Raw genomic sequence first — 72,089 nt, forward strand, 5'->3', positions numbered from 1 at the left:
GCTATTTATTGATTAGCTGGCTTTGTAAGTTTAATTCACAGAATATTAGGAAATATGGAGAGAAAATGTACTATTTTTAAGCTTTATAGGGAGGTAGAAAAAGGAATTAGGAACAGATAGAATTCAGAGCAGTTCTGAAGGAGTCACTGTGTACAGAAACAATAGGAGAATTAGGTGCAGTCAGGACACGTGTGTCCTTCTAGCCACCACCACCACTTATTGGAATGTGTACTTGTCACTGGAACTTTCAGTCTTATATTTTATTTTTCAGTCATTTTCCATATCTCACCTTATTTGCTTTCTTGGGAAGGCTGTGGCCTGGTTCAAATAACATAGCCCTAGGGAAGCACCCACATTGTAGCCGAGAAGAGACGCCAAAACTGAAGTCCAGAGATGTGGTACAGAATAGAAGATACAGACTTAAATGAAGCCACAGCCTAGGAGTTGGTAATGAGGCCCGTGCTACCTGGTGCATACTTAATAAACATTTGCTGAGTTAATTAGCAGACTAAGGTCAGGATGCTGAGTGATGGTCCATGATTGAATATGGAGGCCATGGACAGAGTGAAGGGTCTGAGCCCACATCTGTGTGATCTGTCTGCAGGCTGGCTCCTGGAGGGGCCGAGCAACGGAGTTCACACATCCTGAGTGTGTTCATCTTCCCCTCTCTCCTATTTCCTCTGCCATTCTTTCCAGCATAATTGTGAATGCACTGTTAGAATATTTTATTACTGGCTAGTTAACCCATAAGTAAGAGATCTGCTTTCAGTCATCTCTCTCCATTGAGTGCTCATTGCTGTGCTGGTCAACACAAGAAGTCATGTGGCTTAGTGGAAGAGTAGAAGTCTGGGGAAAACTGCTTGGGTTGAGGGGTATCTTCATCCAGGGGCATAATCTTCATCTAATTCAGTCTCTTCGTCGTCAGAAAGCTATGAATAATCATCGTATCCACCTCATAGTTTTGTCATGAGGATTACATGATTTGATATATATAAAGTACTTAGAATAGTATCTGGCATACCGTAGGTGCCTGATAAATATTAATTATTTTTAGGATGATGAGGGTGAAATGGACCTTGCTGCTGTCCATGTTACTTCATGTGTGTGCACTCAGGTAGGTGTAGCGCACACACATGAAATAACAGGGGCACTGCTAAATGCTACATCTTGTTTAATCATCTGTAAGTGAAACAGGTGTTCAGAGGAGGGAAGGATGACTCAGAGATGGCGCTATCAGAGAAAATTCCCGAAGATGACCAAAGTAGTGGTTCTTAAAAGTCCTTAGAATTTTTTGTTGGTTATGATGGGTGCTTTCTCTTCATTCCTTCCATTGCAGCGAGGCCTGTGGATAAAATACGATGCACACTCTGGTTCAAGACACACTCATGTGGAGGCCAGTGACCACCACCCCTTGGTCCCGAATGGGTTCGGAGTCCCTAACTAGAGGGGGGTGTTACAGTGCCAGCTGTTGGGGAGAGCTCGTGCAAGTAGCAGACAGATCTCCAAGAAAAAAGGTTCTGCCCTTCTAATGGGAAGACAGATGGAATGTCTGTCAAAGGGTCCCTGTGGTTCCAGCAGCTGCCACACATGTGAAGTCTGTGTTTCTCCTACACCAAACAGGCCCGGGGAGGCCACCATCATTGCAAGAGGCTTTTTCTGTTCTCCCCGTGATATGATTTGGATTTGTGTCTCTGCTCCAATCTCGTGTTGAATTTTAATCCCCATTGTTGGAGGAAGGGCCTGGTGGGAGGTGACTGGATCATGGGGGTTGATTTCTCCTTTGCTGTACTTGTGATAGTAAGTGAGTTCTCATAAGACCTGCTTGTTTAAAAATGTGTGGCACCTTCCCTTTCACCCTCTTCCTCCTGCCCTGGCCATGTAAAATGTGGTAGCTTCCCCTTTGCCTTCTGCTAATTGTAAGTTTCCTGAGGCCTCCCCAGAAGCAAAAGCCAGTATAGCCTGCAGAACCGTGAGTCAATTAAACCTCTTTTCTTTATAAATGACCCAGTTTCAGGTATTTCCTTATAGCAGTGTAAGAACAGACTGACTACACCCTGCTTTTACTCTTGACACTATAAAGCAGTTTTAGTATAGCCTAAATTATTATTTATAAACGTAAGTCAAACAACATGTCTTCTTTGTGCAAAACCCTCCGTATAGTCCCATCACCCTGGAGATGTGTGAGAAACTCCTGTCCCTGGTCTCAGCTACCCGCTGCCCCCATCTATCATTCTTTCCTACTCTGAGTGTGGTTCCTTGGGCACCTTAAGGCGCTTTGCTAGTACTGTTTTCACGTCTCCTCTCACTTAGTTTAGGTTTAAATTCAGATATCATCTTCATGACCATCTTACCTAACATGGCTTTCCTTTTCACTCCATGGCCTCTAACACTAATTCATTGTTCTTCCTGGCACTTATTACTACCAGCCGTTGAGCAAAGGAATCTATTTTGTGTCATGCACTGTAAATCAGAAAATGACCAAAGCAAGTAGCACTCACTTTAAGAGACTTACTTGCCAAAGTTAAGGATGGGTGCCTAGAAGACAAGTCTATGCCTTTCCCCAAAGATGATTTTGAGGGCTTCAATATTTAAAGAGCAAAAGGTGGATATTGGGTAAACACACAATTTTCATGTGAGAAGTGATGGGGAAAATGGTCATTCATGCCTTTGTCTGGCTCAGGGAATCTGAATTTTTATATAAGGTAATGTAGACAATAGGGCAGAGGAAGCAATCAGATATGCATTTGTCTCAGGCTAGCAGAAGGATGACTCTGAGTTCTGTCCTATGTCCCTGCACCTGTGAAGATAAGCTATCAATTTACATTGCCTTGGTGAACCTTAGTAGAAATGCTTTAGGGTAAAGATCTTGGGGGCCACCAGGAATTTCCTTGTGGGCAAAATGTTGGGGAGGTGTGTAGCTTTTTATCTTTGTAGCCATGTTATTTTGGAATCAAATGGGAGGCAAGTTTGCCTGACCCAGTTTCCAGCTTGACTTTTCCATTTGGCTTAGTGAGTTTGGGGTCCCGAGATTTATTTTCCTTTCACCGCACCAAAATGAAAAACAAAATGTCTTTCAAGCAAGAAAGAAGAATAATAAGACTTCTCTTTGGACCAGTCATGGATATTAACTAATTAGTGTTTGTCAAGTGAAGGACATGAAATCAGCACAGAAATGTGGAATCAGAGACTGGCAGCGGGGAGCAGCCAGCAGTGTGAATCTACCACTGACCAGGGCAGGGACTTTCCACAGACAGAGTCACACGCTGATTAAGAGTTTGGCTTCTGGGGACGGGCACGGTGGCTCATGCCTGGAATCCCAGCACTTTGGGAGGCCGAGGTGGGCAGATCATTTGAGGTCAGGAGTTTGAAACTAGCCTGGCCAACATGGTGAAACTCCATCTCTACTAAAAATACAAAAATTAGCCAGACACGGTGGTGGGTGCCTGTAATCCCAGCTACTTGGGAGGCTAAGGCAGGAGAATCATTTGAGCCATGGAAGTGGAGATTGCAGTGAGCAGAGATTTCAGTGAGAGAGGTTGCAGTGAGCAGCCTGGGCGACAGTGAGACTCTGTCTCCAAAAAAAAAAAAAAAAAAAAAAAAAGAGTTTGGCTTCTGGAAACCAGATGATGAGCATTCTCATTGTGGGGCTGCCTCTTATTAATTATGAACACTGAAAAAGACACCTCACCTCTCTGTGTCTTCATCTGTAAAACAAGAATAATAATATCATCTACTTCATACCATTGCTGAAAAGACTAAAAAATGTTAATGTAAAAAAATACTTAGTACAATGCTTAACACAAAATAACTTTATAATAAATGTCACTATACTCATTATTTTATTATCCATTTTTATATGAAACAAATCTAAGAAAGTGGCTGTCCCAGACTTTCATAACATAATAACTGAATTGTCAACTGTCTTCTCTCCTTTAGTTTCTAGTCTCACTAAGACAATTTCTGATTTTGCTTCCTGTGTAGCTCAGCCTACAGAAAATAAATTCACATTCACACTGAAATGGACATTCCAGCTCCTGTGGCACAGATTTTCTATGAAAGATGAACACACTTAGATTATGGTTTGGGCATGAAGAATTGAGTCAGCATCATTTTCTCTTCTGAGATAAAACAATTCTAGGCGTGAAGACAAGACTGGATTCCTGAATCAAATTCCCCTGAGAACGATGATTCATTAAGGTAATGGCAATGGATGGGGTTTCTTCTGCTTGGTCAGTGGTGCCACTTCGCATAGCCTCCTGGAACCCATTGATGACTCCCTGGGAGAGTCCCAGGGTAAATGGGAAGGGGTAACATTGCACTTGGTTGCTTGGGATCTGTTAGTGCCAATAAGACCGGATATAGACATCTTTGCTTGCCATTCTTTCTGACAAACCACTGACAGAGGTATTCATCTGACTGATATACACCATATCTGTGTATAATCCTAGTTGTTAAATGGGAACCAGAACCAACTGGGGCATAGGTAGCCTTCTATGGATTAAATTTTTTCCCTTATAAAGATATGTGGATGTCCTAACCACCAATGCCTTAGAATGTGATTGTATTTGAAAATAGGACTGTTGTAAATATAATTAGTTAAGAGGAGGTCATAACAGAGTAGGATTGACCCTTAATCCAATATGACTAGTATCCTTTTAGGAAGAGGAATCACACAGAGGAGCACGCCATGTATAAACCCAGACCCATAGAGAGAAGACAACCACAGACAATGGAGGCAGAGACTAGAGTAATGCAGCAGTAAACCAGGAACACCAAGTATTGCCACCCAACACTGGAGGGAGAAGATGGAAGAAAGGATTCTCATCTTTAGGTTTCAAAGGAATCATAGCCCTGCTGACACCCTGATATCTGCCCTCCAGAACTACGAGGCAATAAATTTCTGTTGTTTCAATTCACCCAGTTTGTGGTATTTTGTTATGACAGTCCCGGGGAACCAACACACAGCCGTGCCACCCAACAGCAACCATTAGCATCCTTTGGTCCACACTGACCCTACAGTTTCTTAAGGGACTACTCTATGTTAAACATGTGTTTGACATGAGGTTGGAAAAAGGCAATGCTCACCTTAGGCATCAAATACAAACAAGTGAGAATATTTTGTGAGACTCCAGATAATGTCTTCTATGTGAAGATGCCTATTTCTATTATTAGTATATGAGCTCAGATTAGCTAACTGCATTTTCCTGCTGAAAGGAAGACCCAAGGTGTGATTTAATTAGTCAATCTCTTGCAAATTGATGGTTTAGGAGAGAATGGCTGTAGCAAGATATCCTTGCAGCATTTTTATCCCTCACTGATTCTGCTCTGGTAAGCACATGCAATTCCACATCAAGAAAGAGAAGAATATGCTGAGGATGCATCATTTTATAATGCTGGAAAGCAGATTTATAGAGATTCCTGTAGACTCCGAATGCCAGCCCAAATTATAAAAGTGCTAGTCTCCTTCCAAGTTTTTTTTTTTTTTTTTAATTTTTTTTAGGAAGAACTCAATCCATACAACAATGAGAAATTTATTGTGTAAGTTATCCTAGTGTTAGTAAAATGAGATATGTTGATTATAGTCTGATCAAATACTACATCTGGTAGTAGTAGTAGAACTCTTTATTCAGACATTTCTGCTTGAATGGATCGGTTATTAGCCGGGAAATAAACTGGCTGATCCCATGAAAGTATTTATAGTGAGGGTGGTGCAGTTGTAAAATCAAGGGTGCCATAAATTTTGTGCCCGGTAGCTCTTCAAATAGGCATGCATGTTCTATATGGATGGCCGTGCATTTCAATTGCATAAGCAACCCGCTATCACCATCTCTCTTTGTGTATGTACTGTGGCAGCAAGCAAAGCCCAAGGCTATTGGCAGAGCTGATAATTTTTTTTGTTTTTAGCATGATTACCACTGCTTTTGGATTAGGTAAACTGTGAGGAACCAGAAGCAGGGCTTTTCAGCTTGAAAGCTGGTGCATTTGCCAAATGAGTGATTTTGAAAATTGGCCTCCCTTTGCTGAAACATGTTTTTTTACATTCTAAGAAACCTCCGGCATTAAAGATAAATGTTGTGTTCAGGACACAGGAATCAAATTGAACACTACGCATCCGAGCTTTTAAAAAATTTTCTTTTGTGGAATGAAGACTATGGAATGAAGACTGGTCAGATATGGGCTTCATTTATACTCCATCATGCTTTTTGGTGGCTTCATAGGGAGGGCCCTGGGGGACCACATAATCTGGCCATGACCAGAATATTGGAACAGAACTCTGTGAACCCTATTTATGGTAGCACCCCTTAGTCTAAGATAACACAGGGAGCAAGAGGTTGACAGGAAAGCCAGGGGAGCAGGGAAGTCTCCTGAAGATATTAAAGAGAAGTGCTCAGTCTCCTTTCTAAGGTACATGATGGATTCAAGGGAAAATAAAGCCCAAGGGATTGTTGCTTCGAACCCAGTTTCTTGGCAGAAGATATTGCAAACTAAGAGTCAGATTAATATATGGGTTCCAAAATAAATCAACAAATAATTGAATAATCCCTGGAGGTTTAAGTTGGGAGAAACTCCTCCACAGCTTGCTACCGAGGCAGAACCGGTTGAAACTGAAATACAACCGCTGCCAGAGGATTCATAAAAGGGAAATTGTTACCGAACTGGCAACTGCCAATCAAAGTACACCAATGGACAAGCCAAAAAGAGCACACATCTCATGGTCCCAAGGATCAACCTTCCCAGAGTTTTCACTTAAGTGGCCACCAAGCCAGTTGTCAATCCAGGGCTTTGGACTAAAATCTAGGACTTCATCCATTACCTCAGAGTGTCTTCTATTTCCTGCAGCCAGTGATAAATACAACAAACATCTGAGATGTTTTAGCTATAAATGCTTTACGATTGTTATTTAGGTATTAACTTTCGGTACACCTGGAAAAGACGGGGAAACAATAAGAACATACTGTCTTGGCTGAGCATCCAAGAAGGTTAAATGAGTTATGGGAATTCATTTGGGAGCCAAGACATTGCACATGTTTATTTATCAGTCATCCAATCATGTATTTTGCGTGTCCATCAGTTGTTCTTGGCCAAAAGAGGAGAATCAATGAGCCGCTGCAGATGCAGACACAGCAGCCCCTTGCAAGGACAAGTCTGGAGGATGAGCATTGAAGAGGATGCACCAGCCCTGTAGCCTAGGAAATGGCAGGCACTTACAAGAGCCCAGGTTGTTGCCATGTTTGTTTTTGCACCTTGTCTATTTAAAGAGATTTGAGAAATAAATACCTAAGCCATTTTTTTATTATATGATAAAGGAGTAGGGTTCTATAACAATTTGTGGGAGGAAAAATTAAATGGGTCAGCTGAAATATCACCTAATTGTATCGGCAGATGAGACACTTGGCTATTGGTTCACATACCTGGCAAACACATGTTGGCGTGGAACTCTCCACTTCTTTCTTGCGGTAGTAAGGTATTAAGCTCAACATGGCATCAGAGCTATGTATAGAGGGATTTGCACTCCCCTCCTCTGTCTGTGTTTGCCAAAGGATCTATTAACCCTAATTTTCCTCCTCTTTCTCTTTCCAGAGTCTTCTCCATCTTCCTAACACTTTTTCATTTGCAGTCCAGCTCACCCATTGTTGTGGTTTTAAAAATATATTTACATATTTTAGGATACTCTTGTTTCAAGAGGTAGAGTTTAATTCCCCTCTTCTTGAGTGTGGGATGGACTTGTTTCTAGCAAAATAAGGAGGAACGATTGTGTCTGACTTTGGAGATAGGTCGTAAAATTTTCATCAGCTTCCTGCTTCATCTCCCTCTGGTATGTGCTTGTCTCTGCATCTCTTCCATCTCTGTCTGTCTCTGTCTCTCTTTTCTCTCTCTTTTTTTCTCTCTCTGTCTCTTCTCTCTCTATCTACCTTTCTCTTTCTGTCTTTCTGTTTCACTTGCTTTCTTTGTCTCACTCTCTGGCTTTCTCTTTCCCTCCCATTTTTATCACTTGATTCATGGAAGCCAGTTGCCCTGTGGAGAGGCTCACATGCCAAACAGCTGAAGCCTCCAGCCTCCAGCCATATGAATTAGCTCCTTGGAATCACAGGTAAAGCCTTCACGGGACTGTAGCCTTAGCTGACTGCTTGACTCAGCCTGTGAAACACTCTGAGCCAGAGCACCTGCTAAGTCATTCCCTGACTCTTGGCTCTCAGGCATAGTGTGTTGTTTTGAGCTGCTAAGATTTGGGGTAATTGGTTATGGGACTGTAGGTAACCAATATGTCTTTTCACATGATTTTACTACCCCTCTGACAGGACAGCTTTTGTCTAGATCACTAGTAGATCTAACCTGGCCCCTGAATCTGTAAATGAAGCTCCAATGATTGAGCTCCTGAAACCAGAATTCAGTGTTCTCACCAATACCAAAAAGATTGGCTCAAAAACCTTAGCTTGTCCTTCTTGCACTGGCTGTACTTCCTAGGAACAAGCTATCTACTACCTTATCTCAAGCAAACGTTCTTTAGAGGAAGTATAGGAATCTGTAAGGGGTTTTCAGAGGAGAATGGGCCTTGCTTGCTGAGAGCTGAGATGCTATTTCTCTTCACGGCTGTGACACCTGCCGTTCATTTTAACTTCCCTTCTTTCTTCCTGGCTACTGCCAAGCCTCTAGTCAACCCACTGCCAAGTCTGATCCATTCTGCCTCCATGTTAGCTCCCACATTGGTCCTCTCCTATCCATTGCTGTATCTTTAGTTTATATCTTCATTCCTCTCACCAATACTTTTTGCAGGGTATCTTTAGTCATAGCATTTCCCTCTTCTCTTCAATTCCTCATGCACAGAGCTGCTACTTACCCCCTGAAAGTAATACCATGGACTATGTGACTTTCAGAGGCATTCATTTTATTCCAAATTGCCCACAGTTAAGGTCTAGTTCTTTACCTGAAGCAGGGGATTTTATCTTCACAAGAACTCTGAGTTTCTTTATCTATACACCTCACCTGTTTCACATAGAATTTTTCTTTACTCCCATCCCAGCATGTCCAATTCTCTCTTCAGACCAAATGTATGTTGTTTTCAGCAGCTAAATGTTGTGGTAACTCACTGTTGTATGGCTATAGAAAAAGAGTACACTTTCAACCTCGTCTTTTAACAGAGCTTCACTGTCCCTTTGGTAATTCTTGAGTTTATGTTAGCATGATTCCCATAAACAATTATAACATACACTATGGCGCTTAGAAAATGATGAGCAACATAATTCTTTGTTACTGTATCTCAGATATATGACATTAGGGAAATCATTAAAATATATTGGTCTCAGATCTGCAAAATCAAATTTTTGGATTATGATTACTGAGGTCCTCAGTCCTTTCTAACTTTCACATATTCCAATCCTATGTGCTTCTAATAGTGCCAAGTGCAAAGGAAAAAAATTAAAAACATCAAGTATTTGAAATCTTATCAGTCAATCAATGAGCATTTATTGAGTAACTACTATGTGTCCAAAATTTTGCCCACAGGCAATGAATCTTAAAACTCCCTCATGTGTCATAGATCATTTTGCTGAAGCTATTCATATTTTAAAATTTCCCTGTATGTCTTGCCTTTTTACAGCTATTTTTATACTGATAATACTTTAAATAACTGCTATTTAGAGAGAGGAAAAAGCATCCATACAACGGCTGTGCACATGTGTTATCGGTTGTTGGTAGTTGTGAAAGAGTAGTTGGATACGGGAGATTGACGAAGTCTATTATGTAGGGCAGGCTTCATGGGCATGCAGTCTGGGCAGTCACACAAGTACCCAGGCCCAGAAGGAAACCACACTTAGCTCAATGCTCTGCTGTTTTGATCTTGAAATTCATAATAAGAATAAGAAACCCACATTTTCAGGCACACTCAGCTCCTGCTATGGTCTGAATGTTTATATCCCCCAAAATGCGTATGTTGAAATTCTAATCCCCATAATGATGGCATTACAAGGTAGGGCCTTTGGGAGGTGGTTAGGTCATCAGGGCAGAGTCCTCATGGATGGGATTAGAGCCCCTAGAAAAGAGGCTCCAGAGAGCTCCCTTGCCCCTTTCATCACACAAGGACACAGCAAGAAGGTGCCTCCTCAGACACTGGATTGACTGGGACCTTGATCTTGGACTTCCCTGCTTCCAGAATGATGAGAAGTAAATTCCTGCTGTTTATAACCCACCCGGTTCATGGGATTTTGTTATAGCAGCTGAAAGGACTAAGACAGCCTCACAAATCATGTACCCAGTCATGTACTCAAGTGATTTCGATGTGCTCCTCACTCCCTCCCCTGCTGGTTAACAATCAGTAGAGAGGAAGATGTTGTCCTGGGTTTGCTGTCAGAAGAAGACCCTGAGATAAGAGTTTGTGTGTCAATGATTTATAAAGAAGTTGCTTCCAAGGGAAACAAATGAGAAACTGGGGGGGAAAAGACAGGAAAGGGAAAGAAACAAGGCCAGTGTGTAATTTTAGGCAACGTGCCCAGAGGGTTGCTTCAGCCCAGCCCAGAAGGGAGTGTGGGTGTAAGTTGGGCTCCCTGTGTTTGAACCTGAGGTGAGGCAGTTGAGCTTCTGTGTTCCCTTATGCTTGGGTGCAGGAATTGGGAATGGGTGTGGGGCCCTCCAAGAATGTCCCCTTCCCCGCACCTGTAGTTAATGAGACTCCATGATATCGTTTAAATGTTTGACCCTTCCAAATCTCATGTTGGAATTTATTCCCTGATGTTAGAGGTGAGACATAATGGAAGGTGTTTGGTCATGGGGATGGATGCCTCGTGAATAGATTAATGTCCTCTGAGAACACTGAATGAGTTCTTGCTTTATTAGTTCCCATGGGAGTTGTTTGTTAGAAGAGCCTGCACCTTCCCCTTCTCTGTCTTGCTTCCTCTCTCACCATGTGGTCTCTGCACATGCAGGCTCCCCTTCCTCTCCCACCATGACTGGAAGCTTGCTGAGGACCTCACCAGAAGCAGATGGTGACCCTGTGCTTTTTGGATAACCTGCAGAATTATGAGCCAAATAAATCTCCTTAATTTGTAAATTACCCAGCCTCAAGTATTCCTTCATAGCAACACAAAGGTACTAAGGCCCTTTAGTAGCTAAGGGCAGTCCTCAGTAAAGAGCTGCAGGTGCAGACCTTGCATTCAGAAGCACCCTGAAACTGGGAAAGGCAAATACTCAAGCAGTGAGAGGGACTTAAGAGAATTTGTGCAGAGCACTGGCAGTGTTGGTCACAGTGGCCAAGCACCCTGAAACCAATAAACAGAAACCAATAAACAATGTCTGCTATTCCTGAGAAAGCTTAGCTGAAACTTCAGGTCTAGGACTCCCCAAAACCTTTAAGCAATGACAAAGAAGAAGCAGATGTGGCATGTTAACTAATTATTTCCTCTTTGCGAGGTATTGTGCTATGCATTATGAAAAATATCCAGAAGGATGAGACACGACTTCTGCTGTACTCAGAAAAGAAAAGGAAGAACTAAGGGATACAGACATCCATTTTTCATGAAACATTTAATATGAGCCAAACACTAGCACTAAACACTAAGGTTACAAGTGTGGTGCCATTTGGTCCTTGCTCTTAGGAATCAATGGTGTTGAGAATGAGCATCTGGCTGACTGACAGACGAACAACCCAGCCATTAAGGTTTTTAGGAGAAACTTACAGGATCCATTCTGATGAAAGAGGAGAATATTGGTGTCTTTGTGTGGTCTTTGATGATGTTGGACTGAATTTCTAAGGGGCATTTCAGGTAGATAAATATTTGCCAAAATATAGAGGCTTCCAGTCATTTTTCTACCAACTTTGTGGAGTAAGGTGCTGGTGAGGAAATTATAAAGAAGGGAGACTAGATATTTGCCCTTGTGGATCTTACAGTCTCATGGTGAGAAGCTGACAAATACACAGAGAAATGTCAAAATATGACACTCAGGGACAGAGATGTTTGCCAGGAACATCTCATGCCAATGAGTGAGAGGGCACCCTACATTCCACTATCTGCAAGTAGCTTGAGGCAGCTACAAAACTGGACAGGTAGAACCACAAAAGAAGACACTGTGAGTCAAGGCAAGGGACTTTATGATATTGTCTTGTGAGTTACGAAGAGCCACTGAAGAATGTTAAATACTAGATGGACATGGTGGCACTTATATTTTAGATGCATTAGTCTTGCACTGTTAGTCTATTTGGGGAACACACTTAGCTGCTATGGGCTTATCTGTAATATGTGGTTGAGCCACTGAATCTCTGTGGCTCCTGTCATCTCTCCTAGTTTAAGAATCTCAGTTATGCAAGTTGAGGAGGCTTAGCCAGAGGAGTCTCTATAGACTAGTTACTCTAAAACTGGAGGGATCTCAGTGGAGATTAGGCAATGCATGGAGATACTTTTGATTGTCATGAGATTGTTACTGGTGTCTAATGGGTAGAAATCAAAGATGCTGCTAAACATTTTACAATGCACATGCAGCCCACAAAACCAAGAATTATCTGATTCATGATGTCAGCAGTGCAATGCTGAGAAATGCTGCCACAGATTGATAAAATAGGAAGTAATTTTCTGAAGACAAGAGGGTTTTTTGTGACTAGCAGAAAGTGGAGGAAGTTAGAAACAATTTCTGTGGGAAATTCTTTAAGCATAGGCTGATGGCAACAGCTCTCAACTACAGCATTGCCAAACCTAACATGCAGAAAATTGAGGTGTGATTTAAGTGCATTGTAACTAAGAACAAAGCATGAGGTTTGTAGATTTAATGGTCTGTCTTTTATAATATCACTCTCACTTTTTTGGATTTTGCTGTTCTTTTTCTTTAACAGGAATAGAGGTGTGGAGCTAGTTGGACTAGGAGATAGTTGGGCAAGGGTAGTTGGACTAGGAGGTGTGGAGTTAGCTGGAGTAGGAGGTAGCAGCCCAGTGAACATCACCTATTCCATGAAAACTATTGCTTTCTGACACTCACTTCATCTCTTTCCTCATCCCAATTGCAAGAGAATAAAAATTAGCCAACAAATATTGAATAAATCTGTACATAAGCTCTAGGATTATAACTATAAATAAAACAGAGAAATTTAAAGCTATAAGAGAAACATATCCCTAAATCCCTGAGCAACTAGGATAAGAGCTATTCTGGATGTATCAAGAACATGTTAAATGGAATGCTTTAGGGGATAGAGATTGCATGGAGACAAGCAGGTTTTATGGAAAAAAGAAAAATGAGTTTGAAATTTAAAGCATATTTAGGATTTTAACATGAGAGCACTGAGGAAGATGTTCTTGATGAAAACACCCTAATTAAAAGCTTGAGAATGAGGGGAAGTAATCTTAAGGTACTTTGAATTATCAGAGTTATTTAGGAGACAAACCTGGAAGAATCCAGGAAAACATGGTAGAATGTGCTCAGCACCTTGCTGTCTCTTAGGTTTTAAAAATTATCCCCATCAAATGTCACAATGACTTTGTTAACGTCTTTCTTGTGGCATTCTGCAGTACTGTGTGTCTTTGTAAGTTGTAAGCCATTTGCATTTCCTTTGCTCTTTGAACCTCCAATAATGAATCAAATTTACCAAATGATGACCATCCTTCCAGGGGCAGCAGAAATGGAGTTACAAAATCAGAAACAGGAGGGACTCACAAAGCTGAATCATACTATTTCTTGGCACTCTTGCTTGTCACATCGGGAGGTATTGGCAAAACCCCACAAGACAATGAATCTGCAACATCCAACTATTTAGCTCATATGGCATGCAATTCTTTAGGTATGTCACCTGACACACAGAGGATCAGGAAGCCTAGAAAGTGCGTCTCCTGTCTTCAGTCCCAAACTTTGAAGTCAAATGGATCTGTTAATGTTTCTGTAAAAATGTTCAAATCTAATATACTAGACTTATGGAAAAAAATTTCAAGAATAGTTTGTCATGTAAATCATCCAGTTCTTTCCCTGACCTGGGTAATTTTCTGGATTTTTTTGTGGGTTTTGCTTTCTGATTTGTTTTCTTTGGATTTGTTTAAAAGTCTAAGGTCAATTCTTCTAAATGAGTAACCTAAATAGGATATAAAGTTTTTCTTGAACAATCATTAAACAATTACTTTTGTGTTTGAATAATTACCAGAAACTAGGTTTAAAAAAATCTGTAAGAAGTTCACTCCAAAGGCAAAGTAACACAAATTCAGGTGAACTATCATGATTATATGTTGTCATTTTACAGTGAAATAGACACAAAACCTGTTACTTCTTGGTCATGGCATTACATAAACAACCAAGGAAAGATAGATCAGGAAGATGGAAGACATTTCATATCTCCAAACTGAGCTTCTCATCAAGTGAGACTGTTGTCTATAAACAATATTTTCAGTGTTTTAGAATTTGAAGTGGACAGTCATACCCTTTCTTCATGTGATTATTTCAAAATCCGCTTAGTTATTACTGTTAGACTTATTTTTCTGATGGAGAAAATGGAGATCAGAGAAGTTAAATAACATTTCATTGGGTCATATTTTCTTTCATATTAACATCTCTGAAATAAGTATTCATTGTGCAATTTTTCGTTAGCAATCATGCCTTAGTGTATTGGCAGTACTGTCTTTGTAACAATTGTACATGGGCATCTCATAATTAATGGTATCTTTGAGTCAATGAGATACACTAAATTTAAATTCAACTTTGGCTCCAAATTGTTTATTCTTTCGTTGACACTCTGTAGCCTCACGTGAGATTGGCTGAAAAAAAAAATGAACTAACCAGCAACAACAACAAAAAAGTTTGAGCATGGTGGATTTTTAGTTATAATTATAATACATACAATTCAAAATATATGAAATTAATTTTAGGCCCTAAGCTTATACTTTTTATAATGTAAAATAATGATGTGTTAAAAACACTTGTATTATCTATATATATTTTAAGTTTAGTTTAATTTCATAAACATTTCTCAAGAGCATATTTTGTGCAGGGCATACTGCTAGTCATTATGGGATCTATATAACTACGTAAAATTTAAAGTCTGGTCTTATGGGGGAAGATGATAGAAAATGTACATTTATAAACTTCCTACTATGTATGAGTTATTATGTTATAAACTTTTACATATTTTGACCCATTTAATCCCCATTTTGTAGATGAGTAGACTGTGGCTCATGAAATTATAAAGATTTTCCCATGGTATCAGGAATAAGTAAAATTAAAACTAGGACTTACGGCTCCTTAAAGCTTTTCTAATGCTATTATTTCATGCATAAAGCTAGTTTTTATATAAGGTATAAAGGAGATACACATTTACATTGATGGTCCATATGAAGAGGAGACACACTGGTTTCCATCAGGAGCTAGGAAATGTACTCTCTCCTTCAATCAAATAGACGTTGTCTTTACTTTGTGAGGAAGCAGCACTGTGTTGGGGCTATTTCCCATGGGGCATTCTCATCTCACAAATGGAGTCTGAAATCAATAAAATGATTAGATTGTTGGCAAAGGAGGGGAGAGAAAGGCTAGTAGTGTTATTTGTTAATAATGATACTCTATTAAACTTGGGATTTTAAAAGTTGCTTGAGTTCTCTTCACTCGCGAAAACAGTTCTATCCAAAGTGAGGAAGAAAATATAATTTATTCGATCCTAACCTGAGGCAGACACTGCATTTTGGGCTTCACATTCTATGAGCATGACAATTCTGAAGGTTATTTAACCCCTTAGTGTAAATATCCATGGATATTTTGAAACGTGAAACCTCTTGCCCAAGGTCACATAACAGTATTTCGTTCCAGAGTGTGGGGTCTTTCTCCTACATCCTGTTAACCCCGTATCTGCACATTGACCAGTAAGTGAACAATCTGAGGATACAGACTGCCATCCACTACTTAGGTTACTTACTCAGTTAAACCTTTGGAGTTTTGTCTGTGTTCTAACAGAGTTGAACGAACTGCATCTGTATACACAGTAATCATAGGTTAGTATTTAATTGGTTATTATTGTTTTAAAAAGCTGTGTATCATTCTCTCATTTTTAAACAATTCATTGATAATGATTATTGTTGTCACTGTTATTATTTTGCAGATGATGAATATCAAATACATAAAACGGACATGAAGTACCCAAGGTCACACAGATATTAAGCGGTAAAGTAAAGACAATTTTATACCCTTAGTTTTTTTCCCAATGTTACTATGACTCTCAAACACTGAAAAAGTATTTTTCTTGAGCCCAGGGCTAGACAAATGGTGCTTAGTTGCTTAGTATATTTAAAAATGTAGAGGATAAAATGATTCCGTTGAGATTTTGGCATTTTGAAAGCCAAAGAGTGGCTTATACATGTCTGTTTTTTATGTAGGATTGGGGGCAGTCTAGGAGAAAGTCAGACCTGTATTAGGGAGGTGGATGTTGGTATAACATCTCAGAGATAAGGAAACCAAACTCTGAAAGATGGAGACATTCTCAGCATCATAAGCCCAGTCATTAACAAAAGGAAAAACTCATGGTCCCTGGCTATCTCTGAGGCTTTGGTGTGTCATTAAAGACAGTACAAAGAAGCAATTAAGACTTGAGTCGTAAAGTCAAACTAACTGTCCTCCTATCCTGGCTTCTTGTAAATGGCTTTGTGACCTTGGGCAATTTACTTGACATCTCTGTGCTTCAGTTTCATCATATGAAATAATGAAGACCATAATTTCACCTTCTCATAGGGTCATCATGAGGACTAAATAAAGCATTATAGGGAGCATGTTCCAGATGGTGCCTGACACAGTGTCAGGTCAAGAAGTGTGAGCTGTTACTGTTCAACCTGCTGTAGCCTCTATTTGCTTGTCTGTAAAATGGGAATTGAGCTAATATTCTCACAAGATCTTAGTAGAAATCGTTTGAGAAAGGGGCATGAGTAATAGCATTTAATAATTTTTGCTGTGGGTCTGGTCACTAAAGGTTTGTGAATATTATTTTAAAAAAGGAAAGAACCAGTGCAAGCATTCCCTCAATGAGCATTTAATAGACGCCCTTGACATATCAGGCAAAGTTTTCTACTAAAGATACAAACATAAATAAGACACAGATTCTGGTCCCCAGGGCTCACACAGACATGAAGAGACACATTTCTCAAATGCAGTGAGCATTTTCCTGGAAATTTTAAGAGAGGAAGAGAAAGGACAGTGCCTGCTAACCTTAGGGCATCAGTTTTCATTATGGACTTGTCTTAACTTAATCAGAGAGAAGATTAGCTTTCCTGTATCTAGTTTCCTCTTATCCAGTTTTGAGCCAGAGTGGGATGATGGAGTGTACACTGGGAACCTGTGGCCTTGTCTTAGCCTTGGCTTGCTGTGCGGCATGGCATGGGGACATCACTTAACTTACTTAAGTCTCCTACTCCTCATCAGCAGCTGACACCATCTCTGATAGACCATTGACTGGCTGGAACCCATCCAGTCCCTGCAAGAATACAAAAGCCAGAAGGAGGCCTTGGACTGAAATACCATTGGCTATTTCATTGGCAAAAGCAGAGCTCAACACAAGAGCCAGCTCATGAATGGTAGAAGTCACTGTATCATCTGATATCGGACTCTGTCCATCAGAGCATCAGTTTCTAGAGGAGTTCAGAGTCGACAGCTAAGTCTAGGGCAGAATTACTCCAGGTTTCTAGGAAGGTGGTGCTAGCTGATTCTCCACAAGAGAAGAACTTGAACCTTGAACTTCTGATATGAGGATTAAAAATAACCTCCTTGCTTTTTCAACAGTTAATACATTTTATCTATTCCATCCGCATGAGGATTCCCACTTTTTAAAATAAGTTAAAATTATTTGTGAGGATTATTAAAATTATCTTTGTCGCTTGCAAATGCTTTAAAGACAGATCATATTTCAATGATCTTTGTGCAAATAGTAAGCTGATACATGCTCATAGCATGTGCTGAGTGAATGGATAAATGAATGACAGTGAATGGATAAATGAATAACACCTAAGTGGAGGGGTAAATGCGTGTGGGACAGCCTCCTGAATGTCCACCCAAAAAAGTTCTATTTATGGGGAAATGGTAGCAATATCTGGTGGCCAAAAACAGGAGTAAATGGCCCAGGACTTTATTCAAGTGTTGAATATCCAAACAAGGTGGACAGTGATGGTCTCCAGGGCCCGCCCCCCTCTCAGCCCACCCTGCCTCAGTCTCCCCATGTTGCTTCTCCTTTCCATCCAGATTTAGCTCCACTGCACATGCCCTGGAAACAGGCCCCTTCTCTGTCATCACTCCAGGTTAGCTGTGTCCCTCTAAATGAGACCAAGAGAGACAAGGAGCCTCATGTGAAAGGGACAGGAGCCATGAGGAAGGAGTCAGGGAGCCCAGTGTGGCTGAAACTCATGGGGAGTAGCGGGGGTCTGGGTGAAAAGGGGAAGAGACCTTGGGGTCCTGTACCCACCACGGGCTGCCTGAGAGGCTGACTCAGGGTGGTGTGAGCAGGACCTCCATGTCCTGTAGACTGCAGGAAGGTTCTGCTGATGGGCTAACTGGGGAGAGGGAGGTCTTGACTCTATGCCCGCAAGGTGGCCTCAAGGTGGCTGCTTGCTCAGACTGAAGGTCATCCATCTTTTCAAAGCATGTCGTTCTCCATCACTCTGTGACTCTGCAGGCCTCTCTCGCCTCAGCCTCCTCCCTCAGGTTTAGGAAGGGTAAAAGTTCAGCTGCCAGCAGCCCCATGGCTCTGTAGCCACCCAAACATTGGTAGTTAGTCCCTCGGTAAATAAAGCTTACTGAATTATCCTGCTGGGGGTATGTTCCGCATGAGAGCCCTAACTGACAGAGATACACAGAACTTCATCTCCGCACAGAGCTGCTTTATTTCTCCTTCCTCCTTTCCCTCTTCCCCTCTTACGCTCAGAGGTATCTTTGCTGCGTGGCCTTAGACAAGTCTGCCCAGCCCTCAATTTCCTTACCTCCAAAGTAGAATTAACATCCTGCATTGTCATAGGCATCAAATGAGATAATTCATGTAGGATATTTGGTATGGTCCCCTACAAATAATAGACATTGAATAAATTTCAGCCTTAAAAAAACTGTGATTTTGAAGTGGCTCATTCTTTTCACCCTAATAATAAGTGAAAATAGGTTCCATTTTGTACCCTGAGTGGAATTTTATAGCAAGACAGTAAAACTAAAAGATGAGAAGTGTTTGTTTTTTTCCTAAAACAAACCATTTAAGCATCACCCCATGTGAGTAACAGGAGCCTCTCAAGCAATCCCCCACCTCCTCTCCCCCCTTGATTCTAGAAAACAGAACAGTACTGTTCAAAGATTTCTCTGAACTACACCATTCAAGCAGGTTTTATGAGAGACTATATAGCTCTGTAAAGAATTTGATCAAACATGACAACAGGCCCACTGATAACATCTTTATCAGTTTACTCAATAGAGTTATCTGAAAAATATGGGATTTAATTAGAATCTATTCTGCTTTTTATAAGTGTAGACAGAGAGATGCCTGATAGCAACCCAGAAAAAAAGGGACTGTGCTCTGAGCAGCACCTTTTCTCACTCTTCAAAGGCAAAGTAATTACAAGTTATTAGGACAGGAGTATCAGAGACCAAAGAAGAAAATGCAGAAACTTCTTACAAATGTGAATTATCTTTTTGCCTAAAAGGATCACAGAGGAATTCCTTAGGTGTCTCTCTGAAAGGCAAGAATGTGGTACAAGATTACTCTAAAATTATTCAGAACGAAAGTGAAGACAATTATGGCTTTGTAAACACAAGGCCTAGTAGGTGTTCCCATGAGCAATGAAGCACAGAGAAAGTTAATTTGGAAGTAAAGCTATGTATGGAAGAGTATTTTGATTCTCCTGGTTTTTTTTTTCTTTTTTTTCTTTTTCCCCCCCCCTGCATTTGAGTGAGGGAAAGCAAGAGATTGTCATTAGAGATCCAAATCTCCAGTACTTGGCAGGTAGCAAATAATGTGACAGGGTCCCAAAGGACTTGGACGAAAAATGAATGAAAACTCATCTTCATTATTTTTGTCTGAATTAGTGTCAGAATGGTACATTTTGTGCCCTAAATTTATTTCTTAGAAAGATTGCTGCTATGGTTGGCTCATAGTGTCTAACATAATACTGAAATGTAGCTTTCTTATGAAACTTGTTCTTAGAGCCTTTAATCAATAATTATTCCTTTTTTCTTTCTCTGACCAATTTAAAATATTTGCTTTTTGTTAAGAAAATAAAACAACCTTCCTTGTGGCAGGTTGGGGGAAAGGATTAAAAACTGTGGCTTTTTCTGAGCCACTTTTGCTGCTACTCAAAGTAGCCACTTCCACCTTTGTTAATTCTTTGCTGCTGCTTTTTCTGGTCTTATTCTCCTTCTGAAAGCCTCAGGTCTTGGTTCTCATTCCTCTCTGTATACAGTGGGGATTCACACGGGCATTGAGTTTTCCTGTTCAAGCACCTGATTCACCTTCTGGTACCATAAACTAGTGCTGACTAGACAAAGCGTATGCTATTCATTAGGAGTAGGATGGTAAAAATAACTTGAATATAAATCTGAATTTCTCTCTATTCCACATTACTTCTTAGGTTCTTGGCTTGCCTCTCTTTGTGAAAGTTCACAGTGCCTCTCATCTCAGTTTAAATGATTATTTGATGCTTCTAAACAACACACAAAAAGCCATTCTTACTGAAAGTGATGGCCTTCCCAAGCCCACCCTGGCTCTCTCTGGCTGGTTTTCAGTTCTACTTAGCAGGTCCTTTCCCAGACATGGCAGGAAATTGCCCTCCTGAGAGGACTATGAAGGGCAAGTTGCCCAGCAGGTGAGTAGCTGGAACACTGAGTAATGGCAGTGGCCATGCTAGGGAACCGGACCATGCAGAGAAGTAAGAAGCTATGTTCTTGGTGATGATTAATGCTCAGAAAAGATGAAGTTCATCATATACCACCCCCTACACAACGCCTTGATCACAAGAGAAATTCTGGGTTATGGTAACAATGATCAGTTATGGGGAGCCAGGTGTCCACGTAGAGAATGTCACACCATCTTCACAACAACACCGTGAGGGAGGAGCTGTGATCAGTCCAACCGTACACATAAAAGGTGGAACCCTGATGGGAGGTGATTTTCTTAAGGTCTCAGAGTTGGCAAATGATGAAGCCAGAAACACACAGTTTTTATATATTTATAATGTTACCTACATGGAAATAGTATACCAGATATATACTATGTCTAGTATAAAAAGATGTTCCAAGCTTAAATTGTACCTCCTCTACCTCACCCTGGAATCAGCCATGAAATGAGTTTTTGAAAAAGTGGTCTCTACTGCTTTCCCAGAACTCTATTACTACAATGGCTTCTGTTCAGAACCATGTTTGTAAGGTTTGGTTCATTTCCAGTTTTAGGAAAATTTAATTTTTTAAATCCCTCTGACTAGAGTCTATATGGTAAAATGTACCTGTGTTACTCCATAAAGAACATAATAAACTATTTTCAGTTTCCAAAGGTTCTGCCCAAGGAATTGAATAAAATTTAAAAGACAGAACAACAAAAAAAGACTTGGTCCGCAAGATTTGAAGGACAGAATACTTACAGAACTAATTTAAGTTTAATTTGAATAAATCATATATTTTTCTCTGATATAAATTATTCCCCATTGGGAAGGCTGGACACGTGAGTATGTAAAAATGGACTTAATATTTTCAAGAATCACTTACCTGTCAAACACAGTGCTGAATACCGTACACTTGCTATCTTGATTTTTGTTCCCAAAATCCCCATTTTATAAGTTAAAAAAAAAATGAGGCTTCAAAGACTCTTACAAGGTGACCTAGTAAGCATTTGGTAAAGTTCTAATTTTAATCAAGGTCTAATGACCACGAAACTTTGCTTAAAAAGCAATATTTTTAAAAAGTTATTTTCTCATTCTCGAATGTATTTACCACATTGACAGAGAACACTTTAATCTTTTATTTCTAACACTGTGCATATTCATTGAAGGTGATGGCCACTGTCACTTTTCATTTTTTCAGTTCTCTTTGTGGATGAGTTGGGTGAGTCAGGGAGGCTGTCTACCCATGGATTAGACTGTGCTGAATAGACTGGCACGAAACCAGAGATCAAAAGTAAAGAAAGTTTCCATGTGACACGATCCAGTCTACTTCCATAAAACAAAAGCAAAAAATAAGGCACAAACTTTACCTTACACATTGATATGGTTTAGCTGTGTCCCCACCCAAATCTCATCTTGAATTTTAGCTCCCATAATTTCCATGTGCCATGGGAGGGACCCAGTGGGAGGTAATTGAATCATAGCGGCAGGTCTTTCCTATGCTGTTCTCCTGATAGTGAGTAAGTCTCAGGTGAGCTGATGGTTTTATAAAGGAGAGTTCCCCTACACATACTTTCTTGCCTGCCATCATGTAAGACGTGCCTTTGCTCCTCCTTTGCCTTCCACCATGACTGTGAGGTCTCCCCAGCCATGTGAAACTGTGAGTTCATTAAACTTCTTTTTCTTTATAAATTACCCAGCCTCTGGTATGTCTTTTATTAACAGTGTGAGAACAGACTACACACATGGTAGATTTATCTGTACTTCTCTTGTGATACTGTGCTACAGTGACAGCAAGATCAACTTTTATATATTTGTGTACAAATGCAAAGAGAACAAAATAACAAAGGAAATAAGAGATTACTATTCTGGAAGTTGAAAAGTGAATAAATAAGTCACAACTGGCTTAGCAAAGTAGAAAAGGAGAGTAGAGATATTTACCACTTAGAAGCAATTTTATTCCCATGATTGAAACTTGAAAAGGCTAAAAAACTGGAGACACAGAATTTCTATGAACACCTGCTTGTGGTATCGAGCTGAAACAGGAATATTGCTCAGAAGTCTACAAAAGGGGGAAATCACTTTCTTTGGGGCACATAGCAACTGGTCTCTATCGTCCCCCACTAAAAGGTTGACTTTCTGGTGAGGTAGCTTCAGAGAGCTGCTCTCCTGGGATATCCCAGGCAAAGTTAGTGACTGGACGGGGGGAGAGGACAAAGATGACTAAGATGGCGCATTTCCAGGTTCTTCATCACCAACTTACCCGCGCGCAGGAAAATGCAGGCCGCGCACAGGAAAAATACAGACCAACTGCGCAGGCGCAACATGGCGTCCAATCGAGGAAACCGAAGCTTACCTGGCCGCACCTACGGAACGCCCCCGACATGCCGGTGTCCCGCCTATTGCCCTCCCACTCCCAAGCCTTAGACGGAAAAGCCGCTCCCGGCAGGCCGCGGCGGGAACTTCCTCGGCCCCTCCTGATATGCAGACCTAGGAACCTCACCTGAGATGAGAACGCCGGAGCGAACTTCCTCGGCCCCTCCTCATATGCAGACCTAGGAACCTCACCCGAGAACGCCGGAGCGAACTTCCTCGGCCCCTCCTCATATGCAGACCTAGGAACCTCACCCGAGAACGCCGGAGCGAACTTCCTCGGCCCCTCCTCATATGCGGACCTAGGAACCTCGACCGAGAATGCTGGAGCGACTTCCTCCGCCTCCACCACCAGAGACCGGTGAACTTTGCCCTTTCTTCCTTCACATTGGCTAGCTAATAAAGTTTCTTTTTACCTCGCCTACTTGCCTTTTCTCTGGTGCCTGCTCTAGTGGTCGCATAAAACAAATCAGTTAGGATGGGAGTAGGGCAGCATTCTGAAAGCAAAGACTTGGGTGCACCTGGGTGACAAATTTCTCAACCACGGCCTCATTGTCCTTCCTGCATGCTTTTATAATTTCCTCTGACGGTAACAGAAGTTCCTAATGTTACAGAAAAACAAAAGAGATTTCTCCAAATCCAAATGGCAAATCAGTCCCTTTGGTTTTGCTAGGAATTCACAGCAGTACACCACCTAATTTAAACATTTTGCATTTTTTAAATTAAGAAATTGTTTATTTAAAGCTTGGTTTTATGCTTCTTAATGGATGAGCACACTTTCTATATAAGTAGTCAAGCCTAGTTTTCTATATAATCGGTCAGTATTACTTGAGTAGTGAATGAGCATCCCTAAGCCTGTAAAGACTAAGAGTATTCCTACTACCGAGATCCAGAAACTCTCTCTTGCTCACTTTTCTGCGTAAAGATGAAGAAAGTGCCTGCGTAAATAGTACACAGCCCTGGCAATTTGGAGAATAATGTGGGAGATGCTGCTTGGTACTTTGTTATCGGAATTAACTTTTATCAAGGTGGCTGACTAAAAGCAGCTAGTGTGTGCTGCTCTCACTGAGAGAAATGGAAAGGGCAAATAGTAATAAATACTGCACCTTCAACTGAAGTATCTAGGCACATGCATTGGGATCCATCAAGAAAATAGTCCACAGAAAACAAAGAAAAGCAAGGCAGGGCAACAGCTCACCTGGGAGTGACATGGAACCAGGGAAGCTTCCTCTGCTCAGGGAAGCAGTGAGTGGATCAGTGACCCTGGGAACCCTCTCCCACGGGATCTCCACAGAGCTTGCCTCAGGAGATCCCCTCATGAACCCACTCAACCAGGACCTGCAGTTTAACAGGCAGAGCTCCAGGAGCTTAAGATATCTGGAGCTTAAGATATTACCCTGCAAAAGCAGCAGCAACTCTGGCAAAGCGAGAGGTTAGACCCCCAGGAAATCCAGGGGGCTTGAGGAGCCGTGGTCTGCAGGCCCTGCTTCCAAGGCACCTCCCAGGATAAGACCCACTGGCTTGGAACTTGAGCCAGGCAGAGAGAGCAGAGCTACACCTCCCCGAGCGGGAGCTCCCAGAGGCAGGGGCAGGCCGCCATCTTTGCTGTTTCACAGCTTTGGACGTTATTGCCTTCAGGCTCTGGGGAATAAGAGGTGACCAGCGACTGGAGCAGTCCCTTGCACAGCACAACAGCTCTACAAAGAGGTGGCCAGACTGCTTTTCATGTGGGTCGCGGATCCCATTTTTCTTCACTGGACCAAATTTGCCAGCTGAGGTCTACAACACCCTGACTGGTGTTTTCCAGCAGGTAGCAGTTCCAAACCTCCGTGGGATAGAGCTCCCAGAAGGAGGGGTGAGCAAACTTCCTATATAAGTAGTCAAGCCTAGTTTTCTGTATAACCTAGTCAGTATTACTTACTACTTGGGTAGTGAATGAGCATCCCATCTTTGCTGTTTCACAGCCTCAGCCATTGCTGCCTTCAGTCTTTGGAGAGTTTGAGGCTACTGGGGGCTGGAGCGGACCTCCAGCACGGCATAGTTACTCTACAAAACATCCAGACTGCTTTTTCATGTGGGCCCCCAATCCCATTCCCCCTCACTCAGTGAGACCTCCCAACTGGGATCCCTTGCCACCCTCACCAGTGTGTTCAGGCCCTCAAGAGGTCCACACCTCCCTGGGACAGAGCTCCTAGAGGGTGGGGCAGGTTGCCATCTGTGCCATTTCACAGCCTTTACTATTGATACCTTTGAGTGCTGGAAAATCCAAAGTGACTAGGGATTGGAGCGGCCCCTCAGCACACTGCAGCAGCCCGAGGAAAAGTGGCCAGACCGTTTGTTATGTTGGTTCCTGATCCCATATTTTCTCACTGGGCAGGTTCTCCCTGCCTGGGTTTCCTACCACCCCATTCCTGGGGCTATGGAACCAGTAGCAGCTCTGCAACTCCCTGGGACAGAGCCTCCAGTGGGAGGGGTGGGTTGCCGTCTTTGCTGTCTCACCTCCCTCACCTTTGCTGTCTCCAGGTTCTGGAGTCTGCGAGGTCTAGGAGCTGGTCCAGAATCCCAGCGCAGAGCACCCACCTCATGGAAAAGTGGCCAGTCTATTCTCCATGCAGGTTCAGTCCTCACTTCTTCTCAGTGGACAGGTCCACCCTACCTGGGACTCCAGCACAACCACCCTGCCCTCACCTGACCACTTCAATCAGAAGCAGCACAGCATTTCTTTGAGGAGGAAATGCCAGAATCAACCCACTACTTCTTCGCCACTGCAGCTGCACTTAATCCGCAACCCTCATTTTAAAAATCCTTGGGCTGGGGAAAGAACAAAGGACCTGGTCACTGTACTGGTACCTTCAGCACAGGGCAGCCACCACACAGAAAGGAGCCCAGCCCCTCTTCCCTGGCAACCCCCACCCCCCACTCTTCACCAGGTAGGGCCTGAGGCTCATGACTGCAGAACATCTGCCCCACCATGGCTGAACATACCCACCGTCAGTAGCCTGGAGTTTTCCCGGGAGAGGCCCCCAGAGACATCTACAGCCCCTCCCATAGCAGTGATTCCATCCCTGCCACCCCCACCTGGGAGGAAACAAACAGCCTGAGGGCTACACCTGAGCCTATAGCAGACCACCATCACTATACAGAGAGGAGACCAGTCTCCTCCCAGTGAGCCCTCAACCCCTTGCTCCCCAGCAAGTGAAGCCTGAAGCTCATGCCAGCGCTGCAGCTGCCTACCTCACTGGCTGAACACTTGCAGTAACAGTGGCTCCATGTTCCTCAGAAGTGGAGACCCCAGGGGCAACCAAAAGCCCCTCTGTCACTGCCTCTGCAGTGTTATTGCCTCTGCTACCCTTGGAATAATGCAGGAGCAAAGATACCAAGTATTTTATCCACATCTCCAATAAGCAGAAGTTGACCCAAGGAAAGGAGGTCAGTTTATTTGCCACAGGTTCCAGTCACCCACCCCTCCCCCACTTGTCACCAGAAAGGGAACCCCTGGCTTGGGTACACAGCACAGAACTACCCCCCAATCCCAGGTTGATTGCACTGAGCAATTGCTGACCTGCATCTCTCTGGGGTAGAGCCCCCAGTAATCAAGTAAAAGACCCTCAGCCACAACCATGAGTAAAGTCCCTTCCTCTGCTGCCTCAAAGATAGGGAGGAAACATAAACTCTGGGATGACTCCGGAGCTATGTTGAGCAGCCCAGGAATGCTAAATCACAATCAACAGCCAGCATTCAAGTGGGAGAGGAGCCCACACTTTCAGAGCATTGAGAGGGAACATGGATGCACATATGAGGAAATATAGGGGAGCCACACAACTGAGCAAGAGCGCACCTACTGACCAATATGCCCAAGCACCACTTACCTAGGGGATCACATCCTAAAGCTTCAACACCAAAAATACCTTGCAAGCATACTCGCCTGTGAAAACAAAGACACGAAGTCAGCCACAAATAAAGACCCTACACAAAGCCTGTGCCCTGTGGAAACATTAAGACAAGAAGTCTACTGACCGTCCTCAATCTACAGTGCAGTTAAAGCAATACTCACAAGCAGAGATGAGAAAGAACCAACATGAGAACTCCCACAACTCAAATGGCTGGAGTGTTGTATGAACTATACTAGTTCTCCAACAATGGTTGTTAACCAGGCGGAGTTGGCTAAAATGACAGAAATAGAATTGAGAATATGGATAGGAATGAAGATCATCAAGATTCAAGAGAACAGCCAAACAAAATCCAAGGAAACTAAGAATCACAATAATATGATACAGGAGCTGATGGATGAAATAGTTAGTATAAAAAAGATCCTAAATAATCTGATAGAGCTGAAAAACACACTACAATAATTTCACAATGCAATCACAAGTATTAACAGCAGAATAGACCAAGCAGAGAAAAGAATCCTGGAACTTGAAGACCAACTCTCTGAAATAAGACAAAAAAAAAAAAAGAACAAAACCTCTAAGAAATATGACATTATCTAAAGAGGCCAAATCTACAAATCACTGGCATCCCTAAAAGGGATAGAGAGAAAGCAAACAACTTGGAAAACATATTTCAGGATATTGTCATGAAAACTTCCCCAAGCCTTGCGAGAGAGGCCAACAGTCAAATTTGCAAAATACAGAGAACACCTACAAGATTCTACACAAGATCATCCCCAAGACATATAATCATGAGACTTTCCAAGGTCGAAATGAAAGAAAGAATATTAAAAGTAGGTAGAGAGGAAAAGCAGGTCATCTACAAAGGGAATCCCATCAGGCTGACAGCAGACCTCTTAGCAGAAACCCCACAAGTCAGAAGAGATTGGCAGCCTATATTCAACATTCTTAAAGAAAAAAAATCTTCAAGCACCCAAGAATTTAATATCCAGTCTAACTAAGCTTCGTCAGCAAAGGAGAAATAAGAGCCTTTTCAGAATAGCAAATGCTGAGGGAGTTTGGCACCACCAGAACCACCTTATAAGATATCCTGAAAGAATTACAAATATAAAAAGGTCATTACCAGCCAATACAAAAACACATTTAATACACAGACCAGTGACACTATAGAGCAACCGCACAATCATGTCTGCATAATAACCAGCTAACAACACAATGATTGGATCAAAGTCATATAGATCAATGCTAACATTGAATGTAAACAGGCTAAATGTCCCATTTAAAAAGGAACAGAGTAGTTAGCCAAAAAAAAAAAAAAAAAAAAAAAAAAAAAAAAAGCAAGACTCAATGGTATGCTATCTTCAAGAGGAGAGACCCATCTCATACATAATGACAACAAGAGGGTGAAAATAAAGGGAGAAAGGAAAATCTACCAAGAAAATTGAAATCAGAAAAAATCATGGATGGGTTGGTATCCTAATTTCAGACAAAAGAGACTTTAAACCAACAAAGATAAAAAAAGACAAATAATGTCTTTAAATTATGGTAAAAGATTCAATTCAACAAGAAGACCTAACTATCCTAAATATATAGCACCCAATGCAGGAGCACTCAAATTCCTAAAGCAAATTCTTGGAGACCTTCAAATATACTTAGACTCCCACACTACTACAAAAATAATAGTAGGACACTTCTCAACAGTGTATTGACAGTATTAGACAGATCATCAAGGCAGAAAATTAACAAAGTTATTCAGGACCTGAACTCAACATTGGATCAAATGGATCTGATAGACATCTACAGAACTCTCCACTGAAAACCGACAGAATATACATTCTTCTCATCACTACATGGCCATATACTCTAAAACTGATGACACAATTGAACATAAAACAACCCTCAGCAAATGCAAATGAACTAAAATCATACCAAACACTCTTGGACCATAGTGCAATAAAAATAGAAATCAAGACTAAAACAATTTGCTTGAAACCATGAAATTACATAGAAATTACAACACCTGCTCCGGAATGACTTCTGGGTAAATAATGAAATTAAGGCAGACATCAAGAAGTTATTTGAAACTAATGATAACAAAGATATAACATAAAGGAAATGTGAAATCTCTGGGACACAGCCAAGACAGCGTTAAGAGGGAAAATTATAGCACTAAATGCCCACATCAAACAGTTAGAAAGGTCTCAAATAAAAAATCAAACATCACAACTAAACAAATTAAAAAAGCAAGAGAAAGTCAACCCCAAAGCTAGCAGAAGATAAGATAAAAAAAAGAAAAACCAGATCACAGCTAAATGAAAGAGATACACACACACACACACACACACACACAAATTAAAATAACATATTTATAAGTTGGCTTTTGTTAAAAAATGAATATGATACTTAGGCCATTAGCTAAGCTATGGAAGAAGAAAAGAGAGAAGATCCAAAAAACACAGTCAGAAAATAAAAGGGGGATATTACCATTGACCGCACAGAAATACAAATAACCTTAAGAGACTACTATGGACACCTCTATGCACACAAACTAGAAAACCTAGAAAAGATGGAATCCCTCCCAAGACTGAATCAGGGAGAAATTGATTCCCTGAACAGACCAGTAATGAGCTTCAAAATTGAATGAACAATAAATAGCCTACAAACCAAAAAACCCCCAGGACCCTACAGATTCACAGCTAAATTCTGCCAGATGTACGAAATTGAAACCAGACCCCCTTTTAACGTAGTATACAAAAATAAACTCAAGATGGATGAAAAACTTAAATGTAAAATCAATAACTTTAAAGTCCCTGGAAGACAACCTAGGCAATACCATTATGGACACAGGAACTGGCAAAGATTTCATGATGAAGATACCAAAAGCAATCACAACAAAAGGCAAAATTGACACATGAGATCTAATTAAACTTAAGAGTTTCTGCAAAGGAAAAGAAACTATCAAAAGAGTAAATAGACAACCTACAGAAACATTCCTACTGAAACTATTCCAAAAAATTGAGGGGAAAGAAATCTTCCTGAGCTCATTCAATGAGGCAGCAACATCCTGGTACTAAAAGCTACCAGAGACAAAACAATGAAAGAAAACTTTAAGCCAGTATCTTTGATGAACATTGATACAAAAGTACTCAGTGAAATACAGGCAAACCAAATCCAGCAGCACATCAAAAAGCTTATCCACCATGATCAAATAGACTTTATCAATAAAATGCTAAGTTGGTTCAACATACACCAATCAATAAATGTGTTTCATCACATGAACAGAACTAAAAACAAAAACCACATGATAGCTTCAATAGCTGCAGAAAAGTCTTTTGATAAAATTAAACATTTCTTCATGTTAAAAACTCTCAATAAACTAGGCGTTGAAGGAACATACTTGAAAATAGTAAGAGTCAACTATGACATACTGAATGGGCAAAAGCTGGAAGCGGCTCCCTTGAAAACCAGCACAAAACAAGGATGCCCTCTCTCAGCACTCCTGTTCAACATAGTATTGGAAGTCTTTTCCAGAGAAATCAAGCAAAAGAAATAAATAAAGGGCATCCAAATAGGGAGAGAGAAATCAAACTATCCCTGATTTGATTATCCATGATTCTATATCTAGAGAACCCCATCGTATCTATCCAAAAGCTCCTTCAGCTGATAAACAACTTCAGCAAAGTTTCAGAATACAAAATCAACATAGAAAAATTACACAACAGTCAAGCTGAGAGCCAAATCAGGAATGCAATCCCAATCACAATTGCCACAAAAAGAATAAATACTTAAGAATACAGCTAACCAGGGGGTGAAATATCTCTACAATGAGAATTACAAAACATTGCTCAACAAAATCAGAGATGACACAAACAACTGGAAAAACACCCCATGCTTATGGATAGGAAGAATAAATATCATTAAAATGTCCATACTGCCCAAAGCAATTTACAGATTCAATGGTATTTCTATCAAACTACCAATGGCATTCTTCACAGAACTGGAAAAAACTATTCTAAAATTCATACAGAACCAAAAAATAGGCCAGTTAGCCAAGGCAATTATAAGCAAAAATAACAAAGCTGGAGGCATCATGCTACTTGACTTCAAACTATACTACAGGGCTACAGTAACCAAAACAGCATGGTACTGGTACACAAACAGACCCATTGACCAATGGAACAGAAGAGAGAGACCAGGAATAAGGCTGCAAACCTGCAACCATGTGATCTTCCACAAAGCTGACAAAAAGAGCAATGGGGAAAGGACTCCCTATTCAATCAGTGGTGCTGGGATAACTGGCTAGCCCTATGCAGAAAATTGAAACTGGACCCCTTCCTTACATAATGTACAAAAATCAACCCAAGATGTATGAAACATTTAAATGTAAAACCCCAAACTAAAAACCCTGGAAGACAACCTAGGCAATACCATTCTGGACATAGGAACTGGCAAAGATTTCATGATGAAGACACCAAAAGCAATCAAAACAAAATCAAGAATTGACAAATGAGATCTAATTAAACTTAAGAGTTTCTGCACAGCAAAAGAAACTCTCAGAAGAGTAAACAGGCAATCTACAGAATGGGAGAAAATATTTGCAAACTATGCATCTGACAAGGTCTACTATCCACCATCTACAATAAGCTTAAACAAATTTAAAAGAAAACAACAGCCCCATTACAAAGTGGGTGAAAGACGTAAGTAGACACTTTCAAAAGACAATATACAAGCAGCCAAAAAGCATATGAAACAAGCTCAATATCGCTGATTATTAGAGCAATGCAAATCAAAACCATAATGAGATACCTTTTCACAGCAGTCAGAATAGCTATTATAATATTCAAAAGTCAAGAGTTACAGATGCTGGCAAGGTTGTGGAGCAAAGGGAATGCTTATATATTGTTGTTGGGAATGTAAATTAGTTCAACCATTCTGGGAAGCAGTGTGGCTATTTTTCACAGAGCTAAAAACAGAACTACCATTTGATCCGGCAATTCTGTTACTGGATATATACCCAAAGAAATAGAAATCATTTTATCATAAAGACACATGCACATGTATGTTTACTGCAGTTCTATTTGTCATAGCAAAGACATAGAATCAACTTAGATACCCAACAAGGGTAGACTGGATAAAGAAAATGCGGTACATATACACCATGGAATCCTATGCAGCCAAAAAAAAAGAACAAGATCATGTCTTTTGTAGGAACATGGATGGAGTTGGAGACTATCATCCTCAGCAAACTAATGCAGGAACTGCAGGAACAGAAAACCAAATACCACATGTTCTCACTTGTAAGTGGGAGGTAAATGATGAGAATACATGGACACAAAGAGGGGAACAACAGATACTGACGTCTACTTAAAGGTGGAGGGTGGGAAGAGGAAGAAGATCACAAAAAACAACTATTGGGCACTAGGCTTAGTACCTGGGAAACGAAGTAGTCTGAACCACAAACCCCCATGACATGAGTTTACCTATATAACCAACCTGCACAAGTAACTCTAAACCTAAAATAAAAGTTAAAAAAAAAAAATAACTCTTTTGCCCCCATTCAGCAATCTATGTATTTCTGCATAATCTACACAACCTACCCAATCTTCTGCACACAATTCTTTAAAGAATCCAAAATAGGAAATAATTTTACAATGACTATCACTTTGATCAAGGAAGTATTAATCCAGTGACTGCCTAGCATGTGGTTTAATACAGGTTGTTGATTAAGCAACTTTCTAAAGAAGTTAGGAGATCCCAGATTTGTTGCGCTCGAAAAATCTTGAACAATCTTGGAATTTCACTCCTTGATTTCTGTCCTTTTTCATTAATTGTCATATCCTTATGGAGAGAAAAATTGTAACAGTTGTCCATTGCCTATTAGCAGAGGTTGGCGAACTCTTTCTATAAAGAGCCAGAGAGGAAGTGCATTTGTTTTTGCAGGACCCAAGGTCTTTGTTGAAACTTCTCAGCTCCAGTGCTGTGAACTGAAGTCAGCTGTAGGCAATGTGTCCCTCCATGGGTGCAGCTGCTGTCCTATAAAACTCCACTTACGAAAGTGGGTGATGTGCTGGTTTTAGCCTCCAGTGTGCAGTTTGCTAAGGATCATCTAGAAGAAAAAGCCCCAACTTTTTCTTTCAGCCATTTCTTTGCAGTGTGCTTGATCTGTAAACAACCACTTCTGTTCCAAGCATGCAGGTTGTTTCAGGATTCATTCCTTTGTCCAGTGGACACCTGATGTGCCATCTGAGTAGCAACAGTCAACGTCAGGAACGCTGTTGCTTTCAGTTCAAGCTTCTGTCAATTAGACCCAAGCCATCCTCAAAATGAAAATCTGGTGGAATTGTCTTCCACAGCTAGATCCTGGCCTTACTTGTGCAGGTTTCAGTGAATATCTCCCCCAGTAGCGTTTATCTACTAGTTTCCTTTTGAATCTCTTGCAATTTGCCTCTCACATGTATAACAGTTTCCCAAATGAAGTAGAAGGTATTGCACAGTAGAAGCTAGCCCACTGCGCTGTGTGCTGAGAAGCAGCCTTTGGTGCAGGGAAATCCAGCACATTTCTTTATCATTAATTGAGCTTCTCCTTGAAGCTAATTTGAATGAATGTAACCGGCTTCTTTACTGAATGCCAAACTGCAGCTGTGTGTGGCAGATCTGGGTGGCACATCCATGCTCTGAAACCAAAAAATGCTGAAGAGAGATTACTTCTTTCTGGTCACGGATGGAACATTCCAGCCATTGTCAGAAAGCTTCCAACACTTTATTTCTGCTAGTCACGATGAAGTGTGAGGAGGGGGCAGATGCTGGCTGGAGAAGAGGACCTTGCCCACCGTGGTCCTGCATCAGTACCGCAGAGCATAGCCTCACATGGGCATGACATTTGCCCTTGCATTTACCTTTCTGTATAACTTGAAGGTGTCTGGAAAACCACAAGAACTTAGACCCCTTGTTTCATGAGTTGCAAAGCCTGCCCTATATCCTCTGAGGCTTGTCCCTTGGTAAAATCAACAGATGTTTTGTATAGACTGCACGGTAAAAGGAAACAGTGCTGTGTGAAAGGGGCTTGCAGCTCCGTTCTTCCATTCCAGCTTCACTAGGGGAGTAAGTGATGGTCCGTGAAGGGCAAGGGACTATAAATTCAGTGCTGAATTTATAATTCCTTAAATGTGCCCAGAGCAGGATTTTATAATAGCTCACTCTAATCACAGAATGAAACTTTCTCAGCACAAAGTACTGCACTTGCATTGCAATTATTTTAACCCACACGTGAGACATTTTATGGATGTGTTATTGACAAATATATGTGAGCTTAAAAAACAGATTAGTTTCTTTTTCCAAATCCTATATAGAAAAAAAATCATCATAAACCAATTTTACTAGAAAATATATATTTGCTACAACCCTAATTTTATTTTTGAATTTGACATATATGCTTTCTTCCTTTGATAAGTGTCCACGTATTCAACTATGTCCAGTCCGTGTGATTGTTCAAGTCACTGGATTCTCTAATATTTATTAGTAAAACTCTAAGGTATGTCTTCACATCCCAGCTGCAGCCACAAAACAAGATTCTAAATGTCAAGTCTTATGGGCAGAATTTTGCTTTATACTATATAAAGTGAGTTTATTCATAATAAATTGTGATCTTAATTTATTTGCCATTTTTTTCCCCACAAGGACAATGGTATAATACATGGGCTTTCCACATGCCTTATTTTTGTTTGTCCTGGGTATTTTTAATGTAACAGTGCACGAATTCTAATTTCTCTTAGCCTAGGTCTGAAAATGCCCTTACTTGTGGTTTAAAATCCTGTCCTTGTCTTAGGCAAAATTTGGTTTCCTTTTCTTACTTTGCAATTCAAATAGATTCCACAAGCTCACTCACACCTGTTTTGTCTTTCATTCCTCACAAGGATGATCTCAGAACAAAATATTAAACCCACTCTGTAGGTTTCTTTCTTTGTCTCCTCCCTTATTCATTAATATTTCATCTCCAAGGCCTGACCGCCAGGAACCTTGGTCAAGGAGCAGTGTAATTTTGATTAAATACATCTTCAGTGTTTGACTCACTGCAAAGCCCAGCCTCCCTGTCGAGAAGCAGTCAAGGTACTATGATGTAGCTCCTATGTTGAAAAACGATCTCAGACCAACTCTGAGACAAGGAATGCCTCGGGGCGTGAGACTCATTTGTCGTTGACTAATGGATTTGTGAGTTTTTGTTCTCTTTCATTTTTTTTTAAATAACTGTTTTTAAAAATGTGTATATGGTGGAATGGGAATGGCTGCTAAATCAATGAGAAGAGAGTCCTTAATTCCTACCCTGACCTCTTCCCCACCCCCTTATTTCCATCTGCTCTTTTCAATCTGGCTGTTTGGATGTGAGGTATTCTAAGATCACACCGTCTTCCTACATAATAGGACAGCATTTCACACCAAGCTGCTGCCTGGCAGGTGGCAATGAGGTCATGTTTGAAGAGTGGGCAAGGTGAGCCACTTGCAAATAACGTGAGGAAGGGCTCAGTGTGACTGGTGCTCTAAAGAGATGCAGGGGCTTGAGACATGGATCTTTGAAGCAAACCCCATGGAGGCTGCAGAGAGATTTTAACATTATTAAGGCACAAGTTGCACAATACCACTGGGGCCACTGCCATCTGATTTGTGCCTCATATTCTGGGAGCAATTCTTTCGTTTGCTTTTGTACGACTCTGAAAAAGTGGCATCAGTCGCGAATGCGTGTCTGTATAAATTATGCATCTGTAAGTTCATGCTCACATGGCATTCAGGAAGCTCCATGATGTATGGCTGAGGCCTTTGTGGGGGAGGGGGAGATGGAAGGAGGGGCGGGGAGGGAGAGGGGCTGCCAGGAGGTTGGAAATCCAGAGGTTTCTGTGAATAGTGACACCTGAAATGAGAACACATGAAGGTGGAGGGGTTCTTGGGGAAAGTGAGAAGCCTGAGCTAAGCGCAGTCATTTTCTTCTTTCTCCTTCCATTCCTCTATGTTTCTTCTCCCTTGCCTGCCCCCTGCCACTGTTCCTGGTAACTTTTCCCTATGGCTTCTTAAGGAGACAGGAGCAAGCATGTATTTGCCAGGGTGCTTGCCAATTTTATTAAGCAAGCTTTCCATTCAAGTTTGGGGCGAGGTGGTACTGAAAGGTGTCAGACAGTAAAACAGATGCTCTGGTGGACAGTCATTAATTCCTCAATTCTCATTCATTTCATGTTAATATTCTAGGGAGACAGAGTGGGGGCTTAAAATCTAGTGGGGGAGAGAGACATGAATAAATGTATATAACAAGAGGCATCTAAAAAAGTGACGGTGGGGAGAAAACTGAAGATAGCAAAAAGCAGTTGACCACAACTCCGTCATCCAGATATCTATCACCAACTCGAAAATGTGTGTAGTCAACAAATGCTGTGAAGCTACATTCACAATCTGTATGGACTAGCCGCCTGATTGGAATACAAGCTCTTCAAGATGAGTGACCCTTCCAGTAGAGGAGGGTCTGCACTTTGTGCCAGTTAAAAGATCACTCCACAAGGCAAATCCGTGTGCTCTGACCCAAAGGAAGTACACAGAAAAAGAACAGCTGCCCACTGTGGACTTCTGGACATCCCATCTTCTAAGACTCTAAAGGACTTGCATCTACTTTTGTTACTCTACAAGCCATCTTGGTGAATATCAGATACACAATATTAGCTTTGCTCTTACGTCACAGTGGAAGAAAAGGTAAAATCAAGACTCATGCACTTAACATGAATCTCTAGGGAAAAAAAAACAGGATGGCTAATTAAGCAGATGACGTGAAAAGGAGAAAAGAAAGAAAAGATTACTATATAGGCAAAACAGCCTTACTAAGAACAAAAACTAAGCGAACATAGTTGTTTATGTCGATCAGGGAGTACGCTCGTAAATGAAAGAAACGTGAGTGTGGCCTCTGCCTGTGTAGAGAGAAATAAGTGTGTGAACAGACAGCCCCTTGGTTCTGCAAGACAGTCATGCTCAGCTAAGGTGGGGAAATACAAGTTAAAGCAAGAATTATTTGTGTCTGCCTGCAAGGCCATCTCTCAATCTTTTGATTGCTAAATGTATGTCCACCAGCTGATGAAGCTCTCCACTCATGTGCCACAGTGGCTACCATTTGTTTTGCCCCGTTCAAAATTTTTATCAGTGACTTGGTTGACAATGCCATGTTTTAGCTTATTTCTAGAGAAAAAAAATACATTTCCTGGTTTCTTTAAGACTTCTCATTGTCACATAATAAAATTCACGTGCTCTTCCCCCACTTAAAGTTTTAATTTTTTTTTTTTCCCCCTGATGGCTGGGAGTTTGGTGTCAGTTCTGTTCCTTAATGGTGGTGATCTGCCTGACTGGCCACCTGGAAGCCCCAATGCCTCTTGCTCCTTGTGAATAAACTCTGTTCAATTATCTTCAGAGTTATTGAACTCTGAAGTTCTGGCATGCCTAAATCCTCTCTACAACGGTAGAAAGTCAACCCTTCGTATTTTTCAGCCTATAATACAGTGTAGTTTCATCCCAACAAAACAAATGCTTTTGTGGGAAGTCCATTCGGCTTCCATAAAGACCCACAGGTCCCTGGTGAGATGGAGAGGACCAGCACAGAATTGAACTGGTTCCAAAAAGAGCTGCCTCTGGGCTCACAGACCCTGTAGCCTTCCTGCCCTGCCTGGTAAACTTGCCTTGACATTCATTTCCTCCTTCTTGGTCCCCCCTACTGTGGAGTGTGACCACCTGTCTGAGTTCCTTCTCTTTGTTCACCATATGGCTTGGCCTTCCCTGCCCCCATACTTAGCTCTGTCTCCTGACTCCTACTTTCATTTTTCAGCAACTTATCTTGATGGTTCCACAAACGGCTTTCTGATTCATCATTGAGAGCACCTCCTCCCAGAACTAACCTTTACCAGTGGGCTCTAGCTTCTGTGGAGGCAGAAAAGAGAGAATCTTTCGTCCTCTCGTTGTTCCAAACGACTGAGTGGTTTTGCTACCATTTTAGAAAGCAAGCATTTAGCACATGCCAGTGTTTAATCCATTGACTAATTTGCAACACACTGCTTCATTACTTCCGTGTTCGCACGCAGGCACACACACACACATGCACAAATGTCCCTATTTTTACAGACAAATTCATCTGTCCAGATTATAAGGGGAAACATAGCATATTAAGTATGCACTTTTAAAAGATGTTAGTATATGTTTTTTAACTTTATTTTTTTTCCACTTTATTGAGGAATAATTGACAAATAAAAATTGTGTATTTCTAAGGTATATAAAGTGATGTTTTCATGTATGTATACACCGTGAAATGACTTCTACAATAAAGCTAATTAACATATTCATATACTTACTATCTACTCTCTTAGTCAATTTCAGATACACAATACATTATTATTAACTGTAGTCATCATGCTGTACATTAGCTATTCAGAACTTATTCATCTTATAACTGAAACTTTATACCGTTTGACCAACACCTCCCCATTCTCTCCATTCTGGAACCCTGGTAACCTCCTTTTTACTCTCTGTTTCTATGAGTTTGACTTTTTAAGATTCCACATGTAAGTGATATCATGCAGTATTTGTCTTTCTGTGCCTAGCTTATTTCACTTAGCATAACGTCCTCCAGGTTCATCCATGTTGCTGCATATGGCAGAATTTTCTTCTTTTTTAAGGCTAAAAAAGATTCCTATTGTATGTGTGTGTATATATATATGGACACCACAATTTCTTTACCCATTCATCTGTCTATGGACATGTCTTAGGTTGTTTTCATATCTTGACTACAGTGAATAATGCTGCAATAAACATGGGAATGCAGATATATCTTCAACATAGATAGTAATTTTATTTCCTTTAAATTTGTACCCAGAAGTGGGATTACTAGTAATATAGTAATTCTATTTCCGTAGTTCCATCTATCCAGATTAAAAGAGGAAACATAGTGTATTAGTTAAGTGCACACTTCCTAGAGCCAGCATATTAGTATTTGTTTCCTTTAATTTTCACTTTTTTTCACTTTATTGAAGAATAATTGGTGATTCTATTTCTAATTTTGGGGGAACCTCCATGCTGTTTTTCATAATGGCGGCACCAATAAATATTCTCACCAAGAGTGCACAACCGTTTCCCCTTTTCCACATCCTTGCCAACATTTGTTATCTTTTGACTTTTTGGATAATAGTCATCCTCAAAATGTGAGGTGACGCCTTATAGTAGCTTTGGATTGCATTTCCCTGATGGTGAGTGATATTAAACACTTCTTCATCTAGTGTTCCAAGTGTATGTCTTGGAAAAATGTCTATTCAGATTATTTATTTATTTACTCATTTATTTGTATTTTGAAAATAACCCTGTTTTTTAGTTGGGTTATTTTATTTATTTACGTTTTTGCTGTTGAGTTTCATGAGTTTCTTATAAGTTTGAATATTAACCTCTATCTAATAGGATAAATGGCTTATGAATATTTAGTCCCATTCTGTGAGCTGCCTTTTCATTTTATTGATTGCATCCTTTTCTGTACAGAAATTTTTTAGTCTGATGTAGTCTCAATTGTTTGTTTTCTTGCCTATGCTTTTGGTGTTATATCTAAAAAAAAAAACCATTGCCAAGACCAATGTCATAGAGTTTTTCCCCTGTTTTTTCTTTCTAGAAATGTTATCGTTTCATGTCATGGGTTTAGGTTTTTAATCCATTTTGAGTTGATTTTTGTATATGGTGTCAGAAAAGAATTCAATGTCTTTTTTTTTTTTTTTTTTTTTTTTTTGCATTTTGCCTGTGGATATTCATTTTTCTTGACACCATTTGTTGAAGAGACAATCCTTCCCCGTTGTGTAATCTTGGCACCTTAGTCAAGGATTAATTGATCATATATGTCTGAATTTAAGTCTGGGCTTTCTGTAATGTCAGTATTTGAATTTTCCATCTTGATCTCTTGCTAGTTATCTTTCTTTAAGCACGTTATTTAACATTTCTCTGCCTTAGTTTTATCATCTTCAAAATGGAGATAATAATAGTATCTCTCTAATGCCGTTGTTATGGAGTTTAAATTGGTTGACTCCATGTCAAGCACTTAGGATAGTAACGACCACATATTAAGCACTTAGTATATATTCTTAGCTCTATTATTTCATCCTCAACATAGCAGTTAAAGAGAATAAACCTAGAAATTAATAGGGATGTACATATTTTGTCTAATATAAATTGAGCATCTACTATGTCTCAGTCACTGTTCAGCACTTTACATAAATAAAGTTATCTAAGTTTAAATTACATCTCTCTGATTTATGAGCTGTGTGATTTATGAGCTGAGGCAAAGTATTTACTATATGGCTATTATCTTATTGTCACTATTGCCGTTAACATTGCCATTACTGTTATTAGTATTAAATCTATTTTTTAAGGGTAAAAAGAGAATTTGCTAGTTCACAACCAGACACCAGCTGACGTAATGATACATATGTGGTTACTGTTCTAATGCTATATCAGCTTGAAAGAACATCTGTGTTTTTGCGGCTGGCAAGTTTGGTTAGTCTATGGGTGAAACATAGCAAAAATAAGAGAACCTTTCTTTTAAAACAACACCATTATTTCAATACGTGAGATGGCTTTAATATTTCCAAATCTTGGATAACTTAAATTTTAAAATTAGATAGCCGAAAAAATTAAGTTTAAGTACTAGTAGTTCATGTTAGTAATAGGAAGGGGAAAAAGGTAAAATAAGCAAAAAATCATGTCTTGTAAACCTTGCTCATCCTAGATGATTCAAAATTGCTTTTCCAATCACAAGTAAGTAACAAGTACATGAGGTAGAGCATATGTTAATTAGCTTGATTTAGCCATTCTACAATGTATGCATACATTAAAACATGTTATATGCCATAAATATATACAATTTTTGTTTATCAAAAACTGCAGTGAAAATCTTGCTTTCCCATTTAAGCAGCTGTAACATAGTTTAGTGTTTCCTAAGCTTTATCCCCTTACCAGCTCTCCAGAACCTCAAACTATAAAAGACTACATTTTAAGAGTAGCCCCTGGTTCTTTTGTTGTTGTTGTTGTTACTTATTTATTTATTTATTTATTCCACGAACAATGTAAGGGTCTCCAATTAGTTGCAGGTGCAAATATTATGCATGCAATTAATTGTCTTCAAATGGTTGATTATGGGCAGAATTGGCTAATTTGGGGTGCAATTAACTACTTGCCACTTATTCTGAGAATGCCCGTAGACAATTGTGTCTGCAATTAATTTACAAGAGCCATTACAGTGAAAACCTTGTACTATAAATCCAAGATTAGAGTGGGAGAATTTTTTAGAAGCAGGATTTCACTCTGGGTTAATTGCATTGACTCTTCCCTTTGGCTTTTCAATGCAGGTTGACTGTAAATGGAGTTTCTACAAGTTGCTTCCGTGATTTGTGCAGACTGTTCACAGATGAGAATGCTGAAGGGAATGGGGAGGCTGGTGCACACCCAACCTAAGCTTCAGGGCCCTTGCACTGCCCAGCCTAGAGGACCTGGTTCTTGCTTATTTGTTTTCTCTACTTGTTTATTTTTCTCTGTACACTTTCTGACTCAGTAATGTGAGAGCATTTGCAGAAACGTAAATCCTCAAATCTTTCTCAACAAGTTGAATGTCTTTATTACACAACCCACTTTAAAGTTGTCTTGTTTATGCATTTACTGGAAGTGATCAATAGTTAAACATATCCTATAAGCAATTATAAGTATAGTTTTACAATTTATTAAATTATTTCTTTAGGCCAACCACAGAGCTGAATACCATGATTAAGTTATCTTGTTTAAGCCTTAAAATAATCCTATGTATTATGGACTCTTATCATCCCTATGTGCTTATAAACTCAAAAACTGTGGTAACTTGCCAGTACACGTTGGAGCTGAGATCAAACCATGTCTGTGTAATTCTAAACCCTGGATCTCTGCAGCTATGCTATATAGGGAATTTCAGATCTGGAAGGACACTAGATCCCATTCTCTCCAACTTCTTCATTGGACAGATGGGAGAAGGGTGGCACACACAGCTACCAGAGGACAAGCCAATCTCAAAAACCAGATTTCTTGCTGCCCAGTCCAATGTTCTGACTATAGTGCACTGCCAAAGGAAAATTCTGTGAAGTTAGTTCTGTTCACGATCTGTCTATTCTCAATAAAGATTGAGAATCTGTCTATTCTCAATGGTTTTCCTGTGGAGTCTGAAATGTTTCAGCATCTGTGTGTAGGTCATTGATTGAGAATGACATTCCATAGAAAACACCCCTGAGGACCATACATGAATTTCCAGCAGGGAAGGGTTAAAGTTTCAGTGATTTTGCAGCCTGGATCAAATGTTCTTGAGAGGCCATTCTTCACTTCTTGTTTCTTTAGCACTAGGGTAGGGTGAGTAATCAAAGGTGACAAGCTTTCTTGTCTGGTCCCACTACTGGTGCAGGACAACCCAGGAAGCACATTGATGCACAGTGGCAGCTGCTGCTGGCTTCCCGTGAAGGCACTGAGCTACTTGGAGCTTCTTTGTATTACTGGAAGGAAGGAGGGAAGGAATAATGTGCCACTATCAGAGAATTAAGACAATGTTTTTTTTTAATTTTCAAACCAGAGATTAAATTACCTGGAGTCTTGTGTAATTGAGATTTAGTTTCAGCTCCTTGAATGACTTTCTGCTGGTTCTCACATACGGAAGAGGTAGAGCAACCTCCTTTATGGTTGCTAGCCTACTTGGACTTCTTGGTTTGTTGCTGTTGTCTGAGTCTTCAAGAGGCTAGAGACATTGAAGTAGCAAGCAAGGAGCATGCAATAAATGACGTGCTGTGTTATAAAGGCTTCTGGCTTGTGGAGGAGGTGGGCAGTATAGAAATGACCTATGCCCATCCTTTCCAGTTTCTCTTGAATTCTAAATGACTTTTTGGAATAGAAGTTAGGAAAGGGAAGAAGAGAAAGAAATTGATTTATCAAAACTTACGCATCTGCTACATGCCAGGACCTTCAAACAGGTTTGTTATTTTTAAACCTTGCATGAGAGATGCTAACCACTATTTAAATAAGGGGCGAATGGATCTAAGGAGAGATTAACCAGCTTGCCCAAATTTTACATAACATTATGCAAAAAGAGATGGAAAGGTGCCACAAAGCTAAAGAGAATAATGGCCAAGGCATTCCTTGTGTGATCTGTCACTTTCCTTGAGAGTTCCTACAAGATGGTCTTGAGTAAGGCTGAGATCTCACAACTTTTAGTGTGGTCTAATCCTCGTTTTTAACAAATGTGGTTTCATTTTACTCCAGAATAGGTGTATCATGGGGAAACATCTTACATTTATGTCAGATATTGCTTGATCACTTAGTGAACATTCAGGGATGATAATCAGGGATCAGGGAGACTCATCAGCAGACACCTACGGCTTTTTGGATCTCCTTTGGATAGAGCCACTGTGATCTGGCAAGACCAGCAAACACAAACTTGCTCAAAATCCCAGTAGCTGCCTTGCAGCTGATTTCCCATGCACCATTTCAGAATTTGGCTTCTTTATGTCTTAGGACTTGGCCACATTGTTGAATTTCTGATACCTGATTCATTCTTCTATTAGCAATTAGGGTGTTTGGTACTATGTTTTCCACTCTCTCCCAAGTCTCAATCACAGCAGATAGCTAACAATAACCTCTTGTTTTGAGCCCAGATCACTCCTTCCAAATTAACTCCTTCTGCACCATGTGTTGCTGCCCTATGATGAAACAAATGCCATGTCTGTCTTGATCAAAGCGTGAATTCCACAGTATGCATTCACAGTGTAATTAACATTGGTCACTCTTTATTGTAGAAGTTATGAAAGATGCCAGAAGGCTACAAAATTGGTTTGTAAGTAGAACCAAGATAAAAAGTTGATCCCTGTGAAAAAGATTTGTCAACGAAATTTCTTTTAAAAGCAAACCCTTCATTAGAAATCAAGTCAGATCAAATTGTGAAGGAGTAGATAGATGTCTCCTGGTATTCCTATCGTCATATCATACATGACACATATAGATAAGAGTGATTGTTTTCAGCGCCATTAAAATTAAAAGAAAGCTAACCAAATGATTAAAATTAAATGTAATTAGTTTACCTAAATTGTGGGTTTTTAGAGCAATTAATAAAACTGAAAATGGAGAGCTACTTGTTAAGCAAATAAAAAATCAAAGAACACATTTCCTTTATTGAATGTCACTCCTATGTAAACTAGCCTACACAAATCTTTTTCATGCTTGAAATATAGCAGGTGTGTAATTGGAATATTCAACAACAGCCATAACTTAGGCACTTCATGAACTGCCTTGATTCCTAACCACAACATAAAATCTCCACCCTAAATGCCTTCTAAATTCCAGTTCTGATTCCTGAAAAACCAGAAGACAAAGCAGCCAAATGTAATGATGCTGGGATCAGAATAGACCTGAATTTGAGTTTAACCTGACTATTCACTGAGGCCCTTAGTATGAACATTTATTTCACTGCTGTAGCCTCACTTTCTGGTATCAACCTCAGCCCGGTAGGGTAGGAGGAATCCCATAATCTTGATCACACAGCTTAAACCCAATTAATGCTGCTCACTATTTTAGTCTTCTTTTATTCACTGCTATTGTTGAAATATAACTTCTGAATTCTTTGTAAAGTTTGGTTTTGTATACTTTTGATATCAGTTCTAGTCACATTAGCCTTGTAAAAAGTGGTGTGTCCATTCTGTTGTGCCGGGAATGCGTGTGTATCTATGCTTGCAGCTCTGGGAAACAGGAGGGCAAGAAGCTTCTCTTATTTGAGCCTTGGTTCTATCTGTGAAATGAAGAGTCCCCTCAGCCTTTCTTAATAAGAATAAGAAGTTCTGCTGAGAAGACGTCCTTAAAGCACAGGCCCACTATGCCCAAGAGGCACAACCCTGGAAGCTCTTAAAGCACTTTTTGGAAATATTTTTACCTCTAAAAATTCATGCAGTTTGGAACTCCAGGAAAAGTTTTCAGAGAAACATCATTGTATAACCATAAGCCCAGGGGATGATAACAATTCTGAAGTAGCATCCACAACTCCATCCACATGTGCATTACATTCTTATCTATTGAGAGCTTTTTACTATGTGTTACCTATGTTAACCTCACAACATCCTTGCAAAGAAAATAAGGCACACATAATTACGTCCCTTGAGCCAAGAGGACACTGAGGCATAAAAACACAAAGCCTGTTACACAGAGTGGAGAACGAAGTGTGAAAACTGCCCTCCGGTGATTTCTGTAGCAATTACTACAGAGATCACTTTAGCATCTCTTTAGCAATAAGTGCATAGGGCACTCATGATTATTCTCTTTTTAAAAAGAGGTAGCAAAAATTCCAAAAAGGCAAGGGGACTGATTTGCATGCCTTGTTTCCTGAACTTCCACTGTATCTCCAGGATTTTATTGATCCATTGATGCAGCTATCAAATGGGTGGCCCTTTGAAAATCAGAGGTCTCTTGGAAGAAAAAAGTAGTTATTGGATCTCCCTGTTCAATGGGGGTATACGAAATTATGACTCTCCAGAAAGGAGCCAAGATTTTCCCTGGAATCTTCCCAAAGGACACATATAAACATGCAGTCACATAATGCTTGCTTACTTCCAAATTAGACACGATACCAGGCAGCGAGATATCATAGAAGTAGCATGCGCTGATGGGTCGCCGTGGCTCACGCCTGTAATCCCAGCATTTTGGGAGGCCGAGGCGGGCAGATTACGAGGTCAGGAGATCAAGACCATCCTGGCTAACATGCAGAAACCCTGCCTTTACTAAAAATACGAAAACAAAATTAGCCGGGCATGGTGGTGGGCGCCTGTAGTCCCAGCTACTGGGGAGGCTGAGGCAGGAGAATGGCATGGACTTGGGAGGCGGGGCTTGCAGTGAGCCGAGATGGCGCCACCGCACTCCAGCCTGGGTGACAGAGCGAGAGTCTGTCTCAAAAGAAAAAAAAAAAAAGGTAGCATGGGCTTTGGAAGGCAGAGTGGTTTAAGTCAAGGCTGCTCAGCTGAATAGTCTTGTGCCTCAGATATCTTCACTGTTCAGTGAGTCTACCTGCATATTGAGGAAGGTGACTTTTTCCCAGGGTCTTCACAAGGATTGAATGAGATAAAACAGATCAGCTACCCAGTTCCAGACTTGACTTTATGAGTCCACCATATATGTTACTCTTACTTGGGGTGTAGAGGAGAAACTGCTCAAATCTCTTAACACAGAATTATTTTTCATAATGCCTAAATAAAGCTTTATAAAAAAAGTAACAAGCCTTAATATGAAACCCCCAAATAAACATACAAACCTTAATACATACCTAAAGAAAAAGATATCAAATAACATTGTGAGCAACATATAGATGAATTAAGAGACCAAAAATGAGGACCATATGGATGAGAATTTGCTTAAAATACACATGGGCTTAGGGGAAAAAAAGAGAGAAAATTGCTGGCAAAAATGTGCCTTGGAATCATGCCAGATTTGAAAACATTTAAATAAATAATCTGAGTTTAGAAAAAGTAAAGAAAGATTTGTCTCATTCTCCTGGATAAGTGAGAGGAGAGAGACGTGGCCTCCAGCTTTGTGAGCCTCACCGTGAACACACAGGCATGTTGGCAAGACCTCGCCCGGGACATTCCCATCTGGAGTTGGCTGGTTTCGCTTTAGAAATAAGACCCCTAGCTTAGGATATTCTTGTGCTATACTGCACAATGCTCCACAAAAGATTTGTAAATTGGATGCATCTTTTGCTTTATTCCAGCTTGAACTTTACCAGTAGTCAAGCAAGTGAGAAGCAAACATATCATAGTTGTGGGAAATCCCCTGCATTGTTTGATTCTGCAAAGCAGGATGTGAGAGATGCACCTAGATTGTGGATTCATGATCACATCTTCTTTGTTTTCATGTTCATATTCTCTCGTTGTGCCTGAATATAGGAACATGCACTCATTTTATTTGTTTTAACCAGCACCATGATGTTGTTCAAATAAATATAATTCTCCAAAAACATTTTAGTCCTGGGCTCATGGGTTTATTTCAAATGAAATGTATACATCAGTACATGTTTGTATATTCAATAGGCAGAGAAATTCAGATTAGAATAAATGTTCAATCATTCCTTTATATTATATCATCAATGATAAATATGATTTTTGGTTTAAAAGAAGTAAATCATCTTCTCACTCTCCAGAGAATTCTGCTGTTACATTTTGTATCCTCTGTACCCCCATCCCCAGATTCCATAATAGTGTACGGACCTGAGATTTTTATATTTGAACACCCATTTCTGAAGTCACGGGTAATTTGTCCGGAGTGCTTTGCACTCTGCTCCTGCTCTAATTCCCCTTTTCTTTGTTCAACAGTGCTGTACTGAGCACCCAGGCCAGGAGTTTCCAGAGAAGGGGCATCGCCTTGTCCCAGGAACAAGTACATTACCTCATCAAGGGACTTTCAAGGTGGTACATGTGACATGGAAGAAGACACATGGGTGTGACTGTTCAGTGCTTACCCTCTCGCCCCTCACCGAGAGAAAACACATGGAAACATAAGTAAGGTAAAAGTGAATGCACAAATTCCTCAACATCCAGTATGTTCTTCTACCTCTGTTTCTGGGGGCACCCACTTGTAAGACACCTGGCCTGTCTCCTTGAGAAAAGGTAAATTTTAGCTCTCAATGTAAGTTGGAATGTGCTCTTTCAGAAGCTCTGTTTCCAGATGCTTCTAATGGCTCACCAGTCTTGAATAAACCCCATAACCTGTTCATCAGGCACCATCTATACCAAAACGCCCTCTGCATCCTTTGTATGACTCAGCCAAATGTGTTTGGTCAGGGCTTTGCAAGGACTCTGTGCTGTTACAACTTCGTACCTTTGTTCACTCCTTTTCTTGTCACACATGATGTTCTGTTTCTTCCTCTTCATCTGTCTGAAGCTAACTAGTTGTTGAGGTCCTGGATAGTAAATTGAAACGATTCTCTTTTCTGCCTCAGAAAACCTTGATAACCTAACAGGCACTTGGTGGAACAGTGAAGTGAGAAAGTCACGGGTTTGGATCCCATTCCCTCCAGTGTTCATCAATGATCTTGGGTGAGTAATATCATCTCACTGGTCCTCAATTTTTCTCCATTGTAAAATGGGAGAGCAGTGCTCATTTTTGAAAGTTGCTGCCTATGAGGTTAAAAAAGACGCCAAGTGAAGTGTCTGCCACATGCCAGGGGCTGCTCTAGCTTTCCTGCCTTCCCATCTATACTTAGTTATTTTCATTTTTTATTTTTAACTGAACTCACTGAGCCACTCCTGGAGATCCATGTCTGCTCCGCACTTCTTTTATGCCACAGTGATCTTAAAAAGATGCCTTAAAAGGCAAGATAAGCATCGTACATATGGTACAGATATTTATTAATAGGATTGTTTTTCATTGGTTTTGAGCCTTTTAAAAGAGTTCCTATTACTTTTACTTTTCTACACAAAACATACAAAACACAAGTTCGCTTCAGTTCATGTGTTGGTTTTTCAGCTTCCCAGAAGTGTAATCATGCTATGTACTGCATATAAATGTTAAAAATTGGTTTCTCAGATTTTATGGAAAAGACTTTCGCATAAGAAGAGCATCTTAGTCTGCTCTGGTTGCACTAACAGAATACCGCAGACTGGGTGGTTTCAACAACAGAAATTTATTTCTCAGGTTCTGAGAGCTGAACGTCCAAGGTCAAGGTGCCAGTTGATTGTGGTTCTGGTGACAGCCCTTTCCTCCCAACTTGCAGAGGGCCATCTTCTCTCTGTGTCCTGATGGCCTTTCAGCATACAGTTGTGTCCTGAAACACATCTCCAGGGGCGTTCAGATGGGGACAGGAGTTGGGGAGAATTTTCAGGTATCTCACTCATTCTTTTGGATCAGGGCCCCTCTTGTATGACCTCACTAACCTTAATTACTCCCTTAGAGGCCTTATCTCCAAATGCAGCCACACTGAGTGTTAGAACTGCAATATATGAATTCTGGGGGGAAACAAAAAGTCAGTCCGTAACAGAGAGTAATGATCAACATTTGAAAATGCCCTCACCTGCTCTTCATTAGCATGTGGAGGCTCCAGTAATGCTTGCTTTGACTCTTGGTTTGATGGATAAAAGGAAGATCCACAGGGTCTCAGTCTTCCTTGACCATGCCTGCAGAGTATCACTCTTTTGCTTTTTTAAGTAAACCCCAAACTGTGGTTTTGATCAGTGGTAAAGATTTCTCCAAAGCTAATGACACTTTGAAAATGCACCTGCTGTGAAGGTGTGGAGCAGAATGCCATCTATGTGCTCCCATACCCCAGAGTCAGCAAAAGCAGCATATTTTTTGTAACTTATTTATATTTAATTTTAAAAGACAAAATCTTAGGCCCTAAAAATGGATAAATGTATAAGCAATAGAAAAAGAAATTGCTGACTCCTTTAATAAGGCAGTGCAAATATTTACGCTAGAGCCAGATGTTAATATTTCACTTCCCTTCCTCTATATCTCCATCTCTCTTTCTCTCTGACTCTGTCTCTGTCTGCCCCTCCTCCTTTCTTTCTCTTTCTCTCTCTCTCTCTCTCTCATTGTGTGTGTATATATGCACACACAATGTGTGTTAAGTGCGTGCATTTGTGTGTAGAAATATGTAAAAATAAACAGTCCCTTTACTTGATACACAGCAAACACACAAACCAATCCAAGCCAATGATTGTATTAAACTGAGGGATAGTACATGCTACCCTCTAGAAATGTCAATATAAGTGTGGGGTGGAAATTTCCCAAAGCTTCTCTGTGTAGCAGCATTCCAGCTCTGCGGGGCGGCTTCCCACTCCCTGCTCCCTGTATAATCCTGTATAATCTTTTAACTTTAATATTTTCACATATTCTATACTAGTGTATCTTGATAAATTTAAGCTTGGGCATTGCACAGATTCCAGATTTCAAATGAATAACTCTTTCATTTAGTTAATAGCTGCAGCAGAGCCATAAAACTCTAATAGTTTATGACTTTCAGGACATAACCTACAACCACAGACAGTATAAATTATACAACATTGCACTTTACGGCCGTAGTAAGCACGTGAAGGACCTCTCCACTGGTGTGGAGTCCAGGGAGGTGGGGGCAATACATGAGATTAACTGTTGATTTTTCACTTGGTGGCTGAAAAGCGCCTGCATCCTATGGTCAGGAAGCCGTAATTCTGCCCCAAGGCATCCACCAGTTCTTCCAAACACAATGGTGACCACTAAAGAAAGCTATTCATTTCAGGACCAGTCTGGCCAACATGGCAAAACCCCGTGTCTACTAAAAGTACAAAAATTAGCCAGGCATGTTGGTGCGCGCCTGTAATCCCAGCTGCTCAAGAGACTGAGGCAGGAGAATTGTTGAACCTGGGAGGCAGAGGATGCAGTGAGCCGAGATCGCGCCATTACACTCCAGCCTGGGTGACAAGAGCAAGACTCTGTCTCAAAAATAAATAAATAAATAAATAGAAAAATAATAAAAAAGAAAGCTATTCGTAAGGAATTTTTTTTTTATTTTATCTTCAACTTAGGTTTCCATTTCCAACACAAATGGCATCGTAAACTCCGTTTCTGTTATAAGCGTCAATAATTACTGTTTTCAAGGAGAGCCGTGTTGCTGGAGATGTGGGTGTAGTGTGGACAGAGCTGTCCTGTGGCTAGATCTCCCACACTTGTGTGTTACCATATTCTTTACTAAGAAGCATCTGGATGATGCTATTCTTCCTCAGTGACTCCTGTGGCTTCTAAATCCTGCTTCATGTCTATACTTAAGGTTCGGCCTCTGAATAAGCGCAGAGGGCTGACCCTAGTTCTGTAAAAGGACCGTCTAAATAAAAAATGAAGATAATAGGGCTTCAGAAATTGGTAAGGGCCAGAGGGAGAGGGTGAGGCAGCCCAGCTTTTGAAATGAGGAAAGGCGACTCACTCCTTTGCTGCACCTGCTGCCTGAGAAGTGCTGTGTTATTGAAGAGGCCTGCGGTCCCATCTGCATATCAAATAGCTGATTTGTAGATGAGGTCATTCATTTTGCCTTCTGTATGTTTGCTGTGCTGGGGAGGGGCTGTTGCCTAGCAGTAGGCCGCGGGGTCCCTGCAGGCTCCCTAAGTCAGCAGCCCCCTCACCCACACTGAATTCAAAACCAGGACTGACTCTCATGAATAACTGTCTGAAATATCTAATGCATTGGTAAGTTCAAACCATGGGTCATATATGACCAGTGAGGTTTCTCTTTAATGACTTCTTTAATCAGCTCATCAGCTTAGGCATTGCGTAAGTAAAGGAATAATCTAGTTAACATTTCTCAGCTCCTTCTTGCTATGGATTGGTAATATTTGAGTGCACAGACATAGCATGAGCTTTGGTCATGCTTAGGAATAGTTTATTGCTTTATAACATGATGAAAAAAATAAAATAGTGATCTTTGTTGAAATATGTAAATATGTTAGAATCAGATTTGGATAATTGATTTCATCTTTCAAGGAAGTTTTGTTATTTCAGAATTCTGCTAACCTCCTGGCTCTTCCTCTCTCTCTCTGTGTGTATATATGTGGTGTTGACAAGTGGCACACACACACCCATACACACACACAGACATTTTAACCACAGTCTCTTTCTGCTAGAAACCTGTAAAGGAATAAAATGACAAATAATAGTTGCAGATGCCTTATAATTGAGTCTTAATAATTCAGTCTCTTTTCTCAAAAGACAGCAGGCTAGCTCATTTTATCTAGCCTCATTCTTTAAACACCATTTTTTCTATTTCTTTGAATAGTGAGAAGATTTCTAGGAAAGAATGCTTTCCTAAAAATTAAGACTTAATAACCAGGAACAAAATTTAGTTCCGGTGCATTTAAGATGAAGCCCATATGCAAGAAGTATGCTTCTTATTTACACTCTTTCTTGGGGCAAACATCTTCCTTTGTTATATTTCTCTGGTTCTTTATAGCTTTTCAAACTCCAACTGCTGTTTCTGGCTGTAGAAATAGCTTTTCAGATTTGGAACATCCTATCAAAGTTAAGGAAAATTTGCCAACACAGTTGTGAATAGTCATAATAATCCCAGGATGGCAAGAAGAAAAAAAAAAAAGGCTGTAGGGTTTATGGTTCAAGCAGGCAAAATATAAAAAGTTTTATTTTTTTCTCTTAAGATACCACTCCATGAATTATCTTAGGGACTCTCCTTAGATAACAAAAATCTACAAGATACAGAACACTAACATTTACAAAATTAGAAAATTATCCTAATTAAGTGTGGTAAGTAAGGGATGCTTCTTGGATTGCTGGAGAGAAATTTAAGGGTAGTCAGAAGTAAAACCAAATAAATACTACTTTTTCTGCTTTTTAAGATTGACAATTCTATCAAATAACGTTAGGAAATAATTGTTAATATCTTGCAAGATTGAAATAAAAATATGGAAATAGTGATAATATTTGCTCAATAGTTTAGAGTTTATACCCCTTTCAAATGCCTTATTTCACTTGGGTCTCCATGAAAAAACTGAGGTCCAATGAAGCTGTGACTCACTTGACGTCAATTAGTAAACACAGAAGCTGGAAAAGAATTTGGGTCTTCCCACTCTTGGATCAATGCTTTATGGGGCCATCACCTTTCCTCACCAACTAGCCTTGGACACATATTTACTGGAGAGCTATAGATGGAACACATAAAGAAAGGCTGTTTTAGGACAATGAGACATACAAATCCAAGGCAGTATGAATAGTTAGAAAGCAATAGGTAGTGTTTCAAAGTGATATTTTTAAAATAACAATATACTGTAAAAAAAATTAAACACTGCATTTCTTGAACCCAGTTCTGGAAGTACAGTCAGTGACCATACATATCTTGGAAGTCTGGAGACTTCCATTTCTTCACTGAAACTGAGTGCGAAAGGAAAGAGCAGTCCTATGCTGGCCACTGTGAGATGAATTGTTGTATATGCAAAATCAAACCATGAGAGCGTAGTATGACAAGGTACCCAGAAAGCACAGGAGGACTCGAATTTGCATCAATATACGGTCCGAGCTTTGACCCTTCTTACCAACCAAAACCCTTTGAAACAGAGGCTCTTGGCCACAGATTAATGAGATGTAGGCAGACCTATGGACTTTGAGATGATGCTGGGAGAATCCATTCAATTCCTACAGCAGTGAAAAGGTTAACTTCAGTCATCTCCTAGGGAACAGCAGTGACAGTCCACATAAGCATCCTGGGGACATCACCAAGCTGCCGCTTGCTAAAGGAAATTGTGATTGCTGCTTATGATTCTTTTTTTTTTCTTTTAAGGTAATTTTTTGTTACTGTATTCAAACTTAATGCCAACTAGCATGTTACAAATGCAGGAATATTCTCCATACTAGAGAGAATTTACAATTTTTAAGAAAGTATTTGTAATAATCCTCTAACTGTGTGTATATTTACAATGGGTAGATTTCAATATTTTAATGTGAAAATAACCACAAGGAAAACAACCTAAGGTGTGTCTGCCTTGAGAAAACAATTGATAAATCCGTGCCCACTTCCTTCTTCGCTAATAGAAAAGGTTAATTTTTGCAAATTACTGATAACTTTATTTTAAGGTACTGGATATTTTGTGATATATTTGCCAGGTTTTTTTTTCTTAAGCTGAAATCTTGATTTTTAAAATAAACAAAGCAGAATTGTAAATACATCCCATTCACAGACACACACAAAAAAGATTCATTCAAAGTTCCTCCGGCTTTCTCCATCTCTTTCAAAAATCCTTTCCTGTGTGTTGTGGTGTTGACAAGTGGTAATAAGAAAACAAGTACATCTGAGCTTAATGAGCAATTCATCTGCACGCAGAGATTTAGGGAGGGTACAAATAAATCCACCACAAAGCTGTTCAGGTTGGAGGGGGAGAAATCTTATTTATCATTCTGCATAATAAAGATCCAGTCTCTGTGTCCATAAACTCACAGCAACCGGCATGACAGCTGTTTTGGATTCTTGTGCTCTAAGCCCGACTTATTCCAGAATGCAGTTCTGTTCTGTGACCCACGTCTTACCAGTCAACTAGCCTGATACAGACTTTGTTGGTTTCTTGACAATATGATTACTGTTTCCAATATACCTGAGAATGACTGAAATACAAAAACAAGCAAACAAGATCATCACTTCACTGATAGAGTGCAGACCAATGTAGGTGTGGATATAAAGTTCAGTGAATACGGCATCATGGATGATACCCCCGTTTCATAACCATGGAAGCAACACTGCACCGTGGAAGTGACGGAGGTGAGCCCTTCGAGAGCCTTTCTGGAAAAATGGCCAGTGCTCAGGGTTTGCACTTGGAAGCACAGGAAGTTGTTATCCTACAAAAGAGCTTTGTTAAGGCAAACCTCTAATTCGAAGAGCAGGGCCTTAATTTACACCCCGCAGCAGGCTGGGTGCTTTGCATCTGCTATTTTTACACCATTTCTGAGGTATCCCTTTGTTACTGCAGATACCAGTGGAAAATCAAAGCCTTGCTTTTTCTCCACCCCCTAGTAACCTCCCAGTATTTTGTCATCTTCACTCTTGCTTGAGATTAGAAAAATCAACAATGTGATTCCCCAGTCTAATGAACAGACAATTCTAAGGAATGTACGTATTATTTTTTCACCAAGTATATATTCTAGTAGTAAATTCTGTGATGGACCCTACATCGATGGTGCATAACCCTGTGCTTTTCTTAATAGGATTTATGCCTGTCGGCTTTCTATATGCCCTGCCATGGGAGATAAAGGGGGAGGCTGAGTTCCCGTGGTAACCAGAGCCACTCCACTCCCAACTGTTGGCAAATTTCTCCTAAGCATAAAACAGGCGATGTGAGGGGAGAATATGTCAGCTTATACATAAACATGACAGACTCATATCTAGAAGAAAAAGGTATTCAGCATCAGACTGAATTCAGATTTTCTGATTGTTTCGCCAGATACTTCTATTAAATCCTCCAAGTGAAACATCTGCAACTGGAAAACAAGAAAATCTTAATTCTTTCCAGATTTAAACCCATTTCCAGGCAAATGTCACCCAGACTCCATCAAGGACTCAGGAAACAGAGTTCTTTATGCATCTGTTCAAACTGAAAAGGTTATTTCACTGTCTCCACGATGACTCTTGAGCTGCAGGCAGAGCTAGGGGCTGTGCCCTGAATGAAGGGAGTTGCTAGGAGATAAGTCCACCGTTTCAGACAGCATTGGTTGGAGTTATCTCTAATTGACAGCTCCTTACCCTAAGGGTCTAATTCTAACCTTGAGACCAAGACTATAATGAGAGGGCAGCTTTCTGTCACCCCTGTTTCTGGCTAAGGCAAGGAGATTACTGGCGGCCTGTTTTTCTGGGGTTTTGTTATGCTTCTTTAGGAGGGAGGCGCTGCCAGAGACACAGCGGCCGCTGTCTGCGGCTCCAGTTTGCGTCACTGAGCCCTTGTCTGATTCATGCCACCTGAATAAACTTTCTCTTTCAGTTAAGATGGTCTCACTTTGAAATAATAAGGGTATGCGAGGAGGAGAAGCTTCCACTGAACTTTGAAATGATTTGGAATTTGAGCAAGGAAGGTGGATTTCTTAAAAAAAAAAAAAAAAATGGGTGTGGGGGAGGGAGGGAGTCAGAGGTAGGGGAGGAGAGAAAGGGAAGAAAGAAAGGGAACACTAGAGCTCCATGTTCAAATGCCAACTCCTTCTCCCCACAATCATTAATAGCTTTCACTAAGGTCTGTGCTGCTTATAAGATATTATTTAGGACTTGAAGTCGACAAGAAAGCAACAAGCGACAGAAAGAAGAGATTAGCAGGCCTGGACAAGGAGGTATTTTCATGTGACTGATCCTGCAAGTGTGTTGACTTATTTTTCTGCACAAGACAACATAGATCAGTTTATACAAAGGCTGAAGCTAACGCCTCGAATGGGCTGATGGGTCATTTGCATGTCGTGCGGCATCTGCGGAGGACACCGGCGAGGGGGAAGCCTGTGTGCAGGCTGCTGAGGCCCACGAGGACTGGGAAATCACATTCCTGCTTGAGGCTTTAGCTGTGTCTCTCACCGGACCTCGCCCACACCCTAAACATCAATGGTCAATTAAAAAAATAACACCAAATTTGCCTTTTGAATCTGGATGCTGTGAGTTCAGTTATAGCAAATCGTGACCCAGGCATTTCCTCCAACAGGAAAACTGTTATTTTAGAATGTTTTTCTGCTTCACAAACATATTTTAAATAAAGCATATACGATTTTATTAGAAATTATAAGAATTGAAATAATTGTAATAATTTGCACAAGGGAAGGATTACTGAGGGTTCATTTTAGTCTTGAGTGGGGTCTAGAATACTTAAAATAGGCAGCTACTTGCAAAGCCAAAACACAAGGGACCAGAGATTCTATTTGTCCTCTGTGAATATGAACAGACAAGACACCGAAGTCGTGTATTTTCAACTCAAAAGAGGGAGAGGGGGTGGATGCACAAGACCAAAATTAAAACATATTCTTGGGCAAAATATTATGGTATTCAAATGTTTTTATTACAATTTCTACAAAACAGGGCTCTTTCTAAAGGGAGATATTATTTTTAAATGCAATATTTGAGGGAGTAAACCACACACACATCTCTACATAGTTTTAATTACATTTTTAGTCAACTTATAAATATGCTTATAAAAGAAAAGAGAGCATAGCCAGGAAAATAAATAAAAAATTTTAAGTATTACTTGTTGATTAAATGGTAAGACTGTCTTCTTGACTGTCTTCTTTTTTAAAAGAAAAATTTGGTCTTTATCTGGATGTAATTTGAATTTACAGAACAGTTGCAAAAAAAGTACAAAAATCTCATACTGCTTTACTCAGATTTGCCAATTATTTACATTTTGACCATCTGATTTCTCAACTTTTTTCTGTGTGTGTATTGATAGTTTTTTTTTCCTTGAACCATTTGTCATGAGTTGAAAACAAAATGTCTCTTTACCACTAAATACTTCACTGTGTTTTTCCTAAGAATGAGAATGTTCTCTTATATAATCCCTGGACAATTAATTAAATCAGCAAGTTTAACATTAATGCAAAACTAATATCGAATTTACAATCTATAGTCACATTTTGTCAATTCTCCCAATAAAGGCCTGTATTGTAATGTTTTCACAGTCCTAGATAAATTCCAGGATCACATATTACGTTTAGTTATTTAGAGGAAATTTGTAATAACTTCAATAAGGAAGATTTTTAAAGTTTATGCTTCAGTGCTGCAAGACAGTATCAATATTTGATTATTTTTAATACTAAAAGTCTAGAGAAAGCAGCACCTCCTGAAGAGTCTAGGCACTGGTTCTGGGGAGTTCTGGTGTGCATGAGATAAATCTTGTCCTCCTCTAAAGAAAACTGGGATCCTTATTTTCTCATATCACCTAAAGCAGAAACCGATCATGTCAATTTTAAATAAACCTTTTACAAAAAAAAATTTGATCTTTTAAAAAATAAGAAATATCATTCATTATAAAACATCTGTAGAAGTCACTGTGTTTATCTCCAAAAAGATTCTTACAGGTGGGTTTCTCTTAGTGTTAGGGATTCTTCCAGCACTGCTGAAAGAGGAGTAAATGAGACAGAAAGAAAGATGATGAGGTAGAGAGAGAGCAAAGACAGTGTAAGGGAATTAAACAATCAACTCAGGGCACAAGGAAATAAACCTATGTAAAGAACAATGAGGAAAAATTAATTTTAAAAGTTTTTGGTATCATCTTTATTATGACTATCACTTGTTTTTAAAGACTCCCCTTGCAATGATAAATACTCTCTTGTTGCTCCAGTCATATGGGCTTGTTTGCGGCTGCCACAGTCAGGACGGGGAGAGCTAGCCACCCTCTTCCACGTGGTCCTGGCTCTGTGTACACACGGGTCCATATGATGCCTAAGCTTTGAGAGTGTACCCTCTTCCCATACAGCTGTACAAAAAAAGCTCAACTTATTGTTGAAATGTCTCACCTTCTTCTAATTCCACATGAATAAATCCAATCTAAAAGGTCATCATAGATGGATATAAAATCTCTAAAATGACTCGCCCTGTTTCTTACGGGCATATGATGGGACACTCTGCATTTCTTGCGTTGTGAAGCTGGACATGTCTGCACACACCCAGCTTCTGTCTCATAACTGCTGAGAGAGCATTCCCCTCTCTGCTGGTCACAGCAGCCAGCTGACAGCACCTTTCGCTCCAAGCACGTGTTTACCAGCTCACAGAGTTTTCCATGCAATTAAAAACAACACCCGTTCTTTTCTCCTGGACAATCATTTATTTACAAGCCAGTTAAGTTTATCTTTCATTTAAATAAAAGTGAAATATTCCTTCACTTTAATTTCAGGTGTGTTTTTGTTTTTTAATTTACTTTGTGTTCCTGTTTCAAAGTAAACAACTGACTCTTGTTCAGCCTCTCACATGAAGAAAGGTGCATGTGTGGGGGGGATTTCTACTCAGAAGTGAATCTGTTGTAGAAAAGATGTCCCTTAGGATCTCAGGAGGACAGGTCCAAAATGGTCTGTGAGCAGCTGCCCAGTAGATGAGGTCGTGTGTGGGTTCACTGGAACAGTGGTTGGTTGGTTGGTTGGTTGGTTTTTGTGATGGAGTCTCATTCTGTTGCCCAGGCCGGAGTGCAGTGATATGATCTCAACTCACTGTAACCTCCGTCTCCGGGGTTCAAGCGATTCTCCTGCCTCAGCCTCCAGAGTAGCTGGGATTACAGGTATGCCCAACCACACCCAGCTAATTTTTGTATTTTTAGTAGAGACGGGGTTTTACTATGTTGGCGAGGCTGGTCTCGAACTCCTGACATCATGATCCACCCACCTCGGCCTCCCAAAGTGCTGGGATTACAGGCATAAGCCACCTCGCCCTGCCGGAACACTGTTTTTAGAAGTGGGTCCTGACCCCTGACGCTGCCTGCGGACAGAGTTGATGGGATTAGGAGAACTGGTGTTCAGTTTACTTCAGCTATAATAAACTGGCAACAAGTAACATACTTTTTAATTATCAAGAGATGTTTGGAGACTGGACTGAGTCCTCACATGGGAGAGGGAGCTCTCGGAAATCACTCTGTTAGAATGTTAGACTATAACATTCTAACAGATAATTGTTACACAATAATCTTATTTTCTTAAGAAGGCAAACAGATATGTGGAAATGCACGCCCTTCACATTCACCTTAGTTATCTGGAACTTGGCTCTAGTCCGGTTTCTACACTCAGGCCTAACAGGCAGATTATACTCTACCATTCTAACAGAGATTAAGCAGTACCTAGTAAGAACAGTTCCTTTCTTCCCGTCTCATAGAAGAAAAGAAACGGTCCTCAGTTTGTAAGAAGAGATGACAAAATTAGACTCCAGTGATACAGGCATGAGCGGGAAACACAACTCAAGTATGCACCTAAATGGAAGGAGCTCCTAAACAAAGAACTATTATATGAAAAAGACCTGCAGAGCATGTGTGTAATCTCTAGCAGGCTAGTTGCTTTAGGTTAATAGCAAACTTGGCACACACTAGGGTCAACTGTATCTGATCTTCTAAACGTATTTATTTATCACCCAAGACATTTTCTCAATTGTCCCTTGGATGTCCATCATGTTTCATGTAGCAAAGTATGCACAGCAACATACATGAACACCCATGCACAAGCCCTTCCCTCCCTTAGGTAAGAGGGAGGATGGGTTTCAGCATAGCGCTACCTCTCAAACACTGGCAAAGAGGGTAAGGGAACTTGGGATACCGCAAGGTGCTAAGGAATACAAACACTCCATGAATATCCATCATTATTTGTCATCTACGCTGGGTTTCTTTTTTACTTTTTATTGTGCATGTTATATATATTTTTTAATCATTGATATAGCCAGGCTGATCTACTGTGGGGAAATGTATAGTCCTGAGTTTAATCAGAGGCTGACTTCATAGTATTCCTAGAGTATTTATTTTCTTTCTTTTAAAATGTGCTTTTCCTCATTTTCAAAGGCAGTTCATCTCACCTCCAAAGCTTCCCCGTTAGTTTTGATTTGAGGTAAAGGCATTCAGTGCCCTGCCGAAAGGCAAACGTGCTACTTAATCCATTAGCACCTTAGCTCAAAATAAATAGCGCTAAAAATGAGTGTTGCTCAGAGGCCATTTTTGAAATATTGAGCCAAAAAGTGACTAATGTGGAATTTTCTCTTCAGTACCAGAACAGTGGAGCAGATATCGTGAAGGCAGGGCTGGAGTGGGGCATTGCCAGCTCACATCCCATCAGAAATGGAAGGGAGATGGTTTGGCCTGGCTGTCCCAGAGAAAACACATAGACACTGGAGGAGACGCACGCTGATTTTCTGGGTGGAAGCTTTTATTAGCAAAAAGAAAAAAAAAGTTTATTTTCTGTTGCTGGAGTTGGAGATGTACAATAATCCTGACCTTAAGGAACTCAGAAGAAACCTGGCGATTAAACGTTATGTTATGGGCGACATGCTACACTCTAATTATGTATAAACTGTTATGGGATCACAGATGAGAGACATTAATTCTCCCTTGTGGAGTTAGGGCTGACTTCACAGAAGAAGTGACATTTGCACTATAACTTGAAAAGTGTGTGGGACTTTGCCAAGCAGTTAAATGGGAAATATTGCTCCAGGCAGCCAGAATAACTTAAGGCTCAGGGGTGGTGTGAAATTTTATGCCATGTTCCTAGAATGATAGTAAACCTGTGTTGAGAGGCACTGACTGCAGGGAAGAAGGAACCGAAGCAGACCTGAAAGCAGGAGGAAGAACTGGTGGATTCAGTCGCATCTAGGCTGAGGTAGTCAAGGGACTCCCACTCCAAGATGATGTATTGAACACCTGCTATGAATGATTCGTTGTCTGGGCGCTCAGGATACAGAGTGAGCAGACATCATGTTCTCCGACACAGAATAAATAAATGGAGAACTTCAGGTAGAGATGAGTACTATCAAAAGGTGAAGTATGTTACCATCATAGTGATTCTCTGTGCCATGGGCATCGGAGACTCCCTTCCATTGGGTTGTGAAGTAATGCCACTCTGAGGATATGGGGTTTGAGTGACAGCTTTTCAGTTGTCACCTAGGCCTGTGGGTCTGGAGCTCTCAGTCAAAGGAAGTTAAGACTGAAGTTATAATTGCCCATGAGGAGACTAATTGACAGCATGTGGCTTCTGATCGCCTGCACCGGGAAACTCAGCATCACCTCTGTTGTATTCCTGCCCAAAAATGAGTATTCTGAGCAATTATAAGGAAACATTAGACTAATGCAAACTGAGAGAGATTCTAAAAAATAACTGGCCTATACTCTTTAGTGGGTGAAATTCGAATAAGTTCTGTTGATTATGTAATGCACTAGTATCATTCCTTTTCTAATTTTGATAATTGTACAGTACATATAAAAATAATTTCTGTTTTTGAAAACTTACCCTGGATTATTAGAAGTAAATGAACTGTTTGCAACTTTAACATAGTTTAGAAAAAAAATTACATCAGTAGGCGTGCGTATGTATATGAGGGAGAAAAACAAAGAAAGAGACAGAGGCTAGAGTGACAGGGCAATTGTGGTAACATGCTAACATTTGAGTAATCTGGGTACAGAGTATCCAAGAATTCTGCAGTATTCTTGCCAGTTTTCGAAGAGTCTGAAATATGTCAAAAATACAAAAGAAAAACAGAAGATTGAAATTACAATTGTGAGCCATACTGATAGGAGCTGAAGAATGGGAGGTGAACCAAAAATTAGGGAAAATATGAGTGGGTAAAGAAGAAAGATAAGGACACATTCCCAGAGGGAGGGAGTTGGACACAGGAAGAAAAGAGAGAGCTAAAGAGACAGTAGAAGAGAATGTAACCTGGGTGCGCAATAGCTACTCTAGAGCTCGGCCTTCATCATCCTAAGACTCATTTTTAATTTGTACAAGGGAGTCTAAAAGACCTCTCCGTCTTCCTCCTGGGTCCTGCGGGAGAGAGTGAGGTTGCTCATGCAGCACCATCTGGGTCCAAGCTCCCTGAGCTCCAGGAAGGTGGAATGAGCAGCCACTCCACGAGCCGCCCTGCCTTGGGGAGGCCCCGCCAGGCCAGGGCTTGCTGCCCTGGTGTTGCCCAGAAGCCAGAAGCCCCTTCCCGCTCTCCACATCACAGGTCCCGGTGCCTTCTCTCCCACCCTTGCCGGCAGAGGTGCTTGGTTCCGTATTCCATATAGAAGCTGCTCCTGCCTCCTACTGCTGTCAATGTGCGAAGAATGCCAGATCCAGGGTGTGCCGTTTCAATGGCCCTGGCTGCAATCCAGGGTCTCAGAGCTGGGAATCTGCCTTGCAAACCCACTCAGAAATTGTTCAGATGAAATCAAGGGAGGCCAGAATGTGATAACCATGGCCAGCGGTGGCCTCACAGACCATTGGGTAGAAGCTTATTGTGTCTTGGAGGAGGGAGTCACATCAATATCGAGTTGGTCTGCTGGGCTCTCGAGGGCCGTGTGGATGCTCCATATTCCTTTGTCTCTCAGTGCTTCATTTCACAGTGTAAGTTGAAGACAGCAAGTTCTGGCAACAGCTTGAAGTTCCATCTGGCTAATGGAGAACTCGCTCTCCTGGTGCATATTGGTACCTAACCCCAGTCTTCTTTAGGATGACAGCTGGGGCACGATGCTGCGCTCAGCCTGCTGAGCAGTGTGCAATCTGATTCATCCTCTCCCGACCTGAGAAAGCTGAATTCCCTATTGAGAGCGACTGTGAAATGCCCCATTGTGAAGGCAGCTACATCCACCAACAATGAATGGCCGCCAATTTGGGGCTATTTAAATTAGGAGTCAAAGGTCTTCTGGATCTTTCCCATCAAAGATTAAATCCCTCGTTCCAGGAAAAGAGAAAGTGAAACTCCTATTATCAGGACGCTATAGGAGGAACCATAAACCAGTGACACCGATGATCTTTTCCAATTAGGCTTATGTAACTTATAGTGGAACACACTTAGCTGATGGCTTAAATAATTTTATTTTCCCTCGATTATATACAGAATCAATCCACTTGTGCTGATTCAACTAATTCTGATTGCTTTGACTGGGTCAGTTTATTATTCCTCTGGATTAGGAACTTCCAGTTTCCTAATGCTTATAAAATCCAATCCAATATTTTTCAGTCTGGAGTCCTAGGCCACCTCTCGACAGATGCCTTCCCTTCTTATGGAATCTCATTGTAACACTGCTCAAACCCAGCCACTACTATAATTTACCTTCCTGCTAATTTTGATTTATTTATTTATTTTGTGTTTTCCAAGCTTCCCTAGATATGTGGTCCTGTTTTTCATTCTAATGGCTGTTTAGTCAGCAAATTGAAAATTGTCACCCAGTTGAAAATAGACAGATCCACATTCAAATGCTGCTACTGCTTCCTGCTAGCTAAATAATGATAGAAAATTTATTTAAGCCTCTGACCCCTGGGTTTATTTCCTCTAAAAATGGTATATTCATCTCACAAGATATACTGCATTATTATATCAAATATTCAATTAACTCACAGATGCAAATTGTCTAGCACGAGACCAGGCATGTAGGGAGAGCACAAGAAGGTTTGCTCAGTCCCTCCTCTCCGCACAAATCTCTCTGCTTCCCCTGCCTGTACAGTAGGGGCCTTTCCCCCTCTCTAAATATAAAACGCACTTATCCGTGTCAAACAATCCAGCCACTCAACTCTGTCTTGTGTTTTATTTTCTCCAGTTGCTTCATGGAAATTCACCTTATAGGGCATTTGGGCAGAACAATCACTTGTTCTTCCATATTCTGTTCCAATACAGAATATTTATCTAATAAATACACAACGGCGTCCCATATTCGGGGTTTGAAGTAGTGTCTCTGTGAGGCTGTGAAGTAAATGATTTATTTGTCTTACAAATAGAAAGGGGCATGATACTCTCAGTTTCTGATAAATAAGTAAACGAGCCAATTGACAGTAGCTAATCGAGTGTTCCCCACGCAGCAGGCCTCCAGGAAGTGCTCCTGACTGACTGACAGGCAGAGATCACACAATTCCTGGATCTCAGTCCCAGTAACAAATAGAAATAATTCCCGTGTTGCAATAGTCTCCCATGTCTTGATTTTATTTTATTTTTTAATTATCCACCCTCAGCAGTGCACAGGCTCTCAATGGGAAGTCGCACCACTGTTTCTACTCCCTGTGCCAACCAGCCACACCTGATGGCACTGGGCAGAAGTTTTTGGTTCTGAAATGGGGATTCAGAGCATTAATCATTAATTTGTCCTTTTAAATTTATTGGTATTTGCCCCTGTATTATTGTATATATTTAAGGTATACAACATGATGTTTAGATTCCGTATGCATAAAAAGTGATTACTACAATTAAGTAAATTAACATATCAGTCACCTCATGAAGACACGGTGTGTGGAGGGGAGTGTGGGTGTGCACGCACACAGTGAAAACACCCGACATCTACTCTCTTGGCAAATCTTCAGTATCTAATAGAGTATTACGACCCATAGTCCCCACGCTGTGTAGATCTCCAGACTGATTCATCCTGCACAGCTGCAGGTTTGTCCTCTCTGATCTCCATATCCCCGTTTCCTCCCCTCCTTACGCCGGTAACCACTGCTCTATTCTCTGTTTCTATTTATTCCTTTTTTTTTTTATTATTGCACACGTAAGTAACATCATGCAGTGTTTTTCTTTCTGTGCCTGGCTTATTTTGCTTACCATAATGTCTGCCAGGTTTGTCTCTGTTGTCTCAACTGGTATGGCCTCCATCTTTGTGAGACTGAATAGTATGTCACTGCACATATATAGGCCATCTCTTTATCCATTAACCTATTGATGAACTCTCAGGCTGTTCCCATGATTATCAATAATGCTGCAAGAGTTACTTTATATTAATTGAAGCTCATAGTTTTATCTTTCCTTCTTTGACATCTTTTCATAAAGGGCATCCTCTTGGAACCATATTCTTTCATCCAATTGAGTCAGCATAGACATTAGATATGTACCTGCATCTATCCAATTCTATCCAATTATGCAATTCTATTATGTAAATATTTATTCATAAGATTTCAGTCATTCAGCATTTACTGAGCACTTGCTGTGTACAGGAATCATACTAAATGCACAGGATACAGGTTACTTTAATATAAATTTATTAGCTATTTCCCAATGTAGCTATTGGGAAAGGCAGATATGAAAAGCAATAATGCAACAGCAGGCGATGCTGGAGAGATGGACAGCACCCAGTGAGGACTGGGCCTTTTAGTAGCATCATTTTAGTTTCTTTTTAAGAGATTTCAAAGAACTATGAATCATTCTCAATTATTTTCATAAATGTGAAAATATTTTGTGAACTATGTAACAGCAAGTGTACTTTTATCCTTAACATTTATTGAGTATAATTTACCTACAATAAAATTTACAATTTTTTATTTGCACTGTTTGATGAGTTTTGACAAAGGTAAACACCTTTTTGTGTTATCATTCGGTTGTTATCTATGAAATCTTTGCCTACCCTATGAGGATTTTCCTTTATGTTTTTTTTCTGGAAACTTCATCATTTAAGTTGTCATATTTATATTCATGAGCTATCTGGAGTTGAGGTAAGGGTAGACGTTGTTTTTTCCACCTGTTCCAGGAACATGTGTTGACAAAATTATCTTTTCCCTCTTTAAATCACTTTGGCGATTTCCCAGAAACTCTAATTTTGATATCAAATACAAAAATACAGACTTTTAAAATGTTTCCATTTAAACATAATGAATTCAGTAATGTTCTGAGTCACTTTTAATTTTATTATTCACAATGATATTTGTTGGAAATGTAGTTTACAAGTGTGAGCCATTAATCACTCGTCAGCCTTTGAGATATTTTTTTTCTGTTATTTTTTACCATAATTTACAGGTTGGGGGCTAATAGAATAGGACACTCGTTAGCTCGCTCAACTGCTTCACACATTTCTCAGTTGGATCCCCCCAGAGAAGTGCCTGATGAAAGGACTTGGAGGCAGGTAGCAGTTTCCAAGTGATCTCAGGAAGCACAGGTGAAAGACAGAGCCAACTGTGCGCCTTGGGAAAAAGAGAGAGAGCCGACTGCATGCCTCAGTGGGTGGCTGTGGGGCTCTATCACTCAGAGAAGCTTGGTGGAACACACCCTGAGTTGTCAGGCTGAGTCCCGCTGTCCACATTCCCAGCTGCTGGTGCACGAGAGTGCTTGTGCGTTCTGCTGCCCAGGTAGCTGCAACGGTGTCCAAGAAAGCCTCAGGCAGAGGAGTTAAGCTCAGGGTATCTGAGGTAGGAAGTATCTACGTGCTAGAATTGTGATGATGCTGAAGTGGCCCAGGACCCATAGGGGATGCCACAGCAGCGTGCACACCATGTGCCTCAGGGCAGAATGTGAGTGCTGTGTCATCCAAGCACAGTTGATGTGTGTGTTGGGGGAATGGGGTCTGGTAGCATTGGGCAGGAGAAGGAGAAGGGTCCTACATCTAATTTGGACCAGGTCCTGTCTGTTCCCCTTGTCCTCAATGATTGGCCTAGCTGGAAGGAATGGACTCATCCCATCCTTCTAGCCCCAGCAGGCCAGCGTAGGCAGCAGAGAAGTTTCTCCTGTCTCCCACGGAATGAGCCTGTGAGAAAAACATCAGAATCTTGTCTAGGGGTGAACACTGGGCCCGGCATCATAAACCCATGAGCAGAAAATGTACACAAAATAAGCAGGGTTAGAAAACTGCAAAGATAAGAGCAAGAAGTAGGAGTGGGTGAAAACAACTCATGTGTGTGTTATGAGATATCTTCCCCACTGAGCTCCTCAGGTCTCTGCAAATCTATCATTAGAGTTTTATTAATGTGACTAATACACTGTTGTCTTAGGAGGGGCACCAAACCTACGACACCAGGCACAGTTACTTTAATATGAATTTATTTATCTACTCTCTGGCAGCAGTTCCCATCTGAGCAACCTTACAGCATCCTGAATAAACACAGAATACTACGATTCTGATCGATGAGAGTTTCAGGAAAAAAAAAAATCTCCCATTGGCTGTGTGGAAAGGGAGGAGCCCAGGTGGAGGGAGGGAAGAGCTACACAGCCAGTCTCCAACTCGCATCTGGGTTTCACTCATCCTCGATGGCCCCATTGTAAGTTCCACAGCTACCATCGAGGATGACCCATCAGCGTTGTCCATGTCCAGCCTCTGAGCCTGACCCTGCTGGACTCCTCACTATTTAGTGTCTCTTGTTCAAGTAGTGACACTGAGGAAATGCAAGCAATGGGCCAAGAAGCCACCTGTTGAGTTCACAAGTCAACAGAAGCACTGGCCCAGGAGCCAGGCAGAGGCAGCTTCAGGAGGTGACCAAACTCATAAATTTGGTAGCTGAGTTACTTTAACTGATGAGATGAGGATGAAGACGTAGAGTTCAAGAAAGGTAAGTGCAGAGTGTTTCATGTGCACCGCTCCATGCAAAACCCTTACGCCGTGTGTGACACAAAGTGGGTGCACATCAACATTTCCTTCATAAGCAGTGAGTTGCAGATGGCATTAAGTAATTCAAGGCTAAGTTTCTGTTGGACAGCATGTGTCAGGGCACTTCGTAAACATGGGGGTGTTGGGTGATGCTGTGAGTTCTTCATAGGAGCACCAGGATGAAATCATGGGTAGAAAATACAATTACTTTCCTTGGTTGCCTTAAACACAGTTAATTTTCAGAAGAATATGTAGGAAGAGGTAAAAAAAAAGCAAACCTGGTCACCAAAGTGGAAGCCTGGGCATCCTCACAGTGCCTCCCTGTCCCTCACTCAGCCCTGTGTCTCTTGTCTGATGGAACAGGAGCATCACCGTCTTGGACAAGTATGCCATTTTAAGTTTCCCCTTGATCAAAAACCACCTGAACCCAAAGGGCATTATCCTTATGGCTAAGGTCAGCATGACCATAAACCACAAATAACATCTCCGACCAGAAACATTCCAAACCCCTCCCTGACCAGAAACATGCCAGCACCGAGAAAACCTCACCTGCAGCTGTAAAGACATCAGGTCCAGGATAACCTCCCCTCCTCCCAGAAACATTCCAACTCTGCCATAAACTTCTCCCCACCACAGAAACATCCCAAGCTTGTGATAAGCCCCCTCACCCTAAAACCAATATATACGCTTAGTCTGTAAGAGAGAGCACTCCTGACTGAAATCAACCAGAAGCCCCTCTCAGGTTTACTTCTCTAAAATAAACCTATCTTTGACTGTTAAACCGCATTTCATGTTTCTTTCCTCTTTCTTTAACTCTTACACTGTCTTCTCAATGTATCTCCCAATGCTTGCTGCTCTCTTTCCAATGTCATGCATCCCCTGGTCCTTTCTCCTGTGGCTAGCAGAATCCTCAGTCTTACATTTGATTATGATATTCTGCTTCGACTTCCCAAAAGTTGAGTAAGGAAACTGCTAGGCATTTCCCAATAACTGTTGGTAACTTTTTTCTCGTACTAGAAGAAAGGCACAAAGACAATGAGAAGAAAACATGTCCCAGGCATCCTCGCAGCTGTGGGTGGCCGTTGAGTTTATGCTGATAATTGGGATAAAGGAGAAAAGTTGATGACAGCTGCTGAACCCTCCCTAACTGGAGAGTTGCATGCACCTTGGGCTTTTTCTTCTTTATACCTCTACTTTCCTATAGGACTGGTTAAAGAATTCCGGGAATTGGAACCAGAGATTTAAACATCCTGACATATGCCAGCTTCAGTTTTCCCTAGTTCAGGCTTTCTTCATAAAGAGGCTCAGAGACATAAAAGGCTTAATGCCCAGTGCTACAAGAGGTTTAGAATGTCCACAGTGTGGCTTGTGTGTGTTGGAGAGTTAGGACTGGGGGGTCAAGGGTAAAAAACGATGACTGGACAGGTGTCAGCCAAGCCAAGGAAGGTTGGAGGCAGTTACTACAGAGATTGTGAGAAGTCTGGATTTTTAATATGTTGGTACCGGAGAACAATAAAATGTCTTGAAATTTAGGTAATACTAGCAGATTTATAATAACACATTATAAACAGACTATGTTTAAGGAAGACAAAGGCCACTCCTGCATAATTGACAATTCATAAACAAAAGTTTACTTTTTTTGTTGTTAACTGTTGGATCAAATTCTTAGAGAGAGACCTGGAACAATGGGGTATAAATCAGTCTATATAATTTTTCTGATTCATAATGTGGCTACTTTTAGACTGGGTGGCACAAAGAAACCACCATAGATTAAGATTCACAAAGTCAGGGTCTACTTGTAGTGCATTCGTAAGTCCCTAGAATTTGGAAAAAGTCACTTAACATTCCTGAATCTTTGTAAATCTTGGAAAATGACACAGCAGAGACCCTCCTTCCGGAGGTTGTCACAGGAACCCAATGCATTCACATACATGAGTGAAATCTGTGTATACTCATGCACTATTAATATGTGTTATTATTTTACAGATAAAAATAAATGGCTAAAATATTCAAAGGTTTTCTATTTGAATAGGAAAAATGTGTCAGCCAGGTGCGGTAGCTCACGCCTGTAATCCCAACACTTTGGGAGGCCAAGGAGGGTGATCACAAGGTCAGGAGATTGCAAACATCTTGGCCAACGTGGTGAAACCCCATCTGTACTAAAAATATAAAAATAAGCCAGTTGTGGTGGCCCACACCTGTAGTCTCAGCTACTCTGGAGACTGAGGCAGGAGAATCGCTTGAACCTGGAAGGTTGAGGTTGCAGTGAGCCCAGATCGCACCACTGCACTCCAGCCTGGGTGACAAGAGCAAAACTCCGTCTCAAAAAAGAGAAAAGAAAAGAAAAACGTGTCATTGCAGGTATCAGTTAAAAACACATAGAATATATCTGTTGGTCTCAGGAAAGATAGTAAATGAGCTCTCTGAGTGCATGCATCATTTGAAAGCGTCGTGACCACTCTCTGTCTGATCATGACTTAGAGATGTAATTCAGCAAATCTTTTCTGCTTTCTTCCAAGAAATCTAATAAAACCATTTCTAGGAAAAGGCTATATGGTTAAGGGCTACCAGAGAAGAATATATATTCAGAATTTTGCCCCCGGGTCCAAATAAATAGATTTCCTTATTATTGCTACAATCTGATCTCCAATGTATAAAATGTGGATAAAATAATAAAAGTAAATGACATAAAGTAGAAAACAGCAGAGCTAAAACACAAATTTTTCAAAGAAATAATCTGGATGATCTGAAATACCTTGGTGAAATTTCTTCAAATAATAATAATAGTAAACGAGGGGTAGAATGTTTACATAGTTCAGAGTCCTGCTCTGCTTCCCTGGGAGGATGAAATCTCATTCTCCCTTGGGTTGTACTAACCCTACTACATATGTATTGACATGAAATTGCCTGCAGAGGAATCACAGCTTGCGGGGAAGCTCTGTGGAGGACTAAGGTGAATAAGAATTTCTCTGTGCTGATCTGTGTTTCCTTACAGGTGAAGTTCACGTTTAAAATGTCTTCTAACCAGCTGGGCAAGTAAAATTAAACTGAAAACAAAAGAAAGCAAAACGCTTCACTTCCATTTCTATTTCTCATTTCTCATTCAGTAACATTCACCACGCATCTACTGTATACAAGGCCTGATGTAGAAATAAATGAGATTGAAATCTATATTCCCCATTTCTTTATATCTGAGAGACAAGATATGTGCTTTAATTAATATAAGATACAGAACATTGAGGTTCATTAAATGTATCACTCCATTCAGAAGAGAAATTACATTCAAACAATGTGAGGGACATTAGGGGATCTGCACAAGCAGAATAGAAAGATAGCTATTAAGTTGTGCTACGAAGAAAGCTCAGGGTTAAAGTTTGAAGGTTTGTGACTGAGGAAATAATATAGTCTCGGTACAGGCAGCCAAGTGAGGCTAGGGAGGATGTGTGTTGGGATATTAGTAAGGTGGGTTTATATAGAGAGAGTTGGAAAGGGAAGGGACATGCTGGAAACCATTGGGAAGCTCAGCTGGACTGACAACTGCACGCATATCACTGCATTAGTTCATTTTCACACTGCTATAAAGAACTACCTGAGACTGGGTAATTTATGAAGAACAAAGGTTTAATTGACTCACCATTCCCCATGCCTGGCGAGGCCTCAGGAAACTTATGATCATGGTGGAAGATGAAGAGGAAACAAAGACCTCCTTCGCATGGTGGCAGGAGAGAGACAGAGAGAGGGGGAAAGCGCCAAACACTTTTAAGCCATCAGCACTTGTGAGAACTCCCTCAGTCTCAGGAGAACTACATGGGAGACACCACCCTTAGGATCCAATCAACCCCACGAGCTCCCTCCGTCAAAACGTGAGGATTATAATTCGAGATGAGATTTGGGTGGGGACACAAAGCCAAACTGTATCAATGACTCTGTGGGGGAAACCCACAGAGTTTATAAAACCAAGAAAGTTTATAAACAGAAGAGTGCCAGTAACAGTGGTGTCTTTATAAAAAGAAGGAGAGAGATGAGCCAGTGTATGCATATGGAGGAGGTTCCCGTCCTTTCCAGCACTGACACAGGCATTCAGTCTTACCAAGAGAATTGTGCTGCAAAGCCCCAACCTTGGACACGAGAAATTACATTTTCAAAGTCATGTAAATGATCATTGGGAAGGTTGGCATTGGGATTTAGCTCTTTCTTTTTTTTTTTTTTTTTTTTTGAGACAGAGTCTCGCTCTGTCGCCCAGGCTGGAGGGCAATGGCGCGATCTCGGCTCACTGCAAGCTCCGCCTCGCGGGTTCACGCCATTCTCCTGCCTCAGCCTCCCGAGTAGCTGGGACTACAGGCACCGCCGCCACGCCTGGCTAATTTTTTTTGTATTTTTCGTAGAGACGGGGTTTCACTGTGGTCTTGATCTCCTGACCTTGTGATCCGCCCGCCTCGGCCTCCCAAAGTGCTGGGATTACAGGCGTGAGCCACCGCGCCCGGCCGGGATTTAGCTCTTTCTTGAATCAATGCTTTTTTCTGACGCCATGCCATGAATTG

At 40.7% G+C, this 72,089-nt stretch overlaps 1 long non-coding RNA gene across 1 annotated transcript; it reads right to left on the reverse strand.

Moving 5' to 3' along the window:
* Positions 1-14,838: 14,838 nt before the first annotated feature.
* LOC139357761 (uncharacterized) lies at positions 14,839-23,565 on the reverse strand. Its single transcript, XR_011611420.1, has 4 exons — positions 23,134-23,565; positions 18,906-18,983; positions 15,866-15,920; positions 14,839-15,435 (listed from the first exon to the last, which is right to left on the reverse strand). It is a non-coding gene; the product is annotated as an uncharacterized lncRNA (long non-coding RNA).
* Between the last annotated feature and the right edge of the window lie 48,524 nt (positions 23,566-72,089).

Source organism: Macaca nemestrina, chromosome 13 (assembly GCF_043159975.1).
Source record: "Macaca nemestrina isolate mMacNem1 chromosome 13, mMacNem.hap1, whole genome shotgun sequence".
In the NCBI taxonomy this organism is placed as follows: Eukaryota; Metazoa; Chordata; class Mammalia; order Primates; family Cercopithecidae; genus Macaca; species Macaca nemestrina.